We start from the raw sequence: 63,397 nt of genomic DNA on the forward strand, positions 1-63,397 counted from the left end.
AGAATTTATATACAGAATGTCCGTCACATTCAAGTAAATTAAAGCAAAGGGCCATCACTCTTTAGTTCCTACATTAAAGTCATTTTTTTTTAAAAAGACTGAAAATTAACTTAATCTTAAACTAGAAAATAATTATTTTCAGTTTTATACTGACTTTTTAAACAAGGCAGATAATAGCTTTAGAAAATAAATACTGTAACTTTACAACAAATGGTCAGATTTGTTTTTCAAAAACATCAGCATTTTGAAAGTATAGTTATATAAAATTTAACCATTTCCAGAATCATACAATTATATTTTAAGTCAAGAGGTTGTCATTACCACAGACATTTAAACAACATTATGCCTTCTGCCTTAGCGGAGACACACCGGCCGCATATATTTATGGTTGTTCTGTTTGCTGACTTAGGGCAACCGAGGCAGGTATCTTTTTCCTAATATTCCCTAATGTAATTTTCTCTTTCCTTCTGAAGATATTGATTCAGGCTGGGATTTGATTCCCTGGGTATCAGCAGCTTACACAAATGGCAGCAGATTGTCATGATTGCAAGTTTCCTTTATCAGACATGTCATCTTGGTTCCACCTTGGACCCAAAGACCCTACTTATTTCCTTAAAGAAGAATAGTCAATAGTTTGCTGTTAGACAACTAACAAGCACAGACGAGGTGATACCAGGAACTCCTCAGGAATGGCATGGTGTGCAGCACAACTCACCATAAAATGAATTGCTGCAGTACCATTCTCCCACTGACCACAGCTTGGAAACACACATCAATATCTCAGTGAAAAGTGGTTCCACTAGTTTGATGTCCAAGGAACTATTTGTCTCCTTGTAATGCAATCTTGATAAGCATCATGTCCTGGATATATGAGTGCATGTTCTCATCCCCTGGTTCCAACTAATGTCTCCCAAGTCTCAAACTTCCTTCATCAATTACAGGGAGGACACTTTCAAAATGGTGGACAGGTCTAGAGACAGCAATTAACAGCATGCCAGCTGCCTTAGTATTCTAGAAGCCCAAGTGTAGTTCTGCATACCAGACTTAATCATTGTCAACTTCTAATATAGGTCAACAGAAAAAAGAGCAATGCCCAACAGGTTGATCTTCTATCCAGGGTACCGAATGCTACTTAGGGCCTTCCCTCCTGTTAGATGCTTCTCCCTTTTGCCACACATCCACCTCACAGCTTGGTCTTGGACAATGAATTTGGGCTGGAGAAAGCCCTTCCATACCATGTCGGGAATTCTGAACCATGAGGGAAAACTGCTTGAAATGAGTCTTGTATCCCTGAATTAGAACTTTGCTGTCATTGGAGAAAAATCAAAGTATCCTTCGCACTTTCTCACCATGGACATAATGTACTGTATCCAGGCTTGTGTTAACAGCTACCAGAATCCCAAGTACAGATATGAATCAACAGTTGAAACAGATATCCCTTCTCTCCAATCAGTACCTTCAGTACACATCTCCAATCAGTACCTTCAGTACACATGGATATATAATGTGACTGATTAGTATAGTGATCATTTTAGCTATTGACTAAAATCATTCTCTATAACAGGATTCCACTGTCCCTGGATTTGCTTATTTTTCTATAGGCAACATTTGTGTAGTGAGCTTAAAAGGGGCAGGCTAGGGTGACAGTTTAATATCACAACTATGCTCCAGAATGCCCCTACCTATCCACTGTCACAGGAAATCAGCAGAACTATTAAATTATCATTCAGATTTTCTGAATTATTTCAATAGCTGCTCTTTCAGTGGCACTGATCTGCTCCCTGAAACTCTGAGGTAGAATTTCATCTGGGACGGTGGCACGAAATGAGCGGCATCGAATTGGCCACCTGTTAAATGCAGCACCATCTATTTAACTCCAATGATTTCAATGGAACTGAATGTCAGGCATATAACAAGCGGCCAATTTGATACCACCCGTTTTAAGCAACCACCTGAGATGAATTTCTACCCCTCACTCAAAATGTCTTCAGCTTGATATCTCTCTCTGTTTCTAATGCCTCCTAAATAAGCTTTATTTGACTGTTTTAGTCTTTCTCCATAGTTTCATTTACCCTCCTTTTTTTCTGATCACATCCAGCTTGGTAAATGCCCAAGGAGGCTTTTGTTGCATCAAAGACCAATAGAAGTGTAGATTCTTATTGCTGATTTGATCTTTTGAATGTTTCAACTTGTTTCTGCTGTATTCAGCACAACAGGAATGTATAACTTCGCCAAATTAAAATCTAGTACTTAATGAATTTGACTCAGCAGTGGTTGTTTGTTTAAACCTGCATTTTCTCAATATGTTTTTGTTTCTGTGCTTTACAAAAGTTATCTGATTAATGATTAAACTGCAGCAACATCAGGTGATGGTAAAATTTCCGCTTAAAGGATGTTTTTGAATAGCATTTGCTAAAAAAATTTTTTTAAATCTTCTAGAACTCAAAGTAGGAATTTATAAATTTGAAAGGTTATTGACAAAATATGCCAACTCTTTGAAACCACTAAGAACTATCACCTATATTTTATAATTTGTTCAGTGATAAATCAGCAGAACTAGTGCAAGACCCATTGATGGCAGATAATGATAACCTGGTGGTTTGTACAGAAATATGATGAATGATAATTCTGACTATTCAAAGTCTGCAAAGTGCTTTGAGTTCATCATTTGTTTTTGAAAGCTCAGATGATTTATCACGCTGTTTTGAACTCAGGCATTTTATGGTTGTACTTGCCCATTTCTGTCCTACAAGAAGAAAACATTTGAGTTTTTTGTTCAAAAAAAAAGATATGATGGGTATAATAAAGCAATTCATAAACAATTAAAATTATACATCAAAATTATTTAATACATTAAGTTGGATGCTTGGAGTGGTCCAAATTTGTATGAAAGAATGGCAAAGAGAGCCATTTAAGTGTTCTTATGTTTTTTGTAAATATTTGATAACATCTGGGTAGAACTTTGTATTAGCCTTGTGATTAAATGAACCACAGTGATTCTATGCTAACAGATGCCTCTCTTTGGGTTATGTTTATTTTAGTGTAGATCAAGAAGTGGACTTTCCACTTAAGTCCAGAAAGACAGTGTAAATCAGCTGTTCAGATATATTTTCATCCATTCAAAAGTCATGGTCAAACTCAGTCTTTGCCTTTGTAAGTTTATGTAAAAGTCAGCATTTAAAGCAGTTAGAAAAAAAATCAAAACATAAAATAGCAAGAGGGTCACATCATATAAGCACATGACAACAGCATCTTTGTATACATACAATATTATTTTTATTTTACACACAGTATATGATCATTTCAGCAAATATTTATGTTATTTCAATATACATCACTGCACCCTTCTAGGCAAAATAAACTACATGGTACAAATTTAAAGGAGGTGCAGGAACACAGAGACCTTGGGGTGTATGTACACAAATCTTTGAAGGTGGCAGGATAAGTTGAAAAGGACATTAAAAAAGCATTAAGGATCCTTGGCTTTGCTAATGGAGTATAAAAACAAGGAAGTTATGTTAAACTTTTATAAAACACTTGTTCGGCCTCAGGTAGAGTATTGTATTCAATTCCGGGCACCATACTTTAGGAAGGATGTCATGGCCTTAGCGAGAGTGCAAAAGAGAGTTAATAGAATGGTATGAGGGATGAGGGATTTCGATTATGTGGAGAGACTTGAGAAAATGGAGCTGTTCTCCTTAGAGCAGAAACAGTCCAAACAGTGAGTGCCAGCAGAATATTTGACCTGAAGTCTGATCATTTTTGGTGTTCACACACATGCGATTCCAGTATGAGCTGCTTGATTGACAGTGGAACTGTGGACAGTTTTTTCCTCCTTAGCCCAAGGACACTGAGGTCACAGAATTTGAGATTTGTCAACTCAGCACAGACTGAGAATTGAGGCTGAGACTTTCTCTGCTCTGTAGTTAGAGCTAAGAAGGAGGGCATTCTGCGTCAATTTGTTTGAAGATTTTTTGCATGCAGTAATTCTAAATCCTCCACTGCAATCTCAAGTGTACTTGAAGTTGAATGAGTATTCTGCCAATCTTTTAATTCCAAAATTGCTTTTTCCATCTTGTGATTATATTGAATTTTGTAATTGTAATATGGCATCAGAATAGCATGCTCGCTACATTTTTTCTGTGAGACATTATGTAGATTTTTGTAAAACTTATTGATGTCTTTCATGAGACAGTATTTCACACAAGAACTGAAAATACCAGGAATATCTTTGGCTGAGCTTATTTTATCAAAATAGACAATGCTATATTTATGCAGATATGAGGCATTTTGCAAATCATTACAAAGTATATTTAAGGCAGTAGAATACATGTCCTCAGAATTGTTCATTTTTTGATTAATGTTTGTTTTACCACAAATGGCATCCCACTTCATTTTAGCACCTTTTGAGCACACAATAATGACCTTATCTGCATCCTCCTTTTGGGAGGCAAGCCATTGAACAGGACCCAGTTCAGCAATGTTTCTCTTTTGCCACATGTCAATTATTACCTGGATTCCATTGGAACTCTGCAGTAATTCAGCAAAAGTCAGGACAACATTTTGGAAGAGTGTATTGTCCATCGAATAAATGATTAGGACTTTAACTGGTTGTAGTAGTTGTGCATCACTGGTGAATAGGATTCTTTCATTGACTTTGCCTATAAAAATAAATTTTCCATTGAAGTTTTACTTGGTTTAAAAAAATGCAGATTCAATTTGCAAATAAATTAGCTTTCCATCCAGATCAGTATCAAAATTATATATGGCTTAATTTCAGTTAAAAACAAGATCAAAATATATTAGTTACCATGTACAGGATCTCTAAAAGAATACTTGATTCAAATGATAAAAAAAATTATGGAGGGGGAGGGGGAGGGGGAACCAAGTTGCCCTCCAAGCATTCAAATTTTATGGCAGAGGTCACAGAGGTGGCAGCAGACATGGAAGCGGCAATAACAACAACAATGGAAGAAAAGGCGGCAGAGGCAAAATGAGCAAGGGACAATCAGGACAGCAGCAGACTACAGTAAACCTGGCAATAGAAGAGGGTGACAGATGGATGCTTGTAGTAAATATGATGCCTCTCACCCTGTAGTGTTTTATTGACATCAGAATTTTGGATTATGTAAATTAGAATTCCAATTGCTTTGGAATTTCAACCTGAACGAAACCAAGATCTGTCATGACCTGACATTTCGATATTTTAGTTTCAACTAGACACCCCTACACATGAAATCAAGTTTACAAAACCATCAGCCATTTTAATTTATAAGAACCTGAATGACTCACCTAGTTTCCAAATTACAAACAGCCCAGCTCCCAAAGCAAATAGGATCACACCAAGTACAACAAATCCAAAGACAAAATGTTGGTGTCCTGTATAAAAAGAAAAATATTTTAAAATAAAACAAGAGTACATTTTTGCAATTTGGAAATGTTGTCAGCCCCTTCTTAGAACCTTCCCCCATCAGTCATACCAAATTTATGTAAAGGGCAAATTGCAGTTTATAGAAAGTAGCTGTATTTAGATAGTGCCTTTAATATAATAAAATGTCCCAAGGCGCTTTACAAGAGCATTATAAAACCAAGTATGACACCAAGTCACAAAAGGAAATATTAGGTCAGATAATCAAAAGCTTGGTCAAAGAGTTAAGTTTTAAGGAATGTCTTAAAGAAGGAAAGTGAGGTGGAGAGGCAGAGAGGTGTAGGGTGGGTATTCCAGAGCTTGGGGCCTAGGCAACTGAAGGTGCAGCCACCAATGGTGAAGCAATTAAAATCAGGGATGCACAAGAGGCCAGAGTTAGAGGAATGCAGATATCTTGGAGAGTTGTGGGGCTGGAGGAGACAACAGAGATAGGGAGGGGTGATGCCATGGAGAGATTTGAAAAAAAGGATGAGAATTTTAAAATCAAAATGGTGCTTGACTGGGAGCCATGATAGGGGAATGGGACTAGGTGCAAGTTAATACATGGGCATGGGTAGCAGAGTTTTGGATAACATCAAGTTTATGGAGGGTATAATGTGAGAGACCAGACAGGAGTGCATTGAAATAGTGATGTCGAGGTAATGAAGAAACTAATGAAGATTTCAGCAGCAGATGAGCTGAGGGGCGCAGTCAGGTGATGTTATGGAGGTGGAAATAGGCTGAAATAGACCGAAGCTTTATGTAATTGTGTGATGCTCTGCTCCTGGCATAGAAACTCATTTGATGGGAGCATAGGCAACAGAACACTGATACAGTCCTACCCTAAATAATGTTCCATTGAATCAAATTCCACACAGAACCTTGCAAAATTACCCCTGTTAGGTAAGCCAAGAGATAACTCGATCTAATAATGGTTAGCTGACCTTCAAATGCTATTGAAAGAGTTGTAGTATCATTTACCGCTATAAATAAAACATTTATCCAGCCATAGCAGGTTTGCAGGTAATTCAGCTGCATCAACTACTCAATCTGAAATACTGTATCCCAGGCAAGCTTGTTAAAATATATTGGCTGCAAAATTCAGCTCCGTGGCACCCATATTTTTGGTGCTACGAGTGCTGTTTTGGGTGCAAACTATCAATGGCATCGTGCATGTACACTTCTGGTGCAGCCCACAACAGACGCCATTTTGGTGAGGGCATTGGCACAGGTGTTGGGAGCATGCATCGAAAGTATGCAGAACATCAGTCAGTGTGTAATGCTGAGTTGATGCCAGTGATTCCATTTTCGACCGCAAAGATCCAGTTAATGGCCTCATAAACAAGCACAGCTGAACACCCACCACTGCTATTTAAAGGGATTATCAACTACTTTCAGGTTAGTTGCTGATTGATTTCTACTGATTTCTGTTGATTTCTCGCTGAGTTTGTAGAAGTGCTTTGTTGCTACTGCTGTTAAAGTTAGTGAAGTCAACAGGGAGTTGTGTTGCATGTGGTGAAGGGTGCAGGGAAGATTTACAGGATGATACCAGAAATGGGTATACATATCAGGAAAGGCTTGGGTCTCTTTTCTCTTGAAAAAAGGCTGAGGGGTGACCTAATAGATGTCTTTAAAATTAGGAAAGTTTTTGATGGAGTGGATAGAGAGAGAATTGGCTGAAATTTTACCTAAAGGAAGCAACTCCCGCTGCCGGGACCAAAAGCGGTGGCCATACAGGCAGGGGGTGGAGTTTCACCGCAATATTGTCAAGGCAGGCCAATTAAGAGCTGGAAGATGGAGGAAGGTTTCCAGTGAGACAGCACAGGTGGGGGGAAGTTCTGGATACTGAAACACTGGCACCACCTTAAAAAGCCAGCCAGCAAGCAGCACATGATAATGCAACAGTCCCAGAAGGGAGCAGTGAGAGAGCCCTGGCAGCAGTACAAAGGTTATGAAGGGTCGCCCCAAGATTCAACAGTGCCTCCCTGTAGGTACTCCTACAGTCTGGAAGGGAACGGAGGGAAGTCCTGTTACCTCAGGATGCCAAGGACAGACCAAGCAGGTCTGGATGGAGGTTGTAGAGGAGGTGAGCAGATGTGGGGTTGTCCCTTGTACCTGGCTGCAGGACCAAGAGAAGGGTCAAATGGCCTGATATGTTCTGGCAAGGTAAGTAGAGTGCATAACAGAAAGCTTGCAGCCTTAAATGTAACTGAGGGTGAATAAGAATTTGGAAAAGTAGGTGCCCACCCTGACAGTGGAGATGCCCAGGCATCAGCATTGGTTTTCAGATACATGTCAGTCTCTCTTTACAGGATACCGGTCAAGCAAAGGTAACTCCTGCATGGCCAATATTGATTGGACATATGTAGGAGGCATGTCTGTGGCACCATGATGGACAGTCAGGCGGCCACCAACATTGGAGTCATGCCTCTCTTTGACGAGTGACTAACAATGGGAATGTATTTGCTTGCAGGAGCAGAGATCTCATGCTGCATGGGTAATGTCAAGAACTGGAGGCGGCGTGCCTTACATGGCCATCCTCATTGCGTATGGAGATGTGTTGGAGCTGGTTGGAATGGAGACAGGCAAAGCAATCAGAGATAGTGAGACAGGTGTGGAACCCTGAGAGAGTGAGTGGCATAATGGATGGGCACAAGAAACCCTCTAGCGAGCACAAAGCATTATGCCCATATGTGCACCATTGCTCACTTAGAGCTCCAGCTGATGAGTAATTAGGAGTTGTTGTAAAGCACATAGCACTCTCATCAGTCTTATCTCTCTTGCAGGTCATAGACAAGAGCAGCTATCCAACAAGCCTGAGTGACAGCACCCCACCCGCCTCCCCCGGGAGGAGGAGGAGACCTCAGAGGATGCATCATCATATCATTACCCCGCACCCTCCACCAGTGCAGATACTCTCATGTTGGTGGGTAGTAGGGCATGGTCGGTAACGTGGTCACAATCTGGTGAGTACAAATGCAAATGTGCCCAAACAGCTGACGAAGGCAGTGTCAACCAAGGTCACGTACACTCAGAGGACTGTGGGAGAGGACAATGATGCTGAACTTCAGCCTGATGGAGTCATCAGCAAGGCAGCAGATGCTGGAGCTGCAGCATGAGGCGCGTGAACATCTGCTGGAGTTTCCAGAGGCTATGCACACCCATGTGCGAATGATGGAGGAGTCCATCCAGGTTCATCTTACTGCAGTAGCAGTGAACACAACCCCAATTCCCCGTTCAACAACCACACCTTTACCTTCTCTCTGCAACCGATCATCACAGCCATAATGTTGAACTAAAAGCCACCACAAAAAAAAAATTTAATTCAACTTTATCAAACAAATCATCCACTATTCTGTACAAAAGTCAACTAATCACCCTTGTGCACTCCCTTAGTGTCTATTTTCCATATGCCTTTGCCTGTCCTAGTGCTCCTATGCAGCGCTACCTCAGTGGTTGAAGCTTGGGTAGTGAAAGCTGCTGACTTTCTGTGGGGGAGACTGCAGATGGACCTGCAGAACAACCTCAAACAGCTCTGAGCCACCTAGAAGGCCCAGCTCTGGATTGCACCATCTCGGCGCGGGCAGCAGCAGTCTGGGTCAGCTGGCAGACAGGCAACAGCAAGGGAGTGGTGGAGTGTCAGTGGTCAGAGGATGAATGCTGTCATCCTGAGGGTGGACAGCAAGTCCATGTTGCATGGAGCCACTACCACTATCTGGGGAAGCGCCTCAACAATCTTAGTAATCTGTTGGCGGACAGATTGTTGGGCTGTGGCAAAATCCTGCAAGCTCCTCTGTACACAGGTATACACAGCCATGATGGCAGCAGTCAGAGCTTGTGTGACACCAAGCTGAGCTTGTATAACTTCAGCCTGAGCTTCAGCTGCAGCACCCAGACGTTGGGTGGCTTCTGCTTGGGCTGCAATGAAAGCGGACACATCAGCCATTAGACCCTGTATCATGAAATTGGCCACCACTGGAAAAAATAGGCTCCAATCTCTGTGCATAGCCCTGTGCCAACTTGATGCCAGATTCCTCCATGCACCTTGACAGTGACAGCAGGGTTTCTAGTGGGTCTGCTAATGCACCAAATATTTCATTGTGCATACCCATCAGCCTTCTTCTATAGGTCACCCCATTGAAGTGCTCATCTCAGTCCTCTCAGCAGAACTCATGTGTGACCTTGCCCTCCAAGGAGCTGGCACCAGCATAACCTTTTTCCACTGCCCTTCCTGGAGGCCACTTGTGCCCAGTGACTCACCATTTGCAGATCCCACCTCTATGCTACACGCAGCCAGTAGCTGAGCTTGTGGCTGTGAGCGTGAGTTCGAATGAGAGTGATTCATCATCATCAGTCTCTTCTTTCTCATACCATTCAAGGTCCTGCACCACTACCTGGTCAAGTGACAGTTCTTGTGTATCTGGTAGGACAAAGGCACAAGGGGAGGGTTGCGATGAGGGGAGGGATGGAAAACAAGAGACCATCTGCAGTTTGTGAATTAAAAGAGATTGTGAAATAAGGGGGAAGTGGGATGTTAGGATTAGGTATGAGGATACTGCCACCTTTCAGCCCTGCTGCTGGCCAAGGATCTCCAGCACCATCTGCTCCATGAGGGTAAGGACTTGGAGCCATGACTGCCCTGCCAATTAGGTACTGTTGCCTTCAATTATCTTAGAAATTTGTGGCACAGAAGGTCGCCATTCAGCCCATCTTGTCTGCACTGGACAAAAAAGCTAACCAGCCTAATCACACTTTCTAACTCCTGGTCTGCAGCCTTGTAGGTTCAAGTACTTCAAGTGCATATCCAAGTATTTTTTTTTTAATGTAATGATGGTTTCTATCTTTATCACCCTTTAAGGCAATGAGTTCCAGATTCCCACCATCCTCTGAATGAAAAACATTTCTCCTCGACTCCTCTCTAATCCTTCTACCAATTACTTTAAATCTATGCCCCTGGTTATTTACCTCTCTTCTAAGGGATGTAGGTCCTTCCTATCCACTCTATTCAGGCCCCTCATAATTTTAAACAGCTCAATTAAATCTCCCCTCAACCTCCTCTGTTCCAAAGAAAACAACCCCAGCCGATCCAATCTTTCGTCATAGCTAAGATTCTTGTAAATCTCCTCTCTACTCTCCCTAATGTGATCACATCCTTCCTGTAAAGTAGTGACCAGACCTGTACTCAGTACTCTAGCTGTAGCCTATTATCTTGTACAGTTCTAGCATAACCTCCCTGTATTCTATGTCTCAGCTAATAAGGAAAAGTATCCCATATACCTTTTTAAAGTTATGCGTCACCTTGTCCTGCAAGAGAGAGGGGAGACTGTCAGTGAATGTGGTGTAATGTGTTTGGGTGATGTCATAGTTGAATAGCTGGCAGTGTGTGCAAGGTGTGAGATTTGCAGCAGTATTAAGTATGTGAGGGTGAAGAGAAGCCATGAATAGAAGATATGAGTCGTGATTGATGGAGATTATTGGTAAGTGAGAGATAGGGTTGTGGTGAATTGAGCAGTGTTTCAGGCTAGTGGTGCAATTGGTGGTGGGATGTATCATTTAAAGATGCATTCATTAGTCTTAATCACTTGTGTCAGGTCATTGAACTTCTTGTGGCACTGCATCCGGGTCCTTAGGGCTACACTGCTGGCATTGATCTGCACGGCTACCTGCTCCCATTGCCTTCTCAGAATTTGTCTGGAAGGCCTCCCTTGAGGATAAAGGACCTCTTTCCAGCTGTCCACATCCTGCTGTGTCAGAGAATGTTGAGTCATTCCTTTGTCTTTCCTGGGTCCAAGTCGCTTCTGCAATGAATTTGAGCACCTGCCCAATCCAAAATACAGCTCCACTTTAAGAGATGCAGACTTGCTTTAAGAAGCGCAGGCTAGCTGGCACTCATGTGAGCCTCTCAAGATTTTGTACTCAGGCGTGCAGCCACTCAACAGTCCACTTAGCACTGGCTACAGGCTATAATCATTATAAAGAGCAAGCAGCATGAAAATTTGCATGGGCATGGGTTAATCAGGTTTTGCAATCCCTGTGCTTGTTTTCAGGCCTTATCCAATTTCCATCCTCCACCCCCAATCCCCCTTACCATTTCCTTGGAATTGTCTACAGGGATACTGTATATCAATTCATCTCAGTGGTAGAATTCTAAACATGTAAATTTCTTGTTGGATGCAAAGCAGTCTGCCTGGGAGAGTATGAATACCACCCAAAAGCACACATAATGCCTGGGTCATTCTTCGGCTAAACTTTGTTAATACTTTGGTTGCCTGATTGAAGTTCAAACAGTTTATTTGCAGCAAAGGAAAAAACCATCCTCTTAACCCAGGAATCTCCTCCAGTTCTTCTGTTTCTTTTCTCTGTGCCTCAATGTGCAAATGGAGCAATTAGAGCATTGCAAATACTGCAGACTATGCAGTTCTGAGAACTTGCTGATAGGAGCTTTTAAAATTTGCAGGCCTTGTATAGGAGATTTTCAGATAGGGTTCTGATGGTCTTAAAAAACCACAGGTGAGTTAGTCAAACGATTTTGGGGGGGAAATAGTATTATACAACAGGATGTATTGGATAAGTGATTGGTGAATAAGTAGGTCAAATGTCCTGTCATGCATTAACATTTTTCCATGCTTTGCTTTAACTACTGTATTTATTTAACCATTGAAGGTATTTATCAATTGAAAGAAGGGGAAACAGTTTTGAATTGAAGATTTTGTAATTCTAGTTTGGGCCATTGATTCAAAAATTTCCTGAATGGCTGGAAGTTCCTCATTGTTACTCCTGCCCAGTCATCGCAACTTCAGTGGAAACCCCATCTACACATGATATCGGGGTTTCCATTGCTCTTCTGAAATTACAGCAGTTGAGTGGGAGCAACTACAATGAAATTCCCAGCCAATGTTTTCACATGGTTTCCACATTTTGATAAATGCAAATAAGCAATAGAATACAAAGAAAGGATTATGCTGTTTATAAATGATAGCTATAAAAATATTGCATTGTTCAAATATGGAGCAAAAAAGGGGGGGAGGGGAAATGGTCCATCAAAAACATGCTGCATACATGTGCTACTTTTAAAATATTCTTTTCTTCCCCCCACACCTGCCCCCCACCCCCAGCTTCTCCTACCCTCCCACACTTTCTACTTGACAATTGAAAGAAGAGCAATATGTGGTTAGGTGTTGTTTAAACTGCTTGAAAAGGGAATGCAACTAAGGCAGAAAGTAGCTTAATAGCCAACTTAATTTGCCAAATTAGCTGATTTTATTGGAGCAGCAGTGATGCAATGCACAAAAATATATATAATCCAGGGTCCCTGCTTGTGATCGCTATGCAGCAGCACCATACCCCATGTTCAAGTCACACTCCAGAAACTTGAGCGCAAAAATCTAGGCTGACACTTCAGTGCAGTACTGAGGGAGTGTTGCACTGTTGGATGTGCCATCCTTCCAATGAGACGTTAAACCAAGGCCCCATCTGCTCTCTCAGTTGGATATAAGACAGTGTTTTGAAGGACAGTAGAGGAGTTCTCCCTGGTATCCTTGCCAATATTTATCCCTCAATCAACATCATTTAGAAAAACTGATTTTCTGTTCATTATCATTTTGCTGTTTGCGGGAGCTTACTGTGCACAAAGTTGGTTGCAATATTTCCTAAATTGCAATCGTGACTACACTTCAAAAGTACTTCATTTGCTGTGAAGCACTATGGGACGTCCTGAAGTCATGAAAGGCACTTTTTAAATGCAAGTCTTTCTTTCATGTAATGAGTGTCAAGAATTGTTCATGTGTGGCAGGGAGGAGGGGCGGCAGAGAAACATTTGTCTTATAACACATTGTACAAGCAGAATTTAGAAGAGGACGCAATATAATACTGGATATTATAGTCATCTCCGTTACCAGTTTAATTGCTTCCAAAGCAGTGAGTTCTGCTGTGGTAAAATTCTTATTCTGCAGGCAACCCTCTCATACCTAATTCTGCTCAAACAGTGCAAGTGGGCTATTTCACATAAGAACTTAGGAATATAGGAGCAGGAGTAGGCCATTCAGCGCATCGAGCCAGCTCTGCCATTCAATTAGATCATGGCTGATCATCTACCTCAATCCTACCTTCCTGCGCTATCCCCATAGCCCTTGATGTAATTAGTATATAGTTATCTATCAATTTTTGTCTTGAACATGCTCAAAGATTGAGCTTCCACAGCCCTCTGGGATAGAGATTTCCAAACATTCACCACCGTCTGAATGAAGAAATTCCTCCTCATCTCAATCTTAAATGGCCTACCCTTACTCTGAGATTATGTCCCCTAGTTCTAGACAGGGAAACATCCTATCTACATCCACCTTGTCACGCCCTGTAAGAATTTTGTAAGTTTCAATGAGATCACCTCTCATTATAAAAACAGACTGTAAAAGCTTCTATAGGTACATAAAAAGGAAACGTTTGGCTAAAACAAATGGGAGCCCGTTACAGACAGAGCCAGGAGAATTTATAATGGTGAACAGAGAAATGGCATAGAAGCTAAATGATTACTTTGCGTCTGTCTTTACTGAGGAAGATACAAGAAATCTCCCAGAATTAGAGATCCAAGGGATTAGGGGGAATGAGGAATTGAAGGAAATTAATATTAGGAAGAAGGTTGTATTGGAGAAATTAATAGGGTTGAAGGTTGGTAAGTCCCCAGAACCTGATATTCTACATCCCAGAGTGTTGAAAGAGATAGTGGATGCATTGGTGATCATCTTCCAAAATTCTATAGATTCTGGAGCGATTCCTGCAGATTGGAAGGTCACAAATGTCACCCCACTATTTAAGCAGTGGCGGGGGTGGGGGAAGAGAGAAACCAGGTAATTACAGATCTGTTAGCCTTACATCAGTTGTTGGGAAAATGCTAGAATCTATTTGAAAGGATGTGATAAATGGACACTTGGATAATAATGATCTGATTGGGCATAGTCAACATGTATTTATGAATGGGAAATCACATTTGACGAACCTGTTGGAGTTTTTTTTTGAGGATGGCAGGACAGGTGATGTGTCACGGCTGTAGCATGTGGGAGCTCCTGGATGCCCGTGTCATCCAGGGCAAACACATCTGCAGTAAGTGTTTGTGGCTCGAAGAGCTTCGGCTCAGAGACACTGAACTGGAGTCTGAGCTGCAGACACTGCAAAACATCAGGGAGAGGGAAAGTTACCTGGACATTTTGTACCAGGAGGCAGTCACACTCCTTGGGATAGTGCTCAAGGAGAGGAAAGTGTGGCTGCAGCTGAGGCAAGTAAGGGGATCCAAAGGGCAGGAGTGCAGGAGCCTCAGCCTTTGTGATTGTCCAACAGGTTTGAGGTTCTTTCAGCTTGTTTGGATGAGAGTGGGGGCTGCAGGGTGGATAAGCAACCTGACCATGGCACCATGGTACAGGAAGTCTTCAAGTGGAGGGAGAAAAAAGGAATGTAGTGGTAGTAGGGGACAGTATAGTTAGGGGGATAGACACTGTTCGCTGCAGCAAAGAGCGAGAGTCCAGACAGCTGTGTTGCTTGCCCGGTGCCAGGGTTCGGGAAATCTACTTAGGGCTGAAGAGGAACTTACAGTGGGAGGGGGAGGATCCAGTCGTCATGGTCCATGTAGGTAACGATGACATAGGCAGGACAAGGAAAGAGGTCCTGCATAGTCAGTATGAGGAACTAGGCACCAAATTAAGAAGCAGAACCTCAAAGATAATAATCTCTGGATTATTACCTGAGCCACGAGCAAACTGGCATAGGACAAATAAGATTAGAGATATTAATGCATGGTTCAAAGACTGGAGAGGTAGAAGTGGGTTCCAGTTCATGGGGCACTGGCACCAGTACTGGGGAAAGTGGTGGCTGTATCATTGGGACGATCTACACCTGAACCGTGCTAGGGCCGGTATCCGAGCGAGCTGCATAACAAGGGAAGTAGAGAAGGTTTTAAACTGAATAGTGGGGCAAGGGATAAAATTTGGGAAGATATGGTAAATCAAGGAGTAGAGATAAGGCAAGAGAGAAAGGTATTAATACGGGAAATGATAAACAGACTGTGACAGGAAAGGGACAGAGCATACAAATCTAAGAGTTAATCAACAGCTATGGCTAGAGATTGCAAAAATAATAAAAGGACACAACTAAAGGCTCTGTATCTGAATGCACGTAGCATTAAAAAAAAAACAGATGAACTGAGAGTGCAAATAGAAATAAATAAGTACAATCTGATAGCCATTGCTGAGATATGGCTGCAGGACGATATAGAATATTGAAGTAACATGGCATTTAGGAAGGACAGGAAGCTAAGAAAAGGTGGAGGGATAGCTCTGTTAATTAATGGAAGCATTAGCGCAATAAAGAGGGATGACCTAAGTTCAGGAAACCAGGATGTAGAAGCAATTTGGGTAGAGATGAGAAATAATAAAGGCAAAAAGTCACTTGTGAGAGTGGTGTACGGTCATCTAACATTAACCACACCGTAGGACGGGGTATAAAGGAAGAAATAATGGAAGCTTGACAGAAAGGTATAGTGATAATTATGAAGGATTTTAACTACATATAGACTGGAAAAATCAGATGGGCAGAGGTAGTCTAGATGAGGAGTACATAGAATGTTTTCGGGATAATTTCTTGGAACAATACCTTCCGGAGACAACCAGAGAGCAGGCTATACTAGACCTGGTATTGTGCAACGAGATAGGATTAATTAATAACCTCATAGTTAAGGCGTCCCTAGGTAGTAGCGATCATATTATGATTGAATTTTACATTCAGTTTGAGGGAGAGAATGGCATGAAAGCAGAGCCAGCTAAAGTGAACTGGCAAAATCAGGTCAATAGAGATGCAGTGGCAGACATTTAAGGGGATATTTCAGAATACACAGAATAGATACATTTCAATGAGAAAGAAAAATTCCAAGGGTAGGACCCGCCATCCGTGGTTAACTAAAACAGTTAAAAATAGTATCAAACTTAAAGAAAAAGCCTATAATTGCGCAAAGATGGGAGGCGGGTCAGATGATTGGACACAATATAAAAGCAGCAAAGAATGACTAAAATATTGATGAGGAAGGTAAAATTAGAGTACAAGAGAAAGCGAGTTAGAAATATAAAGACAGATAGTAAGACTTTCTATAGATATTTTAAAAAGAAAAGAGTTAACAAAGTGAGCGTTGGTCCTATAAAAAGTAAGTCTGGGGAATTAATAATGGATAATAAGGAAATGACAGATGAATTCAACAGATATTTTGCATCGGTCTTCACTATTGAGGATACAAGTAACATCCCAGTATTAGCTGTAAGTCAGGAAATGGAAGGGAGGGAGGAACTCAAGAAAATTACAATCACCAGGAAAGTGGTACTGAACAAATTGTTGGAGCTGTGAGCTGATAAGTCCCCGGGTCCTGATGGACTTCATCCTAGGGTGTTAAAAGAAGTGACTAGTGAGATAGTTGATATGTTAATTTTAATTTTCCGAAATTCCCTATATTCGGGGAAGGTTTTGTTAGATTGGAAAATAGTGAATGTAACTCCTTTATTCAAAAATGGAGGGAGACAGAAAGCAGGAAGCTACAGGCAGTTAGCTTAACATCTGTCTTGGCGAAAATGTTAGAAGCTATTAAAGATGTTATGGCAGGGTATTTAGAAAAAAATCAAGGTTATCAGGCAGAGTCAACATGGTTTTGTGAAAGAGAAATCATGTTTAACCAATTTATTGGAGTTCTTTGAGGGAGTTACATGTGCTGTGGATAAAGGGGAACCAGCTGTACTTGGATTTCCAGAAGGCATTTGATAAGGTGCCAAATCAAAGATTATTGCAGCAAATAAAAGCTCATGGTGTAGGGGGCAACATATTGGCATGGATAGAAGATTGGTTAGCTAACAGGAAACAGAGTAGGCATCAATGGGTCATTTTCTGGTTGGCAAAATGTAATGAGTGGTAGGCCACAGGGATGTGTGCTGGGGCCTCAACTTTTTACAATTTATATAAATGACTTAGATGAAAGGACCAAAGGTCTGGTTGCTAAATTTGCTGATGGTACAAAGATACGTAGGAAGGCAAGTTGTGAAGAGGACATAAGGAGACCACAATGGGATATGGATAGGTTAAATGAGTGGGCAAAGACCTGGCAAATGGAGTATAATGTGGGAAAGTGTGAGATTGTCTACTTTGGCAGGAAGAATAAAAAAAAAGCATATTATCTAAACGGTGAGAGATTGCAGAGCTCTGAGATGCAGAGGGATCTGGGTGTCCCAGTGCATGAATTGCAAAAGGTTAATATGCAGTTACAGCATGTAATTCGGAAAGCTAATAGAATGTTACAGTTTATCGCGAGGGGAATTAAATACAAAAGTAGGGAGGTTATGCTTCAGTTATACAGGGCATTGGTGAGACCACATCTGGAGTACTATGTATAGTATTGGTCTCCTTATTTAAGGAAGGATATAAATGCATTGGAGGCAATACTGAGAAGGTTTATTAGGCTAATACCTGGAATGGGCGGGCTGTCTTATGAGGAAAGATTGGACAGGCTAGGCTTGTAGCCTCTGGAATTTAGAAGAGTAAGAGGAGGCTTGATTGAAACATAAGATCCTGAGGAGTCTTGACAGGGTGGGGGTGGAAAGGATGTTTTCCCTTGTGGGAGAATCTAACACTAGGGGTCACCTATTTAAGACAGAGATGACGAGAAATTTCTTCTCTGAGAGGGTCGTGAGTCTTTGGAATTCTCTTCCTCAAAAGACAGTGGAAGCAGCGTCTTTGAATATTTTTAAGGCAGAGATAGATAGATTCTTGATAAGCAAGGGGATGAAAGGATATCGGGGGTAGGTGGAAATGTGGAGTAATCAGTTCAGCCATGAACTTGCTGAATGTTGGAGCAGGCTCAAAGGGCCGAGTGGCCTACACCCGCTCCTAATTTGTATGTTCGAATGTAAACTGCCGAATGTCAGGCACCTCGTGGACAGCTATAGGTTTGTTAGGACCCCGCTCACACACAATTTGACTGCGCGCAGCAGTTCACAGCCTGCCTCTAATATCCACGTTTATGGTAAGTGGAGTGCGGGGTGCAGGTAGTGGAGAGTGGAGACTGAGGAGCGTAAGGGACACACAGAAAGACCGCATGGAGAGATGGGTGGGTGGGGGTGGTGGTGGTGAAGAGAGAGACAGACAGAGAGAGGAGGGAAGAGAGAGAGAGAGAGAGAGAGAGAGAGAGAGAGAGAGAGAGAGAGAGAGAGAGAGAGAGAGAGAGAGAGAGAGAGAGAGAGAGAGAGAGAGAGAGAGAGAGGAAGCGAGAGAGAGACAGACAGACAGATGGGGGAGGAGAGACAGTGAGACAGAGAAGGGTGAAGAGAGAGAGAGAGAGAGAAACGGGGGGGGGGAAAGAAGAGAGAGAGAGAGGGGGGAGAAGCGAGAGAGCGAGAGAGAGAGAGAGGGGGGAGAAGCGAGAGAGCGAGAGAGAGAGAGAGAGAGGGGAGAAGCGAGAGAGCGAGAGAGAGAGAGAGAGGGGAGAAGCGAGAGAGCGCGAGAGAGAGAGAGAGGGGAGAAGCGAGAGAGCGCGAGAGAGAGAGAGAGGGGAGAAGCGAGAGAGCGCGAGAGAGAGAGAGAGGGGAGAAGCGAGAGAGCGCGAGAGAGAGAGAGGGGAGAAGCGAGAGAGCGCGAGAGAGAGAGAGCGCGAGAGGGAGAGAGCGCGAGAGGGAGAGAGCGCGAGAGGGAGAGAGCGCGAGAGGGAGAGAGCGCGAGAGGGAGAGAGCGCGAGAGGGAGAGAGCGCGAGAGGGAGAGAGCGCGAGAGGGAGAGAGCGCGAGAGGGAGAGAGCGCGAGAGGGAGAGAGCGCGAGAGGGAGAGAGCGCGAGAGGGAGAGAGCGCGAGAGGGAGAGAGCGCGAGAGGGAGAGAGCGCGAGAGGGAGAGAGCGCGAGAGGGAGAGAGCGCGAGAGGGAGAGAGCGCGAGAGAGAGAGAGCGCGAGAGAGAGAGAGCGCGAGAGAGAGAGAGCGCGAGAGAGAGAGAGCGCGAGAGAGAGAGAGCGCGAGAGAGAGAGAGCGCGAGAGAGAGAGAGCGCGAGAGAGAGAGAGCGCGAGAGAGAGAGAGCGGCGAGAGAGAGAGAGCGCGCGCGAGAGAGAGCGCGAGAGAGAGCGCGCGAGAGAGAGCGCGAGAGAGAGCGCGCGAGAGAGAGCGCGCGAGAGAGAGCGCGCGAGAGAGAGCGCGCGAGAGAGAGCGCGCGAGAGAGAGCGCGCGAGAGAGAGCGCGCGAGAGAGAGCGCGCGAGAGAGAGCGCGAGAGAGAGCGCGCGAGAGAGAGCGCGCGAGAGAGAGCGCGCGAGAGAGAGCGCGAGAGAGAGCGCGCGAGAGAGAGCGCGAGAGAGAGCGCGCGAGAGAGAGCGCGCGAGAGAGAGCGCGCGAGAGAGAGCGCGAGAGAGAGAGCGCGAGAGAGAGAGCGCGAGAGAGAGCGCGAGAGAGAGAGCGCGAGAGAGAGAGCGCGAGAGAGAGAGCGCGAGAGAGAGAGCGCGAGAGAGAGAGCGCGAGAGAGAGCGCGAGAGAGAGAGCGCGAGAGAGAGAGCGCGAGAGAGAGCGCGCGAGAGAGAGAGCGCGAGAGAGAGCGCGCGAGAGAGAGCGCGCGAGAGAGAGAGCGCGAGAGAGAGCGCGCGAGAGAGAGCGCGCGCGCAAGCGCGCGAGCGAGAGAGAGCGCGCGAGAGAGAGCGCGAGAGAGAGAGGGGAGAAGCGAGAGAGAGAGACAGACAGATGGGGGAGGAGAGACAGTGAGACAGAGAAGGGTGAAGAGAGAGAGAGAGAGAGAAACGGGGGGGGGAAAGAAGAGAGAGAGAGAGGGGGGAGAAGCGAGAGAGCGCGAGAGGGAGAGAGCGCGAGAGGGAGAGAGCGCGAGAGGGAGAGAGCGCGAGAGGGAGAGAGCGCGAGAGGGAGAGAGCGCGAGAGGGAGAGAGCGCGAGAGGGAGAGAGCGCGAGAGGGAGAGAGCGCGAGAGGGAGAGAGCGCGAGAGGGAGAGAGCGCGAGAGGGAGAGAGCGCGAGAGGGAGAGCGCGCGAGAGAGAGAGCGCGCGAGAGAGAGAGCGCGCGAGAGAGAGAGAGCGCGAGAGAGAGAGCGCGCGAGAGAGAGCGCGAGAGAGAGAGCGCGAGAGAGAGAGCGCGAGAGAGAGAGCGCGAGAGACAGCGCGAGAGACAGCGCGAGAGAGACAGCGCGAGAGAGAGCGCGCGAGAGAGAGCGCGCGAGAGAGAGCGCGCGAGAGAGAGCGCGGAGAGAGAGAGCGCGAGAGAGAGAGCGCGAGAGAGAGAGCGCGAGAGAGAGAGCGCGAGAGAGAGAGCGCGAGAGAGAGAGCGCGAGAGAGAGAGCGCGAGAGAGAGCGCGAGAGAGAGAGGGGAGAAGCGAGAGAGAGAGACAGACAGATGGGGGAGGAGAGACAGTGAGACAGAGAAGGGTGAAGAGAGAGAGAGAGAGAGAAACGGGGGGGGGAAAGAAGAGAGAGAGAGAGGGGGGAGAAGCGAGAGAGCGCGAGAGGGAGAGAGCGCGAGAGGGAGAGAGCGCGAGAGGGAGAGAGCGCGAGAGGGAGAGAGCGCGAGAGGGAGAGAGCGCGAGAGAGAGAGGGGAGAAGCGAGAGAGAGAGAGGGGAGAAGCGAGAGAGAGAGAGGGGAGAAGCGAGAGAGAGAGAGGGGAGAAGCGAGAGAGAGAGAGAGAGAGAGAGAGAGAGAGAGGAGAAGCGAGAGAGAGAGAGGGGGGAAGAGACAGAGGGAGGGGGGAAGAAACAGAGGGAGGGGGGAAGAAACAGAGAGGCAGGGTGGGAAGAGAGAGAGGGGGAAACAGAAAGAAAGAGAGACAGAGAGAGAGAGAGAAGAGACAGAGAGAGAGACAGAACGGGGGGGAAGAGAGGCAGTGGTGGGAAGAAAGAGAGGGGGGAGAAGAGACAGAGAACCAGAGAGATAGTATGATAAAATTTTAATGCCTTTATCTCCAAAATTTTCTCACCGGCCTCCTATCTAGGACAAAAATTATAATGTGCCCCCCCACGCAAAAATGTTGGATGCCCCTGACTTAAAGTGTTAAATTAAGAGGACAGTTTGCATAAATTTTGCATGCATCCTCTTGCATTTAGAAGGTTGGGAGGTGATCTACTTGAGGCATTTAAAATGATGAATGGATTTAATAGTATAGGTACAAAGAAGATGGGCTGGCAGAATTTTTCCAGGCAAGTGGAGGCAGGTTCCTGTGTGTGCAGGGTGGGAAAGTCCCAAAAATTGATGTTGGGTTGGGATCTCAACGCCATCCCAGACTCTTTCAGTTTTCCTTCGGGTGGGCTCCGAGTGCAGCGGGGACCCCACATGGGTCTGCTGGGAAAGCAATGCAGGTGATTAAAAGGGCATTTAAGAGCCTTTTTAAACTATGAATTCCTTCTTTCCCAACAGCACACGACTTCTACACTGTGTCTGCACTGTTAGAAATTAGAAATATGCATTGAATAAACATATATTTAGTAGTCAGCCTGAAATACGTAAAGGAATAGATTAGTGCTGCAAGTTTTGTTTTCTTGGAAACTGTTTAATGTTATAAACTAGTAAAATGATTATTCTTAGATGAAGACAGCTGTAACTAGCCCAAAAGGGGTTATGCTCAGATGAGGCATCTGCAATAGTGGAAAGGCAACTTAATAGATACTGAAAACAAGCAACCAAACTACAAAACTGCACTGGGCTTTTCATTTAACTTTGCTTAATTAGGATGCTTGCTGGAATGCCAAAAGTTAATGAGTGCGTGGAAGTAGAATAGGAGTTACTTCAGTGCACAACAGTATGGTTCAACAGTCTGGTAAGAAATAAGAACAGCTCATTAACAGGCCTTATGAGCAACTTTGGCAAAAATAAATGCTGATAGGACAGATACGAATAAGTGAAACTTCTGAGAGATAGTTTGATGTCCAGCAATGGAATATTTCTGGGGAGGATCCAGCTGATCAGGGAGAACATCTTGAGATGAGAGAAGGAAAGGATGATGTAAGACCTATTGATCAAGGGCAGAAGGTACTTGCGAAGGTTCAAGAAGTTAATAGCAGATAGATAACATTAAAGGTGGGTTTTCACCCCATGGTTTAGACAAAGACCTCGACATTTTATAGGGCATTTCAAAAGAAAGTAAATCTTTACAGGATGATAAGTCCTACCAGTAATCTATCCAGGCCCACCCATGAGAAACGGTATAATGTAAGAGACTTTGGGAGGCCTCAGTGCAGTAGGCAGAAACTCCTAAGGGTAGATCCATGCTAAGATGCTTGGGTAGTTTGAGAAGTTGCGAAGACAGGAGGCAACGAGAAGAAAATGGAAAGAAGATAGAAAGAGCTGTTGGCGCATACCAACCATCCTGCCCAACCTGAACCGGTACTGGCTGCTTGTCACAGTTATTTGTTTTTGCTGTATAACTGGTGTGTTATATTCCATCTAAGCTCTGATTAAACTTAGCATACCTGCCATATTGGTTGTAGTCAATCCTGAATGATTAGATATTGATAATTGTAAAGATTAAAATCACTACAGCGCCTTACCAGGGTCAATGAGATGAGTACACAATGGGAAGACCTTCTTCAGTGAAACTGAAGGCTGGGAAGGCTTTGATCAGTTACACTTAAGAGCTCCAGCCATGGTCATTGTACAACTGCTTTCAAAACACTTCTCTCAGAGAATGCTTTCACTGCTTGACAGGTGATTGCCAACTTTTTGGAAGACACTTCACATGTCTAGCATTTCACTCACCTTCAGCTGCACTTCCCTGCTGCCCGTCTTCAACATGGCATGAGAGCATTTATGATGCTCCACCTTCCAGCTCTAATGGCAGGGTAAGAGCAGAGGCCACACCGCCACCAACTATTCCAGCAACAGTGTCAGCTAACTTCTCCTCAACTGCATTGCCCTCCAAAGGACAAAGGGGATGGACACCAAGATCCAGCTGAAAGGCAAGGCCGAAAACAAAGTCAACAGCCCGAGGATCAGCTCTCTCATCGTGTCTGAGTATGAGTGCCATGAGACTCAGGTTCTCAGCAGGTCACTGCTGACATCTGCAGCCTCCTGGAACATGATCTCCTTCCTAGTGGACCAGGTAGGCAGCCATTGCCAATGGCCGATAAGGTGCCTGTCACTGGAGGGCCACTGCCCTTCTCCCCAGGTCTCTGCCTCTCCCAAAGGTTGTGTACTCTCTTCTCCTGCAAGGAGAGAAAGCAAAGACATGTGAGCGCTTGTAATGGCTTGAGTGGAGAGCAGGGAAATACACCATTTATGCAGGGATGCAGCAAGGCATGGATGTAAGAGGGCAATAGGCTGAGGGGGAGTGTGAGTGTCGGGCTGTTCAGATGGGGGTGTGAAGTGTTATGTTACTCACCTTTCCCACCCTCCTGAGGTCCTGGATTCCCTTGGTGCACTGTCGCCTGATGGGAAGAACTCCAATTCTGTTGTTGACTTTCTTGGCAACTTCCATCCGTACCTTTTTCCCAAAAATATACTTTATTCATAAAACTTGTAAAAATACATTTGATACATGAAGTGCCATACAGATCAGTTTCTTTCAATGCAGTACATGAGGCACCTCACTACACTTGCCATTCCAGGTTATATTTACAATGCATATTTACATTTTGTGTCAAACATTCTCTGGTGCAGACAGCCCAAGGGGTCTTAAATGGGTTCTAGCCTCTTGGAGAGGTTGTCCTCTGCCTCCCTTCCTTGGAAGAGCTCAACTCACTGCACCCCTCAGATCCCACAACAGGACCTCCAGGTAAGAGTGAGTGACCCAGGGGCAGCCTTCTCAGGTCTCCTCTCCATTGCTGCAGCCTCAAAAATGCAAGTGCTGGAGAGCCTTTCTAACCCATGTCATGGTCTTTTTAATTAGAGATCCTTCCTTTCACAGAATGAACACATCATCCCGTCTACCCTCCCTCATTGATAGGGGAGCCTAGAGGCAGGATGATAGGAAAGAGTCTTGGCTGAGCCTGCCCATTAGTAAATCCTGACCCGCAAATGGTCCCAGCATTCCGGCAGGGACTAAGCGGACAAGATTCTGCCCATTATTTCCTCTGGTTGGGGAATTTGAACAAGAGGGCACAATCATACAATTAGAGCTGGACCATTCTGGAGTGAAATCAGGAAACAAGGTTTTACCCATAAGGAGATTGGAAATATGAATTCTTGCTTTAAAAACTGTGGACACTTGGTCAATTGAAATTTTCAAATTTGAGATTGATAAAATTCTTTGTTGGTTAAAAGTCTCAAGGGATATTGATCAAAGGTGGGTTAATAGAGTTGAGGTTCAGATGAGCCATGATCTAATTGAATGGTGGAACATAGAATTTGAAAGAATGAGTGCTGCATGGCCTACTGCTGTTCCTATGTTCTATCAAGATCACTGCATAGGAATTGCAAATGTCTGCTGAGGACATCAAAGGTTATCCTGCCAGTAAGCGTGCCTCTTAGTAAAAAAAAAGACAAATAAAATCCATCAAAATGAAGGTTAATTTATTCTGAATTCTCCAAATCCAGAAGACTGATAGGGTGAGCAATGGCCAAATCACCCTGTATTTCTTGTTCCTATGTACTGATATGAAGGTGATACAATTGAACTGATGATAACTGTGCAATCGGGTGACCTTAGAAGCAAAATATTAATAAAAATTATCGCAAAAATTCTTACCATCTTTCATAGAGCAATTGAGCACTTTTTCATGACTGTAGCAGTAATGTTCACATGTGGGGAAATACGGCTGTATCTAAAATCAACAGTAATAAATATTTTCAGTTATATATTCGATATAGACGTATATAAAAAAAAGTTGAATTCCCAATGTATTGAAGTATTCCAAGTTACGATCCCCAGGGAAAAACACAACTCAAGGGCAATTAGGGATGGGCAATCCAGTGGCCTATCCAGTGACGCCCACATCCCCATGAACATAAAACAACATATGAATGAGCACTACTTACTATTACACAATATTGTCCAGAAAGATCCAGTACATCATTCCTCACAAATATTATAGATATTCTTGATCCGTTTGACTGGATGAAATAAATGATTTTCGTTATTAAATAATACATTTCTATTAACAAATCAACTGTGACATAGTTCTGATTTAATGGTTTAAATATTTTCCCATTTACTGTGTTTTCTTTCTTTTTAGCCTTTTTTCTGCATCATTTAAATGCTAAAAGCTGATGTCCTGTTTGCAGCTCTCCACTGAAGCCGCTGTTGATCTGGGTGCTGAGAGGCCTGCCTTTTATGTTTTCTGCCCTTTATAGGGGAAAGTACCTGAATTATTTGACATCTACCCCAAAAAGATGGCCAAGATCTTCTTACTCATCAGTAAACATTGGAATAAACTATTGCAACAGCACAAATTAACTACAAGGGGTTAACAGAATGACTCTTTGACAGGGTAATCTATAGCAATTTATTATGAGATAAAAAAACACAACCTTGCCAAAATTCAACAGAAAGACATTTAACCATAAATCAGCCATGGGAAATGATGCAAATCAAATGTAAGCAGGTAAAGAAAAAGCAAGAGTGGTTCAAAGATGGGGATTCCATGAACAAATAGAAATATTAGATCAAGTTTGAAACTGAAGCTTTGCTCAGTCAGAATATTTGAAGTTCAAGCCCCACTAAAACACTGTGCAGTACAAAGAGAGAGTGATGCATCGTCAGGGTGTATTTTTTGGACAAGGTGTTAAACTGAGGGCTGTCTGCCTACTCCAGTGGCTGTAAAGGATCCCATGGTATCCTTTGTTAAAAATTCATTCTTGGGGTGAGAGAATTGCTGGCAAGGCCAACATTTATTGCCTATCCCTAATTGCCCTTGAACTGAGTGGCTTGCTAGGCCATTTCAGAAGGCAGTTCAGAGTCAACCACATTGCTGCGGGTCTGGAGTCACAGGTAGACCAGACCAGGTAAGAACAGAAGATTTCCTCCTCTGAAGGACATTAGTAAATCAGAAGGGTTTTTACAACAATCTAATAATTTCAGGATCATTATTAATAGACTAGCATTTTATCCCAGATTTATTAATTAATTGCGTTCCCCCAACTGCTGTGGTGAGATTTGAGCTCCTGTCTCCAGAGTAGTAGTCTAGGCCTCTGGATTACTAGTCCAGTAACATTACCCCTATCCTAACATCCCAAATCCCTGGGCAGTATTCTCCCCTCAGCCAGGAAGACTTGCATTTATATAGAAAGACTGACTTGCACTTATATAGCAGCTTTTATGACCTCAGGATGTACCAAGTGTTAATTGTATATTAAATGAGTGTTTAATTGTATTCAGGTGATGGGCATTAACTGGGGATTCTGCTCCGATATATAGGAGCAGACTGAGACGGTGTTTGTTGAATTTGCAGGTGCATATTAGTAAGTGTAAATCAAAGCTTATAAGTGTGCAAAGATTAGGCTCCAGTTCTATCCTTCACTGCCAGACTATCTAAAATAGAACATCAAGTGCTTTACAGTCAATGTGATAATGACAAGATAGTCTGTTTTAGTGATGTTGGTTGATAAATATTAGCCAGGACACAGGGGAGAACACCCCTACTCTTCTAAATAGTGCCATGGGATCTTTTGCATCCACCTGGGAGGGCAGACAGGGAATGGTTTAACACCTCATCCAAAATACAGTACCTCCAAAAGTGCAGCAACAACCACAGTATGCACTGGAGTGTCAGCCTAGATTTTTGTGTTCAGGCCTCTAGGGTGGAGGGAAATTTGTCTAGCCTTCCATTCATTTGCTGTTTGTGGGACCTTACTGTGCACAAGTTGTCTGCTGTGTTTGCCTGCATAACAGTCACAATGCTTCAAAATTAATTCAAATCCTTTCTTTTAAAGAAGTAGTTGGTGATTACAGACAGATAATAAGGATAGCTAGGACAAATATAACAAACATAGGCAAAGTTGCAAAAAAGACATAGAGATAGAGTTACATTTAAATAGTGCCTTTTACGACCACCAGATATCTCAAAGGGCTTTACAGCTTAAGAAGTACTTTTGAAGTGTAGTCAATGTTGTAATGTAGGAAGGAGATTGGAAAGGCTAAGAAGGGAGCATGAGAGAAAATTTAAAGGGCAAAGAAAAAGATTTTCAATCAGTGCATTAGTAGCTAGAGGATAGTCCAGGTAGAGATAAGGCCACTAAGCAATGAAAGAGGCAAACTTGTAATGAGTAAGGGAATAGCAGAAATGCTAGTCAGGTTTTTTGCTCAAGTATTCACAGAGGAAGTGGATATTTGGATTGTCGAACCACAAGAGTTGTGTGTAGAATCATTAGTCAAAGTTATTATTCAGAGAGAAATACTACTGAAGAAGTTACTCAAACTTAAGGCAGGGACATTTCTAGGACCTGATGGTTTACATTAGGGAATTTTGAGGAAAGGTAGAGAAGAAATGGTGAAACTGGTCATAAGATTTTCTAAAATACTGGAAAGGAAAAATGTGTCAGGAGACTAGAGAAAGGCAAATGTGACTCCCCTCTTTGAAAATAAGGAAAATTACACTAGGAATAATAGACCAATTAATTTTACTTCAGTTGCTGGCAAACTATTAAGAGTCTATGGCTAGAATTTTATAAGCCTCCTAGGGACGAGAATGGAGGTGGGGGGGGGGCCCATAAATAAGCGACAGAAGGCGGTGAGTGGAGTGCCTGTCACCTTCCCATTGCTATGCAATTTTGTCAGGGGCAGGAAGGCTGAAGATGGCCTTCCCTCCCAGAGGGTAATTGAAGCCCTTGTGACCAATTAATGGCCTCTTTCCGCCGTTGCTGGTATTTTACCAGTGGCAGGGGGGGCCTCCGCCACTTGGGGAAGTCACCCAGTAAAACAAAGCAGTCTCCCTGCGGGCTTGGAGGGGGCCTACTCTGGCCCACAGAGGGCCCCCAGCAGCAAAGGCGTTCCTCCGCGAACACCCATCGCCGTCAACAAACAGTCCACCACCCACCCCTTGCTGGGGCCTGCTGGACTGGCCCTGGTGACCCTGCCATACTTACCTGGGGTCCGGCGCTCCAGTGATGGGCTGGGTCCTGGGGCCTCTTTTAGTACCAGCACTCGTTACCACTCCTGGTGACGCTGCTGGTATTAGAGTTGTCAGTCCTCTGATTGGCCGGTAGCTCTTGGGACAGGTACCACGACAGCAGGCAGTTAATTGTCCGAGCACCATTAAGTAGACCGGGGGTCTCCAATGGGCTAAGGCGAGGTACTCCTTGCCTTTTAGGGTCTGGGTTTGGGACCCCCACTGGCTCCACAAAATTCAGCCCTATAATAACAAAGGATGAAATTATTGAATCGTAGGAGAAACACAAGCCAACCAGGGGGTCACCACAGACTTCTAAAGGGCAGTTTGTGCTTGACCAACTGTATAATATTATTCAAATAGCAGAAGATAAATGAAAAAAATGTAGTGGGCGGGGGGGTTTCTATGAATTTTCAAAAAAATTAGATGAAACATAAGAGACTGAGACAAAGAGAGTAGCATATGGAATAAAAGGGAATGTGGCCACATGGATAGAGAGATGGTTGGCAAATATGGATGAAAACCAACTGAGCCAGTTTGGAGAATATCAAATCGCTCAGCCTAGATCCTGGCTTAAAACTTGTTACAGCTCCAACTTTTTCCAATTCTGACAAAAGGTCATCAACCTGAACCGTTAATTCTGTTTCTCTCTTCACGGGTGTTGCTTCATCTGCTGAGTATTTCTAGCATTTTATGTTTTTATTTATGATCAGACGAGCTATTGCATCATACAGGCCCAGTAGCCAAGATGACCAGGGACATTAAGCCAATAATCACGCTCATTATATGATTATATTCTTCTGGGCACTGCAAGAGGTATCAGTGAGGATAATTGGTTTGGCTGACAGAACAAGAAATTCCTGCACAGGAAGATGTCAGAACACAACCAGACTGATGGCTGGGACTAGAATTAACAAAGATAAAGGTCAAAGGGATAATCAGGTTTTGAATGGGCTATCAGAAACAGTCCTTGGCTCAAAACTGGTAGTTTTAAAAAATTTGTTCTTTGGATGTGGGCATTGCTGGCATGGCCAGCATTTATTGCCCATCCCTAATTGCCCTTGAGAAGGTGGTGATGAACTGCTTTCCTGAACTGCTGCAGTCCATGTGGTGTAGTGCTGTTAGGGATGGAGTTCCAAGATTTTGATCCAGTGATGGTGAAGGAACAACGATAAAGATCCAAGTCAGGGTGATGTGTGACTTGGAGGGGAACTTGCAGTGGTGGTGTTCCCATGCATCTGCTGCCCTTGTCCTTCTAGGTGGTAGAGGTTGCGGGTTTGGAAGGTGCTGTCGAAGGAGCCTTGTTGAGTTGCGGCAGTGCATCTTGTAGATGGTAGACACTGTTGCCACTGTGCGCCAGTGTTGAAGGTCGTGAATGGGATGCGCATCAAGCAGGCTGCTTTGTCCTGGATGCTGTCAAGCTTCTTGAATGTTGCCTGGATGCTTGTGGCTCCAACAAGTGGAGAGTACTTCATTACATTATTTCTTTCTTTTTCTACCTTTTTTCAGCCTCCAGTAGCTGGCTGTTACTTTGACACAGGGGAAGAAGCTGATTGGTGAGTAACTGGTAAGTTATTCTACTTATTCTAATTGTAATAAATAGTTTTTAAAGTTATGTTATGGCAGGTCAGCTCGGCCAAGTGGAATGTACTTCCTGCGGTATGTGGGAAGTCATGGATGCACCATGTGTCCGAGACGAACACATCTGCAGGAAGCGTCATCAGCTGAAGAAGCTTGAGCTCCAGGTTTCAGAAATCGAGAAGTGGCTACAGTCACTGTTGTGCATCCGCGAGGCTGAGGACTACTTGGATAGCATGTTTAGGAGATGGTCACACTGCAGGTTAGGAGCATGCAGGCAGAGAGAGAATGGGCGACCACCAAGCAGTCTAAAGAGAACCACGCAGGTAGTGCAGGAGTTCGGAGTCTATCTTGCTTGCTAATCGGTTTTCCATTTTAGATACTGGTGAGGGTTCCTCAGAGGAGTGCAGTCAGAGCCAAGTTTGTGGCACCACAGCTCACAGGAGGAGAGGAAGAAGAGTGGAAGAGCAGTAATGATAGGGTATTCATTAGTTCGGGGAACAGACAGGCATTTCTGCAGCCAGAGACGTGACTCCAGGATGGTGTGGTGCCTCCCTGGTGCCAGGTTCAAAGATGTCATGGAGCGGCTACAGGACATTCTTCTAAGGGAGGGTGAACAGCCAGAGGTCATGGTTCACGTTGGCACCAACGACATAGGTAGGAAAGGGGATGAAGTCCTGAAAGCAGATTTTAGGGAGCTAGGAAGGAGATTAAAAAGGAGGACCTCAAAAGCAGTAATCTCAGGATTACTCCTAGTCCTACGTGCAAGTGAGCATAGGAATAGGAGAATTGAGCGATTGAACACGTGGCTGGAGAACTGGTGTAGGAGGGAGGGCATCAGATTTTTGGGCATTGGGACTAGTTCTGGGGCAGGTGGGACCTGTACAAGATGGACAGATTGCATTTTAGCAGGACTGGGACTAATATCCTCGCAGGGAGGATTTAACCTAGGCAGGGGAATAGGAACCCACAAGGGAGCTCAGATTGGAGGGAAGCAAAACTGGTAACTTGTCAGGGATGTGGGAACCAGGAGCAAATATCAGAGAGGAATTCCAAGGTTTGATTTGATTTGATTTAGAGATACAGCACTGAAACAGGCCCTTCGGCCCACTGAGTCTGTGCCGACCATTAACCACCCATTTATACTAATCCTACACTAATCCCATATTCCTACCACATCCTCACCTGTCCCTATATTCCCCTACCACCTACCTACACTAGGGGCAATTTATAATGGCCAATTTACCTATCAACCTGCAAGTCTTTTGGCTGTGGGAGGAAACCGGAGCACCCGGGAGGAAACCCACGCAGACACAGGGAGAACTTGCAAACTCCACACAGGCAGTACCCAAAATTGAACCTGGGTTGCTGGAGCTGTGAGGCTGCGGTGCTAACCACTGCGCCACTGTGCTGCCCAAAACTGCTTGGAGATGCTGGGGATTGAACCCAAGACTTCATACATGCGAAGCATGCGCTCTACCACTGAGCTACATCCCCAGTCCTGTGTCCACAGAATATCGGGAGAGATAGATAGCACTTGAATAGGGAATTGTAAGTTACTAGGTGGGGTCAGAGTAAGGGAGAAAGTAATAAAGTCTGAATCAGGGTGAATGTGCAGGTATGTGAATGAACGGAGTGTGGTAAGTAAGATTGGGGAGGCACAGGCACAGATTGCCATGTGGAAGTATGATGCTGTGGCTCAAAAGAAGGGCAGGACTGGGTATTAAAAATTCCTGGATACAAGGTGCACAGGAAAGATAGGAAAGGGAAAAAAGGGAGAGGGGCGGCGGTATTGATTAAGGAGGGCATTGCAGTGCTGCAGAAAAAGGACGTCACAGAGGATTCGAGGACAGAATCAATTTGGCTGGAGCTAAGGAACGAAAAAGGTGCAGCTACGTTGCTTGGTGTTGTCTATAGGCCACCAGCTAGTGGGAGGTACATGAGGAACAAATTTGCAAGGAAATTACAGACAGGTGCAAAAATTATAGAGACTTTAATTACCCAAACATAGACTGGATTACAGTAGTGTAAAGAGCAGTGAGGGGCAAATGTTCTTAGAGTGTGTTCAGGAAAATTTTCTACAGTAGTATGTTGCTAGTCCAACGAGAAAGGAGGCACTGCTAGACCTGGTTCTTGGGAATGAGGAGGGCCAAGTGGATCTAGTATCAGTAGGACAGCATTAGGGGACAGTGATCATTGTATCATAAGGTTTAGACTGACTATGGAAAAGGACAAAGAACAATCCAGAGTAGGATTAACTAACTGGGGGAAAGCCAACTTCAATGGGTTAAGAATGGAGCTGGGGCGAATAAATTGGAGTCAAAAGTTGGCAGGAAAAACAGTAGCTGAACAATGGGCTACCTTCAAAGAGGAGATAGTGCAGGCACAGTCAAGGTATGTTCTCTCGAAGCGGAAAAGTAGGGCATACAAATACAGAGCTCCCTGGATGACAAAAAAGAGGTAGAGATTAAGATAAAGAAGAAAAAGTATGCTTATTACAGATGCCAGGTAGAAAATACTATTGAACCAGGCTGAATATAGCAAGTCCAGAGGGGAAGTGAAAAAGCAAATAAGAGAAGCAAAGAGAGAGCATGAAGAGAGACTGGCAGCTACCATTAAAGGGAATCCCAAAGTTTTCGATAGACATATAAATAGTAAAAGGGTGGTACAAAGAGGAGTGGGGCAGATTAGGGACCAGAAAGCGGATTTACACAGGAGGCAAAGGGCATAGCTGAGGTATTAGATGAATTCTTTGCATCTGTCTTTACCAAGGAAAAAGATGCAACCAAGGCAATAGTGAAAGAGGAGGTAATTCAGACACTAGAAGGGTTTAAAATTGATAAAGAGGACATATTAAAGTCGATAAAGCACCAGGACCGGATGAGATGCATCCAAGGATACTGAAGCAAGTGAGGGTGGAAATCGTGGAGGCACTAACTGTAATTTTTCCGTCTTCCTTAGACTCGGGTGGTGCCAGAAGACTGGAGAATTACAGATGTTACACCATTGTTCAAAAAAGGCTGTAATGATAAGCCCAGCAACTACAGGCCAGTCAGTTTACCTTTGGTGGTGGGGAAACTTCTAGAAAAAATAATTCGGGACAAAATTAGTAGTCACATGAACAAATGCGAGTTAATTAAGGAAAGCCAGCATGGATTTCTGAAGGGAAAATCATCGTTAACTAACTTGCTGGAGTTTTTTTGAGGAGGTAACGGAAGGTTGATGAGGGCAATGCTGTTGATGTAGTGTACATGGACTTTCAAAAGGCATTTGATACAGTGCCACACAATAGACCTGTGAGCAAGGTTATAGCTCATGGAATAAAAGTGATGGTAGCAACATGGATACAGAATTGCCTGAGTGACAGGAAACAGAGTAGTGGTTAATGGATGTTTTTTGGGCTGGAGGAAGGCTTGTAGTGGAGTTCCCCAGGGGACAATGTTGGGACCCTTGCTTTTCCTGATATATATTAATGGCCTAGACCTTAGTGTACAGGGCACAGTTTCAATGTTTGCAGATGATACAAAACTTGGAAGCACTGTGAAACTGTGAGGATAGTTTAGAACTCCAAAAGGACATAGACAAGTTGGTGGAATGGGCAGGCAGGTAGCGGATGAAGTTCAATGCAGAGAAATGTGAAGTGATTAATTTTGGTAGGAAGAACATGGAGAGACAATATAAAATAAAAGGCACAATTCTAAAGTGGGTGCAGGAGCAGAGTGACCTGGGTGTATACGTGCATAAGTCATTGAAGATGACAGGACTGGTTGAGAGAGCAGTTAACAAAGCAGACAGTATCCTGTGCTTTATTAACAGGGGCATAGAGTACAAAAGCAAGGTAGTTATGTTGAACTTGTAGAAGACACTAATTCGGCCTCAGCTGGAGTATTGTGTCCAGTTCTGGGCGCCGCACTTTACTAAGACGTGAGGGCATTGGGGAGAGTACAGAAAAGTTTCAGGGGAATGGTTCCAGGGATGAGAAACTTCAGTTATGAAGACTGACTGGAAAAGTTACGACTGTTTTCCTTGGAGAAGAGAAGGCTGGGAGGTGATTTGATAGAGGCATTCAAAATCATGAGGGGTCTGGACAGAGTAGATAGAGAGAAACTGTTCCCACTCGTGAAAGGATCGAGAACGAGAGGGCACAGATTTAAAGCATTTGGTAAAAGCAAAAGTGACACAAGGCAAAACTTTTTCACGCAGTGAATGGTTAAGGTCTGGAATGCACTGCCTGAGAGTGAGGTGGAGGCAGGTTCAAATGAAGCATTCAAAAGGTAATTAGACTGTGATGTGAAAAGGAAGAATATGCACTGCTACAGAGAGAAGATGGGAGAATGGAACTGAGTGAATTGCTGTTTCAGAGAGCCGGTGTCGACACAATGAGCTGAATGGCCTCCTTCTGCACTGTAACAATTCTGTGAGGTTGGAAATGTAATAGGCTTTGAGCAAAAGGGGGAGGGGAGGGGAGGGAAGAAGAACAAAAGGGAAGGTGTGTGATAAGGCAGAGGGCAGGAGAGAGTAAATGACAAAGATGTCATGGAACAAGGCAAAGGGAATGCCAATAAAAACAAGAAATGCTGGAACCACTCAGCAGGTCTGGCAGCATCTGTGGAAAGAGAAGCAGAGTTAACGTTTCGGGTCAGTGACCCTTCTTCGGAAGGGAATGCCAATATTTGTATGAAAAGAAAAAGTATTATTCCAGAGAGTGTTAATGGCAGAATAATGAACGTCTCTTTTCAAAAGCAAAAACCTGAAAAACAAGTTTAAGACATGGTTAAAAAATTGAATAAAATAAAACAATGTAAAATAAAATAAAAAAGGCAGTCATGCTTTGAAATTGTCAAACTCAATGTTGTGTTCCCTAGTTTGGTATCCCTAGTTTCGTTAATCGCTCCTTGTAGCTTAACCTTTAGAATTCAGGTACCATTCCAGGAAATCTCCACTGCACTCCCTTCAAATCCAATATATCCATCCGATGGTGTGGCCAGAACTGCTCACTGTACCAAGTTCTTAACCCACCTTGAAAATACTGAAGCAGCACACTTGTTCTTCTTCTTTGGTCTCCTTATCTCGAGAGACAATGGGTAAGCGCCTGGAGGTGGTCAGTGGTGTGTGGAGCAACGCCCAGAGTGGCTATAAAAGCCAATTCTAGAGTGACAGGCTCTTCCACAGGTGCTGCAGATAAAATTTGTTTGTCAGGGCTGTTACACAGTTGGCTCTCCCCTTGCGCCTCTGTCTTTTTTCCTGCCAACTGCTAAGTCTCTTCGACTCGCCACACTTTAGCCCCGCCTTTATGGCTGCCCGCCAGCTCTGACGAACGCTGGCAACTGACTCCCACGACTTGTGATCAATGTCACAGGACTTCATGTCGCGTTTGCAGACGTCTTTAAAGTGGAGACATCGATGGCCGGTGGGTCTGATACCAGTGGCGAGCTCGCTGTACAATGTGTCTTTGGGGATCCTGCCATCTTCCATGCGGCTCACATGGCCGAGCCATCTCAGGCGCCGCTGACTCAGTAGGGTGTAGAAGCTGGAGATGTTGGCCGCCTCGAGGACTTCTGTGTTGGAGTTACGGTCCTGCCACCTGATGCCAAGTATTCTCCGGAGGCAGCGAAAATGATATGAATTGAGACGTCGCTCTTGGCTGACATACATTGTCCAGGCCTCGCTGCCATAGAGCAAGGTACTGAGGACACAGGCTTGATACACTCGGACTTTTGTGTTCCGTGTCAGTGCGCCATTTTCCCACACTCTCCTGGCCAGTCTGGACATAGCAGTGGAAGCCTTTCCCATGCGCTTGTTGATTTCTGCATCTAGAGACAGGTTACTGGTGATAGTTGAGTCTAGGTAGGTGAACTCTTGAACCACTTCCAGAGCGTGGTCGCCAATATTGATGGATGGAGCATTTCTGACGTCCTGCCCCATGATGTTCGTTTTCTTGAGGCTGATGGTTAGGCCAAATTCATTGCAGGCAGCCGCAAACCTGTCGATGAGACTCTGCAGGCACTCTTCAGTGTGAGATGTTAAAGCAGCATTGTCAGCAAAGAGGAATTCCCTGATGAGGACTTTCCGTACTTTGGACTTCGCTCTTAGACGGGCAAGGTTGAACAGCCTGCCCCCTGATCTTGTGTGGAGGAAAATTCCTTCTTCAGAGGACTTGAACGCATGTGAAAGCAGCAGGGAGAAGAAAATCCCAAAAACTGTGGGTGCGAGAACACAGCCCTGATTCACACCACTCAGGATAGGAAAGGGGTCTGATGAGGAGCCACCATGTTGAATTGTGCCTTTCATATGGTCATGGAATGAGGTGATGATACTTAGTAGCTTTGGTGGACATCCAATCTTTTCTAGTAGTCTGAAGAGACCACGTCTGCTGACGAGGTCAAAGGCTTTGGTGAGATCAATGAAAGCAATTTAGAGGGGCATCTGTTGTTCACGGCATTTCTCCTGTATCTGACGAAGGGAGAACAGCATGTCAACGGTCGATCTCTGCACGAAAGCCACACTGTGCCTCAGTGTAGACGCGCTCGGCCAGCTTCTGGAGCCTGTTTAGAGCGACTCGAGCAAAGACTTTCCCCACTATGCTGAGCAGGGAGATTCCACGGTAGTTGTTGCAGTCACCGCGGTCACCTTTGTTTTTATAGAGGGTGATGATATTGGCATCGCGCATGTCCTGAGGTACTGCTCCCTCGTCCCAGCACAGGCATAGCAGTTCATGTAGTGCTGAGAGTATAGCAGGTTTGGCACTCTTGATTATTTCAGGGGTAATGCCGTCCTTCCCAGGGGCTTTTCCGCTGGCTAGAGAATCAATGGCATCACTGAGTTCCAATTTTGTTGGCTGTATGTCCAGCTCATCCATGACTGGTAGAGGCTGGGCTGCATTGAGGGCAGTCTCAGTGACAACATTCTCCCTGGAGTACAGTTCTACGTAGTGTTCAACCCAGCGGTCCATTTGTTTGCGTTGGTCAGTGATTATGTCCCCTGATTTAGATTTGAGGGGGGCGATCTTCTTGATGGTTGGCCCAAGAGCCCTCTTAATGCCATCATACATTCCTCTGATGTTTCCGGTGTCTGAGGCCAGCTGAATACGACTGCATTGGTGTTGCCAGTTGTCATCTGCACAGTGCCTGGCTGTTCTTTGTGCAGCGCTTCAGGCTATTTTAAGTGCTACGGATGTTAACGCGCTGGGGGCTTTCTTGTAGTTCAACAGTGCAATGCGCTTAGCGGCTATGACAGGTTCCAGCTCTTCATTATGAGATTGAAACCAGTCTGCATTTCTCTTCGCACTTTTGCCGTAGGTGGTCAAAGCTGACTCATAGATGGCGTCTCTGATGTGGGCCCACTTGGTCTCAGCATCCCCTGTGGGAGTGTTTTGAAGGGCTGTTACAAGTGAATTTAGAAATTTTTGTTACAGCTTTGGGTGAGAAATTCTGCTCGTGTTGATGCGCGGGTGGCCCTTCTGCTTGGAATGATGCAACTTCTTTGGTCCGAGTCTAACCTTGCTGCACACCAGGGGGTGGTCGGTGTCGCAATCCGCACTGTGGAAGCTGCGTGTGATTTGAACACTGTTTAAGGCGGCTCGCCTTGTGACAATGAGGTCTAGCTGGTGCCAACGACGCGATCTTGGGTGCCTCCATGAAACCTGGTGACAGGGTTTAGTGTGAAAGAACGAGTTGGTGATGCACAGGTTATGGTAGGTACACAACTCAAGCAGTCTCTGCCCATTCTCATTCATCCTTCCAACACCATAGCGCCCAAGGCAGGAGGGCCATGAGTCATGGTCGGCCCCAACCCTGGCATTAAAGTCCTCCAGCAGGAATAGGTGTTCGGTGTTGGGGATGCTGCTAATGATGTTATGGAGTTCCTCGCAGAACTGATCTTTAGCTTCAGGTGGGGAGCAGAGTGTTGGAGCATAGATGCTGAGCAGGTGTACTGGACCAGAGGTGGTAAGCAGTCGGATGGACAGTATGTGTTCCGAGCCATTTGAGGGAGGCTCCATCATGCTGAGCAAGGAGTTTCTGATGGCGAAGCCCGCTCTATGCTGTCTTGGTTCTTCAGGATCCCTGCCCTGCCAGAAGAAGGTGTCGGCTTGCTCTGCTGGAGATCCACTCGCGGGGAGGCGTGTCACCTGAAGTGCTGCAATGTCTACATTGAGTCTACTGAGCTCATTGTTAATGATGGCGGTCTTCCGAGAATCGTTGATTTGTGTAAGGTCTTCCGACAGGCCAGGACACATAGTTCTGACGTTCCAGCTTGCAAAGCGAAGGGCTGGTACCTTCTTTCCTTTTTTCGTGTTGTTTGGTGCAGTGTTTCAGTCCACCTTTCGGGCAATGACCCTGAGCTCCAAGCACCAATTGAAGCAGGTAGACTGTGGCGGGACAGAACCTTATTGACCGGGGGCTGCCCGGTTTGAGGCGGGCGGTAGCTGTCCAGTGAGGTGCGATGACCTTTCCCACCGACAAAAGCAACCCGTGGCACCCAGTTTCTACACCAATTTAGCTGGACTTATAACCCGCAACTGCTGCCTTCCGTGTTGTTTCAGTCGCCGTGAGGCAACTATGGAGTGACCTCTCCATGGCGCATGCCTGGGCGAATTTATGGAGGTTGAGAATTGCCCAGTCGTCAAAACCCCCCTCTCAGCCTTTCTGGTGGGGTCCAAAGGAGTGCAGAGCACGACAGAGTATGGCTGCAGGAACTGCCGGAAACATGCCAAAGGTGACACATGACCGCCTACGGGGTTCCGCTCCGGATTTTCTGTTAGGGTTTACTCCCTTAGCCTTGGTCTCTCCCGAGACGCCCACAAGGCAGTGGGGTTGTGAGGGCCCCTGCACAGGGGTAGGAGGATGCCGGTAGGAGGAGGGGGTGCGAGGGGGAGGGGTGGAGGGAAGGGGGTGCACACTTGTAAAGGATATGAATATAGAGGTCAGATTACAAGGGTGGCCTATTGTTATACACCTGGGTTACACTAATGTATTGTTAGATACTGGAAAGTGTGGGAACTCCCCTAAATGCAAGCTTCTCAAATCACTTATAGGATAGGCCAGCATTGCTATGCTCAAAAGAATATCTAATGCTGATCCTGAAATTTTAACCAGGGTAGAAATAATTCCTTTACACAGAAAAAGGTTAGAATATGAAATTCTCTTCCACTCGCTGTTCCTAAAGTAGATCTGTAAATTCTTCCAAAAGGGAATTAGATACCTGAGAAACAGTAAAGTATATGGGGAGGCAAAGATTAGCTTAGACTGCTCATGCAGAGAAAAACAGCATAGATTTGACAGAACATGTTGCCCATTTCTGTACTACAGGATTCTATGATTTGGTGAATCTTGCTTTACATACACTAAAGTTTAGTTTACATACCTGAGGAATGGTAGTTTTATTAAGTATTGATGTCACAAGGCGATCACATATGACTAATTCAACATCATAACGTAATGAATTTGCACTGGCAGTAAAATTGATTACCACGTCATTATTGACCATACACAGAGATATGTTTGGATTCCAATGTGCATCTGTGGATGTATAATGATAAATAACTACATAAATGCCAAGGTAATTTGTTCCACCTCGGTTTCTGTTTATATGTTTAGATAAATGCAGTTTCAAAATGTGATGGCCCAAACAGTGGCGCAGTGGTTAGCACCGCAGCCTCACAGCTCCAGCGACCCGGGTTCGATTCTGGGTACTGCCTGTGTGGAGTTTGCAAGTTCTTGCTGTGACCGCGTGGGTTTTCGCTGGGTGCTCCGGTTTCCTCCCACAGCCAAAGACTTGCAGGTTGATAGGTAAATTGGCCATTATAAATTGCCCCTAGTATAGGTAGGAGAATTGAGGGAAGATATGGATCTGTTATGAATATGGGATTAATGTAGGATTAGGATAAATGGGTGGTTGATAGTCGGCACAGACTCGGTGGGCCGAAGGGCCTGTTTCAGTGCTGTATCTCTAAATAAAATAAAATTGATTTGTCTATCGACATAAATTCCCAATATCATCCCTCAATCTGCAAACAAAAGAGATACTTTGTACACTTAACTATATTCTAAATGGATAAAATGTGGCAATGCCAAGATTTTGTCCCAATTTTGATAAAGACAAAGTAATTATAAAATATTAAACTATAATAATTACATAACCTTTAGAAAATCTCCTGTGATAAAACTCATAACTCAAATGATAAGCTTTCTTAGAATGTCAGGCGTGTTATAACACGCAATGCACAGTATGAAACTATCAATATCTAAAACGGTGTGAGTGCACATTTTGTCTGTCACATTCCAGGATTTAAAACAATCATTAAAAAAGTGTAAATAACCCATCGCTCAATTTTTAGGCTGGATGGGATCAGGCAAAGAAGCAAGTGGATGTAGAATTTCACACCACTGGCTGTGTGCTGGTTCACCGCTCCATTCCATCCCCAGACCATTTTCCCCAGAGATGGGACTGCAGGCGGGTGGCACTGCTCCCTGCCCAGTAGCAGCAGGTAGCCAAATTCAGCTTGTTAAAGGCTTATTAAGGCCTATTGTCAGAGGCTGACCGGAATTTTCCAGTCGGCCTCCAGGTCCCCAGAGGCGTCGGGGAACAATATAACTGCCTGGAAACAGTCCAACACTCCAGGCAGGCTTAGAAGTTCTCCCTGCCAGCCTGGCTTCAGCTGCAGCAGCAGGCCATCCTGTGGAGGGATTCTCCCTACACAATGGTGGCCCAGCTGCTGAGACCATTTTTAATTTAAATTTTAAAATGTTGGAGAGAGGCGACTTCTACTTGGCTGCCCTCTCTCTTACCTACCTGAAAAGGCAACCTGCTGCTTCTTCAGTGCCGGAGGGCCTGCTTTTGGCCCACCAGCTTCGAGAGCCTGCATTCCCATCCTTAATTGGATGGCAAGCCCACCTTCTGGCCATCAACAGGACAATTCAGGGGAAAAAAAGTCACAGATCAATGACTGTTCCCCACAAAATGCGGGCTTCTGACCCCCATTTGACCCTGTTGGCAGGATTCTGATGCCTCCAGTATCGTCTGACCTGGAGTGAGGAACTGATGCACACTTTCCAAATTTCATAGTTCCCTCATTAAATAATACAAAAGGAATTTATAGTGAAAGTATGGGAAGATAAAGGGAAGAAGGTAAAACATTAACATGGGGGCCAAATTATGTCTGTGTACTGTGGTCCGAATGCGTCCCAGTCTCTATCCACGCAACATGACTTTGACCCCCAGATCAGATGGTATCAAACTTTATTCCTTTTACTTTAAAAAGTGAACAGTAACTTCCTGCATTTGATGAGCAGGGAAATGTGCAAAAAGATGTTAGGGTAGAGTATTCACCTTGGGTGCAATCGGGAAATTGAGCCCAAATGTGCACTTGATATTTTACTGGTTAGGTTAGGCTTCAAATTTCCGCTAAAATTCATTTGCACGAACAAAGGTATAATTTTCCATGAACTGGTTCAATCGGACAGGGTAATAGAGCGTAATTGACCTGGTGCAGTTTTACTAGTACAGCTGAAAGTGTCTTTATCTGCAAAAATTTTTAATATGAGAGTACCCGATTTAAAAATCACTGAAAAATGACAAAAAAACCATACCATCATTTAATCATTTCATTGGTGTACACTTGTCAGTTTCTTGTTAAATTAAATATTTTTCACATGAAAAACTTTTAAAATATGCCTGTATAACCCAAGAAAATGAGCACAATTTGAAGAGCCTTCCCCAATTAGCACAATTTCAACCTCAGGGCCATGGCCAGTTTTGTGGATGGGGCCTGACTCGGGCAAAGTGAATCTTGACCCAATGTAAACGATCACAGAAAAGATGACGCAAGTGGTTTTGGGCATGTCTCAACTATGTTTAAATGTACCCAAACTTTTGCATCCGAATTGCGGATAACACACAGGAACTTGACCCCAAAACCTCATAGTGAAGTGGTTAAAAAAAAAGGTGACAACAACAAATTATGTTTCCTTCCTGCCATATTTTCATTAGGCTCAAATATGGCCTGGAATTTCCTGATAGCTTGGAGTCCTAGAGTCATGATGGCACAGAAGGAGGCCACTGCCCTGAAATAATGGTTCAAGCATAGTCCAATGCTGATTATCAGCACTAAAGATTGAAGAAATTCAAGCTTGTGACATACGCCAGAGTTTCCTCGATCTTTTGCACTGATTCAACAAAGCCCTCTGCTGATGCTTATGTTCTAATGCTGGTTTTTTACGTTCTGGCATATGCCAATTAGATTGGCAGAAAATCTTGGCTTAAATACCAATCGGCATAGAGACCAGCGTAAATTTCGGCTTATCTTTTGATTCATGCTGAAATTCCCAGCCGATGTCATTAAGAACCATTTCCGTATAATACATTAAAGTTTACATGAGGATGATGGTACTTGTGCACTCAAGGAATCTGTCTGCTAAAGATAATACAATTAAGTTCATTTTTAGTGTCTTTCTTTTGAAAGAATTGCTTACCTTCACAGCTTTTATGATTTTTCATTGCCACATCATCACAAGCTAACAAAAAAAATGATATTGTCAGATTCACAAATGGACTACATTCACTATAAACTACTATAGAACAAGATGTATTGAATTAGCTGCGGATAGAACTATGATGTTAGCCTAGATCCTCCAACTGAGCAGTCGGTGCTGTCTGGTACATCACACGAGGACCATTATTAATCGTTGGAACATCACACAGACTATACCGTCCGATGTATAGGCCCGCACACGCACACGCACACGTATGCACACAAACACAGAAGCAGGAACCCAGGTCAATTTCCCCTCTTCCCTAATCCAGACGCATTGCAACCACTTATAGCGCCCTTTCTGCCAGGTCAGGTGAGGTCAGCTAACACAGAAAAAAAAACAATAATCAAACCCAGGATCTTCTGTATGAGTCATCATTAAGTTAATTATCACCTCAGTATTCAGAAGACAGGGCTGCATGAGGATTTCATACATTGTTTGTAATGGTGGCTAAGAACATAAGAAGTGGAGTAGAAGTAGGCTATATGGCCTTTTAAACCTGAACATTCAACAAGATCATGGCTACCTCAACTCCACCTCTCCCCCCTCATATCCCTCGATTCCCTTAGTGCCCAAAAATCTCCCATTAACTGAGCATCCACAGACCTCTGCAGCAGAGAATTCTAAAGATTCACAACTCTCTGAGTGAAGAATTTTTTCTTCATCTTAATCTTAAATACCTGACCCCTTATACTGATACTAAAATTCCTAGTTCTAGACTTTAAAACCCGGGTAAACAGCCTCTCAGCATCTACCCTGTCAGGCCCGCTAAGAATTTTATATGTTTCAATGAGATCACCTCTCATTCTTCGAAACTTTAGAGAATATAGGCCCATTCTACTCAATCTCCTCATAGATCCACCTTCTCAACCCAGGAATAAATCTATTGAACCTTTGTTACGGCCCCTCTAAGACAAGTACACCCTTCCTTCGGTATGGAAGCCGAAATAGTACTTCAGGTGTGATCTCCCAAAAGTCCTACGTAATTATAGCAAGACTTCCTTACTCTTGTACCGCAACCCGCTTGCAATAAAGGCTAACATATCATTTGCCTTCCTAATTGCTTGCTGTACCTGCATGTTAACTTTCTGTGATTTATGTACAAGAACACCCAAATCCCCTGAATACCAACATTTAGTAGTCTCCCACTTAAAAAAAAATATATATACTTATCTGTTCTTCCTACCAAAGTGGATAATTTCACATTTCCCTCACATTATACTGCATCTGCCACCTTCTTGCCCAATCACTTTACTGGTCTATATCCCTTTGCAGTCTCTGTGCATCTTTCCTACAGCTTAGATTCCCACCTAACTTTGTAGGTTATGCAATCAGTGGGATGACTGTAGGGATCAGTAAATGAAGAATGGTAAAGAAACTCATTAAAGCTTAACATGATGTTTTGGATGCAGTTAAAAACTCTTTAGCAAGTGACAATGGGGTCTTAATTTTAAAAATTATTTTGTCATTTACTCAAGACAGCTAACTGAAAATTGAAAAGGTGGCTAATGTTATTCCAAATGCTAAGGACGGAGGACCTTCCTAAAGTTTAACAAATGATCATGAAATGAGAGCACAAATGATCAAAAGCAGCAAATACAGCTTTATCAAAGGTAATGTTTCATTGCAATACCCAGGGGTGGAGGATACTATGATTGGTTTTTTGACGGGATAACCCTTCAAAGTCTTTTACAAGTAGAGACAGTGTTTATAGAGCACTGCCTCCCCCACCCTGCCAGTAATTGGCTATGGTGGAGCAGGTACTTTGAAAAGTAATTTACTTTATGCACGAGATACAGACTATACCTAATACACTTACATGGTGTGGAAAGACTTCTGAATTTCTCAGGCGGGAATTCACCAATATTTGATGTTGGGATGTTGAAAGCTGTCACAAAATAATTTGTTTCTGGATCAACGGGATATTGAGCGTAATGAAACTGCCACTTAAAAAAGCAAGAAATATTTAATGTAAAAAGATATTACATTTCAGGAAAACTTACAGCGTTTACAATGTCCTGTAAAATCCTATAAAATTCTGAAATACACTGTATCCCAGGATACTAATTAAAGAAAGGGGAATATTGTTTTTAAATACACAATTCGAAGGATCCTCTGAGAATACATCAGACACCAACAATCATTTAAAAATAATTTTTAGAATTTCCTATAGTAATTATGTTGTTGAGCTGCATTGTGATTAGTGTCTGACATTTGTATAATCAAGTTTGAAACAATGGAATTAAATGTAGTAGAAAATTATATTTAATGACTTCCTGTCTAAGTACAAGTATACACAACATTTTATGAATGTTCGCTTATCCTTGGTACAACACATATTAAATTTAGAAAGTCTGTACAACTCACTGGTTGGTCTTGAGGATTCAGTTCACTTTTGAATGATGTGTTGTAATTGCATCGAAGACAGATGTTTTGTCGACTTTGAATGCATATCATAGTAGCTCTAAGTTCTTGAATGCTTCCTGGAAAAATAAGTCACTTTTAGAAGATGTGAGAAACATAACAATAACTTGCATTTATATGGCACCTTTATTGTGGTAAAATGTCCTAAGGCATAAAAAAAACCTCAAAGTATCATTCATCCAAGTATTGGTGTCATCACCAAAATTTTCTAAATTGGATGAAGTTAAGTGAATAGAATTCTACCAACATATACACGCTTACTTTAGAATTGATCATTTGATTTCTTCCTTTATCTATTATTATGCAGTATATCTATCTCATGTTATTACACAATCTATTAGGAAAATCCAGAAGCATACATGCAATGAATAAAAGGTTTCCTGTACTGTATCAGTGATTTTCCTTTCAATTTTTTTTTTTAAGCATTTTGAACTGATTAAGAAGCAGTATGTAACCATCACACAAGCATGTTTGCAGGTTTCTGATCCTAAAAGGCAATTCTGAAGAAAAATAAAACTTTAAAAGTTCATCATGCCTAATAATCTAAACCTTTTATGTACTCTATACAGGAAGTTCCAAAAGCAACTTGTATATATATTGGACAAATGTGGATTAGTTAAGGAAAGCCAGCACAGATGTGTTAAGGGCAAATCTTGTTTAACTAACTTGGTTGAGTTTTTTGATGAGGTAACAGAGAGGATCGATGAGGGTAATGCAGCTGATGTGGTGTACATGAACTTTCAAACAGCGTTTGATAAAGTGCCACATAACAGGCTTGTCAGAAAAGTTAAATCCCATGAAATAAGAGGGACAGTGGCAGTGGGTATATGTGCACAAAGCATTGAAGGTGGCAGAGCAGGTTGAGAAAGCAGTTAATAAGACAGTCAGGAACCTGGGCATTATAATTAGAAGCATAGAGTACAAAAGCAAGGAAGTTGTGGTGAACATTGGCTTGGCCTCAACAGGAGTGCTGTGTCCAATTCTGGGCACCACATTTTAGGAAGGATGTGCAGGCATTAGAGAAGGTGCAGAAAAGGTCTATGAGAAGGTTTCCAAGGATGAGGGACTTCAGTTAAGCAGATAGATAGGAAAAGTTGGGGCTGTTCTCCTTGGAGAGAAGATTGACAGGAGATTGAATAAGGTGTTCAAAATCATGAGAGGTCCAGAGTAGATAGGGAAAAACCTTGCCCATTGGCTGAAGGGTCAAGAACCACAGGACTCCAATTTAAGGTGAATGACAAAAGAGCCAGAGGCGACATGAGGAAAAACATTTTTACACAGTGAGTGGTTAGGGTCTAGAATGTACTACTTGAAGTGTGATGGAGGAAGATTCAAACATGGCTTTCAAAAGAGAATTGGATAATTATCTGAAAAGAAAAAAAATTCCAGGGCTATGGGAAAACGGCAGGGCAGTGGGACCAGCTGAGTTGCTGTTGCAGAAACTAGCACAGACATGATGGGCTGAATGGCCTCCTTCTGTGCTGTAACCATTCTCTGATTTTATATTTAGCAAAATAATAAATGGCTAACAGAATGTTTGAAAAAAAAAACCTCAAATCTCTCACTGGCTGGCGCAGACACGATGGACTGAATGTGCCGTGACTTTTGTATGGTTCTATGGCTTTTAGATTTCCATCAATTTTCTCCTCTCCTGAATGTGTTTATTGTTTGCTGGAGTATAGTTCCACAGATGCACTGACCTGTGATATCTCTCCCATGTAGAGGCCTGCTTTTGGTCGGGAAAAAGAACCTGACCCGAACGAACCACAGCGGGCCCGAGCCCGACTTGGCCCGAATCCCTCCGATTTTGCCCCGAGCCGGACCCGACCCGAACCCGCCACTAGTCGGCCCGACCCGAGCCTGACCATCCCTTTACTTACGTTCCTGACATCAAACCTGTAAGAAGCTGCAGCGCATGCGCGAGACGTCATAGTGACGTCACTTGCTTACTGCGCAGACTGTTTCGTCCCGGACTCCCAGCTCAGGTAAGTTTTTTTTTATTTTTAATACTTACTAGCAGAGCACTTACCATGTGTGTCCGGCCCGACCCAACCCAACCCGACTCGATCTGGACTCGGCCCAACCCGGCCTGAGCCAGAAAGCCGGCCCCAGAAGATGGGCCCGGCCCGACCCCGACACATCGTCGGGTCCTGTCTGGTTCGTGTCGGGTAGCAGACCTCTACTCCCATGTGTCTATTCTTCACCTATGAACCCAGACAAGTAATTGGAACGACATAGCCAAACCCAATCCTTTCCTTGCCCAAAATATATACATACAAGGGTGTTTGGATAATAAACAACAGCAGGAGCCCTAGGTGATTTTTCCTCCCTAAACTGGAGTGCTGTAATCAATGCTGTAGCACATTAACATGTCGAGGAGGCCGTGCAGGCTGTGGACTAGCCTGCTCGCCAGGATCGTGATCCACTTGTTGACGAAGACATTGCAGATGGAAGCGAACAGGTTCACTGAGAGCCCGACTACCCTGATGAGGTCTTTTCTTAAGTGCAATACTACTAACCAATTAATGAAGGTACCCCACCAGCATTCAGATCACTAGAGGACAATGATGGGAGCTGATGCACCTGCACCCACTTCCTCCATCCACTCCCAGCTCACCGCCTCCCTTGCACCCCCTTCCTCACACCGCCTTCCCAGCTCCATCCTCGCATCCCTTCCCCTACACCCCCCTCCCCTACCCCCCCCGCTGCAGCCCCCTTCCCAGCTCCCCTTTGCACCCCTCCCCCTACCCCCTTTCCCCCACCTGCATCCACCTATCCCTGAGCAGGGGCCCTAATAACCCCACTGCCTTGTGGGCATCTCGGGAGAGACCAAGGCTAAGGGAGTAAACCCCAACAGAAGATCCGGAGCGGAACCCCGAAGACGGTCATGTGTCACCTTTGGCATGTTTCTGGCAGTTCCTGCAGCCATACCGGTGCCAAACATAGTGTTCTGCACTGCTTTGGACCCCACCAGGAAGGCCGAGAGGGGGGTTTTGACACTTGGGCAACTCACAACCCCCATACATTCGCCCAAGCATGCGCCATGAAGAGGTCGCTCCATAGTCGCCTCACAGCGACCAAAACAACATGGAAGGCAGCAGTTACGGGTTATAAGTCCAGCTCAATTGGCGTAGAGATTGGGTGCCACGGGTTGCCTTTGTCGGAGGGAGAGGTCATCGCATCTCATTGGACAGCTACCACCCGCCTCAAACCCGGCAGCCCCCGGTCAGTAAGGTTCTGTCCCACCACAGTTCACATGCTTCAATGGGTACTTGGAGCTCAGGGTCATTGCCCGACAAGTGGACTGCAACACTGCACCAAACAGCACGACAAAAAAAGGAGAGAAGGTACCAGCCCTTTGTTTTGCAAGCTGGAACGTCAGAATTATGTGTCCTGGCCTGTCGGAAGACCTTACACAAATCAACGATTCTCGGAAGACCGCCATCATTAACAACGAGCTCAGTAGACTCAATGTGGACATTGCAGCACTTCAGGAGACACGCCTCCCTGCGAGTGGATCTCCAGCAGAGCAAGACGACACCTTTTTCTGGCAGGGTAGGGATCCTGAAGAACCAAGACAGCATGGAGTGGGCTTCGCCATCAGAAACTCTTTGCTCAGCATGATAGAGCCACCTTCAAATGGCTCGGAACACATACTGTCCATCCGACTGCTCACTGCCTCTGGTCCAGTACACCTACTCAGCATCTATGCTCCAACACTCTGCTCCCCACCTGAAGCTAAAGACCAGTTCTACGAGGAATTCCATAATATCATTAGTAGCATTCCTAATACCGAACATTTGTTCCTGCTGGGGGACTTGAATGCCAGGTTTGGGGCCGACCATGACTCATGGCCCTCCTGCCTTGGTTGCTATGCCATTGGAAGGATGAATGAGAATGGACAGAGACTACTGGAGTTGTGTACCTATCACAACCTCTACATTGCCAACTCGTTCTTTCATACTAAAGCCCGTCACCAGGTTTCATGGAGACACCCAAGATCACGTCGTTGGCACCAGCTGGACCTCATCGTCACAAGGCGAGCCGCCTTAAACAGTGTTCAAATCACACGCAGCTTCCACAGTGCGGATTGCGACACCGACCACCCCCTGGTGTGCAGCAAGGTTAGACTCAAACCAAAGAAGCTGCATCATTCCAAGCAGAAGGGCCACCCGCGCATCAACACGAGCAGAATTTCTTATCCACAGCTGTTACATAAGTTTCTAAATTCACTTGAAAAAGCCCTTCAAAACACTCCTACAGGGGATGCAGAGACCAAGTGGACCACATCAGAGACGCCATCTATGAGTCAGCTTTGACCACCTTTGGCAAACGTGAGAAGCAGAATGCAGACTGGTTTCAATCTCATAATGAAGAGCTGGAACCTGTCATAGCCGCCAAGCGCATTGCACCGTTGGACAAGAAAGCCCCCAGCGAGTTAACATCCGTAGCACTTAAAATAGCCAGAAGCGCTGCACAAAGAACAGCCAGGCGCTGCACAAATGACTACTGGCAACACCTATGCAGTCGTATTCAGCTGGCATCCGACACCAGAAACATCAGAGGAATGTATGATAGCATTAAGAGAGCTTTTGGGCCAACCATCAAGAAGATCGCTCCCCTCAAATCTAAATCAGGGGACATAATCACTGACCAACGCAAGCAAATGGACCGCTGGGTGGAGCACTACCTAGAACTGCACTCCAGGGAAAATGTTGTCACTGAGACCGCCCTCAATGCAGCCCAGCCTCTGCCAGTCATGGATGAGCTGGACGTACAGCTAACAAAATTGGAACTCAGTGATCCCACTGATTCTCTAGCCAGAGAGAGAGAGAAAGAGAGAGAGAAAGAGAGAGAGAAAGAGAGAGAGAAAGAGAGAGAGAGAGAGAGAGAGAGAGAGAGAGAGAGAGAGAGAGAGAGAGCCAGAGAGAGAGAGAGAGAGAGAGAGAGAGAGAGAGAGAGAGAGAGAGAGAGAGAGAGAGAAGAGAAGAAGAGCGAGAAGAGAAGAAGAGCGAGAAGAGAAGAAGAGCGAGAAGAGAAAAAAAAAGAGAAGAGAAAAAAAAAGAGAAAAGAGAAGGAGAGAGAGAAGAGAGAGGAGAGGGAAGAAGAAGAATAACCATGGCCCCATCTGAGATCAACAATCAGCACAAAGCAGGAAATCAACAGGTCTTACTGGTTCATCTGGTTCAGCTACTTGTTGCTTCAGCCAGTTGAACCCTTGGAGAATTTCACATCCCTCTTAATTTTAATAATGGTTATTAAAACAAAAATAAAAACTACTTGTAATATATAACACCAGTAATATTTGTGGAGGTTCTCCCAAAACCCAGCTGTAATTGTGACAGAAGATGGACAGAAATGAACCAGGGACGTTTGAGACAGAAGGATAGAGAGAGAAGCAAAACAAAAAAATGGAGGTGAGAGAAACAAGAGAGGAGACAGGAAGAGAAATAATAACACAAAAGGTAACAGAGGGTGGTTAGAGAGACTATATTCTCTTACTTTCCATGTGCAATGCCATCGGAGAATTATCAGTAATTCTTAAAACCCAGAAATACAAATATGCAATATATTTTACATACAATATACACAATTTATTTTGAAAGAAAATCTTACCGTCTGGGCTGATGATCCAGTTGATATCAAGCACTGGAAGCTGATTTTCTTCAGACTGTTGTAGCTGAACTTTAAGATCTAAAATATCTGAAGGGGTTCTCTGATGTGGTATTGTCCACTCTGACGGAGGTTCATCAACTAACCGAAAAAGATTCTACTTCAGATTTTTATATGCAATTATGCACACTACATGATAACATTAAAACTAATATACGATTCAAAAGCATGATATTTGAAAATTGATCCAATAAATGTATTATATAATGGAAGTAAATTTATTATATAACTACAGACACTGAAGGATAAGCAGGGCTGAGTTTATTCAGTATGTAGTTAAGTTATACAGATCAGGAAAATTCCAGATTCGATCCCCCAACCTAAAGCCGACTAGACCTGACTACATGTGTCGGGTTCGGGTTGGGTCAGGTTGAAATTCCGAAAACAGCATTCGGGTTCGGGTCAGGTCGGGCTGGACGGTGCTGCTTCCGGGAAGTCACGGGATCAGGCGTAGCCATGATTCCCCACAACTCCAGCTGCAGGAATAGCCACCTGCTGGAACGGATGAAGGATATTCATGTCATGTCGTGTCGGGTCGGGTGCAAAAAAAAATTAAAGGACTCTGGCTCAGCTCGAGTTCTGGTTGGCTGTGGTCGGGTCGGGCCTGGGTCGAGTTTTAATTTTATACCCAAGCCAGGATTTACCCCAGCCTCCTCAAACTCCAGTCATCCAAATCTCTGCTAATCATATGCAATCGATTGTGGTCTTCTCAGGGGAGAGTGAGAGCGAGAGAGCGAAATTGGGGATGGGGGTAGGGAGGGGGTGAATGAGAGAGACCGGGGAATGGACTGGGTGTGGGACCCAGCATTACTCACACAGCCAGGAGCAGCAGCAGTGTGATGAATGGGAGTAACCATTACAACAGTGAGTGAAACCTGGGGATTTTACTGTGGTAGATAATGAAAGATTGTTTATACTGGTGGACAAACAGGGAACAAGGGGTCAGAGACCAAGTATTTTCATTGGAAAACCAAGGAAGGAAGCCAGGTTTTACCACAAATGACTATTGGGAGATTGGAACATTTAAAAGGGCATCGGCTAAATATTTGAAAAAAAGAGGAATATAAAATAAGATCTGCAGAGAAATGGAGTGACAGGACAAAGTCTCAACACCAGCACGGGCACTGAGGACTGAATGGCCTCCTCCTGTGCTGTAATTTCTATAATTCTATGAAAACTCCCCTTTATTGATTCCAAGCCCAAGAGTAGTTTAGAAATGTTAAATAAAAACAAGAAATGTTGGAACCACTCAGCAGGTCTGGCAGCATCTGTGGATTCCGAAGAAGGGTCACTGACCCGAAACGTTAACTCTGCTTCTCTTTCCACAGATGCTGTCATACCTGCTGAGTGGTTCCAGCATTTCTTGTTTTTATTTCAGATTTCCAGCATCCGCAGTATTTTGCTTTTAGTTTAGAAATGTTGATGCTGTGCTGAGTTTAGGACTATTCCCTGTGGGAAATGCCCCAAATACTGAACCCACTGCCTATGTGCAATCCTTCAGTTCCCTGCTCCGAATTCCTCCCCCACCTTTGGTTTCCTCTTTTTGCTGGCCTCTATTTCCCTTCTTTTCCTGCTTGCAGTTAACCTCATGGTTCTCAAAATGTCTTGGACAACAGCTGCTGGCTTAAAACCACAAGGAAAGATTCTCAACGACAGGGGGCTCAACCTTTAAAAGGTAAATGGAATAACATTTGCAGATGTCACATGGTCAGACATCTAGGAATATCTCCAGCTAGAGTTGGCAACCCTTTTGGTCAGCTTTGATGGACTTAGGTCATGATACAATCAATGTTCTGACATCAAGGGACCAAGTTAGTTCCATGCATTTGGCAGACCAGAAGTGGAGCCAGTGATCTAATGACAATTTGCAAAATCCACAATAAAAGTGCATATGCACGGCCATTGGAAAAACATTGGACCATATTTGTTTCCAAAAGTAACTAATGGATGACGCATTTATTGTCAATTCTACAGTAACAATGCAAGAGTTCCTCAAGTCAAATATTTGTTGTTACATCAGGAGGTGAGATTGGAAAAAGGAAAATCTGCAGCAAGGTGAGTGAGAGCAAGACTGAAGGAGTAGAAGGGGAACAAAGTAAAACCAAGGCTGTTTAGGTGATCAATTAACTTTAAGAACAACTTTCAATGCGTGACCCCATAGGATGAACATCCCAATTTCTTATATATGTAGCCAGTGGGCAAGATTCCCCATTAACAAACTTGGAATATTGATCCTTATTTGCATAAACAGGTATCCTAAGCTTTCGAGCTATGTATCTTATGGTTTTCTCTGTGCATTAAAAAAAAAGTGTATTTTTATAGCACCTTTAATAGAAGAAAACATCCCAAGGTGCTTCACAGGAGTGTTACAAAGCAAAATTTGACACGGAGCCACATAAGGAGATAATAGGGCAGATGACCAAAAATTTGGTTAAAGAGGTAGGTTTTAAGGAGTGTCTTAAAGGAGGAAAGAGAGGTAAAGAGGAGGTAAGGTATAGAGAGGGAGTTTCAGAGCTTAGGGCCTGAGCAGCTGAAGGCAAGGCCACCAATGGTAGAGTGATTAAAATCAGGGATGCACAGGAGGCCAGAATTAGAGAAGCGCCGATATCTCAGAGGATTGTGCGGTGTATGTATGTACATAATGGAGTATATGTAGAACTTTGATAATTAATAATGAAGCTATATACTTACATCGCTTTCTTTCACAGTTTATCTGTCAGTAGAAAAAAAATGTTTATTTCAAAAAAGAACACATATTATCTACTTTAAATACAATTAATATTTATATACCATGTGGCGCATAAAAATATAGCTGGAGCAAGAAAATTCCAAATTCTAATTCAAGATATATGAAAATTTTGAATTAATGAATGGGTGTATGGTTAGTTTTACTGCACAGAAAGCAGGCCAGGATGAGTATACCAGCAAGCTTTTAATTTAATCTGAGTTAATCAAATGTAAAATAAGACTTGATTGATTCATTGGTACAAAAACTAAGGCGGATATTAGGAGCTGGGTAATTAATTTTTTTTCAATCGTGGTAGTGTAACAGTAAATGTTATAATAAGAGTATAAACACAGAGCAGGACTAGAAGTATTAATTACAATTGCTTGTTTAAACAGATACTTTTAGTTCAATTTAAATCAAACATAGCATCAAACATCCAAATATTTAACATCCAAATTAATTAAGTAAACAGAATAGAGATGGCTGGGCAGGCGATGTGTTGCAGCTGTAGTATGTGGGAGCTGGTAGACGCGGTGCGATCCACGGTGGCCACATCGGCAGCAAGTGTTGGCTGCTCGAAGACCATCGGCTCAGAGTTCATGAGCTGGAGTCTGAACTGCGGACACTGCGACACATCAGGGAGGAGGAGAGTTACCTGGACACTGTGTTTCAGTAGACAGTCACTCCCCTTAGATTAATTACATCAAATTTGGACCGTGGTCAGGGACAGGCGAGTATGACTGCGAGTGAGGCAGGTATGGGAATCCAGAATTTAGCTTTGGAGGAGCCTCAGCCAGTGTCCTTATTCAATAGGTACGAGGTTCTTGCTCCCAGTGTGGACAAGGGCACAGACTGCAGGGAGGAGGAGCGAACTGACCACAGCACAGTGGTTCAGAGCGCCATTCAAGTGGGGGGAGAAAGGAGAAATATAGAAGTAATAGGGGATAGCATAGTTCCGAGAATAGATAATGTCCTCTGCAGCAAAGACAGGGAGTTTCAAAGACTGTGTTGCCTACCTGGTGTCAAGGTTAAGGACATCTCTTCTGGGCTGCAGAGGAACTTGGAGAGGAAGAGGAAGGATCCAGTTGTCGTGGTTCTCTTAGGTACCAACGACATAGGTAGGACTAGGAAAGCGGTTCTGCTGAGTGACTACGAGCAGTTCGGGGCTAAATTACAAAGCAGAACCTCAAAGGTAATAATCTCCAGATTACTACCAGAGCCACGGGAAAATTGGCGTCGGGTAAATAAGACTAGAGAGGTAAACACATGGCTCAAAGATTGGTGCGGGAGAAATGGGTTCCGATTCATGGGGCACTGGCACCAGTACTGGGGAAGGAGGGAGCTGTTCCGTTGGGATGGGCTTCATTTGAACCATGCTGGGATCAGTGTCCTGGTGAATTTTATAACTAGGGTTGTAGATAGGACTTTATACTAATTAGTGGGCGGGAGGGTTCAATTGAAGGGAAGTTTAAAAAAATCAAAAAGAAACGAGAGAGCAGAGGTGCAGGGTAGTGAAGAGCAGGGTAGTGAAGAGGCGAACGGTAATCAAAGTGTGACAGGAAGGGGCAGAAAATATAAGCAGAAGAGTGCAGCAGAAATTAGAACCAGAATGAGTAATAATGGTAAAAAGTCAAAGCTTAAGGCTCTTTATCTGAATGCAAACAGCATTTGTAATAAGATAGATGAGTTGATGGCACAAATAGAAATAAATGAATATGAATATCTATTACAGAGACGTGATTGCAGGATGACCAAGACTGGGAACTCAATGTTCAAGGATATTTGACATTCCAGAAAAATAGGCAAAAAGGAAAAGGAGGTGGGGTAACTTTGTTAATAAAGGAAGATATCAGTGCTGTGGTGAATAGTGATATAGGTGCAATAGATCAATCAGTTTGGGTGGAAATAAGGAGTAGCAAAGGGAAGAAGTCATGGGTGGGAGTTGTCTATCGGCTCCCGAGGCATTGCCTCACTGTAAGACAAAGTATAATTTGGGAAATAATGGAGGCATGAAAGAAAGGTGCTACAATTGTCATGGGTGATTTTAATCTGCATACTGATTGGACAAATCAGATTGGCAGAGGTAACATGGAAGACAAATTTGTAGAGTGCATCAGGGATTGTTACTTAGAGCAATACATTGCAGAACCTACTTGGCAACAGGATATTTTAGATCTAGTAATGTGGTAGGATTAATAAGAGAGATCGTAGATAAGGATCCGCCAGGGGGTAGCGATCACAACATGGTAGAATTTCAACTTTAGCTTGAGGGCGAGCAACTCGGGTCTCAAACCAGTGTCTTCAACTTAAACAAGGGCAATTACAGAGGTATGAAGAAAGAGTTGTCTAAAGTGGGCTGGGAAAATAGACTAAGGGGAAGGTCAGTGGATGAGCAGTGGCAGACATTTAAGCAGATATTTCAAAACGCTCAGCAAAAATTTATCCCGATCAAAAAGAAGGATTCGATGAGAAGGATGACCCACCCGTGGTTAACAAAGGCGGTCAAGGAGAGTATCCAATCAAAAACTAAGGCATACAAAGTAGCAAAAGCTAGTGGTAGGCCAGAGGATTAGGAATTGCTTAGGAACAAGAAGCAGATGACTAAAAAGCTAATAAAGAGGGAGAAAATTTATTTTGAAAGTAAATTGGCAAGAAATATAAAAACAAACAGCAAGAGCTTCTACGGGTATATAAAAAGAGACAGTAGCTAAAGTGAGCATGGAACCCTTGGAGGATGTGACTGGAGAATTGATAACAGGGAACATGGAAATGGCAGATATTTTAAACCAATATTTTGCAACTGTCTTCACGGTAGAGTACACTATAAACATCCCACAGATATCAGATAAACAAGGAGTTAATGGGAGGAAAGATCTTGTAACAGTCTCTATCATGAGGGACAAAGTATTTGACCAACTAATGGGACTAAAGGCAGACAAGTCACCAGGACCTGATGGCCTGCATCCAAGGCTTTTAAAGGAAGTGGCTGCAGAGATAGTTGAGGCATTGGCTGAAATATTCCAGAACTCACTGGATTGCGGGAGGGTCCCAATGGATTGGAAAACCGCTAATGTGACGCCCCTGTTCAAGAAGGGAGGGAGACAAAAAGCAGGAAATTATAGGCCAGTCAGCCTAACATCAGTTGTTGGGAAAATGCTAGAGTCCATTATTAAGGAAGAAATAGCAGGACATTTAGAAAAGTTTAACGCAATCAAGCAGATGCAACATGGTTTTGTGAAAGGGAAATCATGTTTCTCAAATTTTCTAGAGTTCTTTGAGGATATAACAAGCAGACTTGATAAAGGGGAACCGGTAGATGTAGTATATTTAGATTTCCAGAAGTCTTTCGATAAGGTGCCACATAAACGATTATTGCACAAGATAAGAGCTCACGGTATTGGGGTAATGTATTAGCATGGATTGAGGATTGGTTAACACACAGAAGACAGAGAGTCGGGATTAATGGGTCTTTTTCAGGTTGGAAAGACGTAACTAGTGGAGAGCCACAAGGATCAGTCCTAGGGCCTCAATTATTTACTATTTATATTAATGACTTGGAGGAGGGGCAGAGTGTAATATATCCAAATTTGCTGAAGATATAAAAATAGGTGGGAGGGCGTGTTGTAATGAGGACATAAGGAATCTGCAAGGGGATATAGATAGGTTGAGTGAGTGGGCAAAAATTTGGCAGATAGAATTTAATGTAGGAACGTATGAGGTCTTGCACTTTGGTAGGAAGAAACAAAAGGCAGACTATTATTTAAATGGAGACAGACTCCAAAAAAGTGCAGCACAGAAGGATCTGGGTGTTCTTGGGCATGAAACACAAAAAGTTAGCATGCAGGTGCAGCAAGTAATTATGAAGGGAAATGGAATTTTGGCCTTTATTGCTCAGGGGTAAGAGTTTAAAAATAGGGAAGTCTTGTTACAACTGTACAGAGTGTTGGTGAGGCCGCACCTGGAGTACTGTGTACAGCTTTGGTACCCGTATTTAAGAAAGGATTTGGACGCAGTTCAAAAGAGATTCACTAGATTGATTCCTGGAATGAAAGCGTTGACTCATCAAGAACGGCTAAACAGGTTAGGTCTTTATTCATTAGAGTTTAGAAGAATGAGGGGTGATCTTATTGAAACATACAAGATTCTGAGGGGGCTTGACAGGGTAGATGTTGAGAAGATGTTTCCACTAGTGGGGGGACTCTCGAACTAAGGGACATAGTTACAGAATAAGGGGATACTCATTTAAAACTGAGATGCGAAGGAATTTCTTCTTTCAGAGGGTAGTCAATGTCTGGAATTCTCTACCCCAGTGAGTTGTGGAGGCTCGATCACTGAAAGTATTTAAAGAGGAGGTTGATAGATTTTTGAAATATCGGGGAGTTGAGGGCTATGAGGAGCTGGCACAAAAGAGGAGTTGAGGTCTGGGGCAGATCAGCCATGATCTTATTGAATGGTGGGGCAGGCTTGAGGGGCCAAATGGCCGACTCCTGCTCCTATTTCTAATGTTCTTGTGTTAGATTTTTAAATTCAAAATGTCAATTTATGAGGTTGGTCACTACAGTATTTTAAATAAGACATTCAAATTGCAAGACTAGACCTTGTCACTTTTTACAAAGAGAACTCGTGACTTTTGAATTCAATACGTTCATACAATGATATTAATAAACAGTGCCATTAATATTTTACCGAGTACTCCTTAGTACTGCTATCAATTTGTACAATTGTGAACAGTTGCAACCAACCTTACCCATGAAAATCTTATTTCATATAATTTAAAACACATCTAAGGCTCACAATTTTCCAAAAGCTGCTGAATATGTAATTAAAATATCCTTTCTGCACTGTTTCCTGCACATGGACAAGTGCTGAAAATGAGATGGTCTGTTTGTGTGGCTTTATACCATGACAGGCATGTAATTTAGCAGGTGTTATCATGCAATGTAAATGCTCATGGAACAAGAAGACTCTCCATAGTATTGGTCTAAACCTAAAGGAAGCCCTGAATCTACACTTAATAAAATATTTTATCAAGAATAACAAACTAATAATTGAAAAAATGCCAACTGAAGGAAGTATAATGGTGGGTGTTGCATTGGAATGTCCCCGACCAACTGATGCACAGGGATGTTAAGACAATTAAGACATTGTTAGTGACTTCTGACTCCAAACTGATATTGTACACTTGATAATCTTAAGGTTTCTTGAAACAATGTAAGTAACAGTAAAGAGGGATTTTGGTCCTAAAATAATTGAAATCAGATAATTAGAGTTGTTATCCTAAAATTATTAGACTGTAACCTACCTTGCAGCAATAAAACAACTGGAGCCAGTGTGAACATTAGTAGTTCTTAGGTTCCCATTTGTCCACTTCATTACTAACTAGCTCATAACAGACAACAACATGTAGTTATATGGTGCCTGTAATGTAGTAAAACATCCCAAGGCACTTCATAGGACTGTTATCAAACAAAATTTGACACTGAGCCTTTTAAGGAGATATTGGGGCAGATGATCAAAAGCTTGGACACAGAGGTAGCTTTTAAGGCATGTCTTAAAGGAGGAAGAGAGGCAGAAATGTTTAATGAGGGAATTTCAGAGCTTAGGACCCTGTCAGCTGAAAGCACAGCCATTAATGCTGGAAGAATTAAAATTGGAGATGCTCAAGGGGCTAGAAATAGAGGAGTGAATATCTAGAGGGGTGTAGGGCTAGAAGAGATTACAGAGATAGGGAGGGGCAAGGCCAAGGGAGGATTCAAAAACAAGAATGAGAACTTTAAAATTGAGGCAATAATTAACCGGGAGCCAATGTAGATCAGCGAGCACGGGGTGATGGGAGAATAGGACTTGTTGCCTGTTAGAACATATAGGCAGCTAGGTTTTAGATAACCTCAAATTTATGGAGTATGTTGAAATCGTCAAGTCTAGAGGTAACAAAGGCATGGATGAGGGCTACAGCAGAAAAAAAGCTGAGGCATGGAGAGAGTCAGGAGACGTTACGAAGGTGGACATAGGCAGTCTTAGTGATGTGTGGAGATGTTGTTAGAAGTTCATCTCAGGGTCAAACATGACACCAAGGTTGCAAACAGTCTGATTTAGCTTCAGACAGTTGCTGGGGAGAGTGATGGAGTCACTGGCTAGGGAGCAGAGTTTGTGGCAGAAGCTGAAGACAATAGCTTCGGTCTTCTCAATATTTAGTTGGAGGGACTTTCTGCTCATCCAGTATTGGATGTTGGACAAGCAGTCTGACAGTTTAGAGACAATAGAGGGGTCGAGAGAGATAGTGTAGAGGTAGAGCTGGGTGTAGCAGCGTACATGTAGATACTAATGCTGTGTTTTCAGATGATATCACCAGGGGCAACATGTAGATGAGAAATAGCAGGGTGCCAAGAATAGATCTTTGGGGGAACAACAGAGGTAATTTCAGAAGGTTATGTATTTAGTTTTTTCTTATTATTTCTATAAAAATTCATACAGCAAATAAACGATTAACCCCACCATTTTAAAACAGAATATATCAATTTGATATGAACATTACTTTTAAATCCTACTGAGTTTAAGATTTTTTGTCATCAATGAGTTATTTAAAATATTGATAGTAAAGTATGTAAAAATTATTTTAAAATGCAGTATAATGTCACAAGAGCAAACTTGAAAATACCAATATATGCCTGGCTTGATAGACTACATAATTACTAACGTCGGGAGTCTTTTTTATCACCTGCGATAACAGAAAGATAAATCTGCAAATTACTTTGAAAATTATGAAGAAAATCGGGATTCATTTACAAAAATGTATATATTTTTCTTACCGTTACAGAGTCAGTTTCCATACAGAGAACAGCGAAATACAGCGAAATGAACGATGCTGTGCTGAGCTTCATTGCTTCCGATGTGTATTTCTTGCTGTATTTCTCTCCTACTTCACTCAGCACTGAACACCTGCAGGTTTGGCTGGAGAACTGGGGAGCATTTATTATACTTTGGTTGGAAACGTCGACGTCTTATTGATGACGAACCGATGACACCAGCATGAGTGGTTGTTTCCGTGGAATAAATAATCCAATATCACTGATCCCTGGGAGGGAGAGAGGGGGGGGAGGGAGAGAGGGAGAGAGGGGGGGGGGGGAGAGAGGAGGGGGGGGGGGAGAGAGGAGGGGGGGGGGGAGAGAGGGGGGGGGGGAGAGAGGAGGGGGGGGGGAGAGAGGGGGGGGGAGAGAGAGGGAGGGAGTTGGGGGGAGAGAGAGGGAGGGAGTTGGGGGGAGAGAGAGGGGGGGGGGAGAGAGAGGGGGGGGGGAGAGAGAGGGGGGGGGAGAGGGAGGGAGTTGAGGGGGGGGGAGAGAGGGAGGGAGTTGGGGGAGAGAGAGGGAGGGAGTTGAGGGGGGGGGAGAGGGAGGGAGTTGAGGGGGGGGGAGAGGGAGGGAGTTGAGGGGGGGGGAGAGGGAGGGAGTTGAGGGGGGGGGAGAGGGAGGGAGTTGAGGGGGGGGGAGAGGGAGGGAGTTGAGGGGGGGGAGAGGGAGGGAGTTGAGGGGGGGGGAGAGGGAGGGAGTTGAGGGGGGGGGAGAGGGAGGGAGTTGAGGGGGGGGGAGAGGGAGGGAGTTGAGGGGGGGGGAGAGGGAGGGAGTTGAGGGGGGGGGAGAGGGAGGGAGTTGAGGGGGGGGAGAGGGAGGGAGTTGAGGGGGGGCGGGAGAGGGAGGGAGTTGAGGGGGGGGGAGAGGGAGGGAGTTGAGGGGGGGGGAGAGGGAGGGAGTTGAGGGGGGGGGAGAGGGAGGGAGTTGAGGGGGGGGGAGAGGGAGGGAGTTGAGGGGGGGCGGGAGAGGGAGGGAGTTGAGGGGGGGGGGAGAGGGAGGGAGTTGAGGGGGGGGGAGAGGGAGGGAGTTGAGGGGGGGGGAGAGGGAGGGAGGGAGGGAGTTGAGGGGGGGGGAGAGAGAGGGAGGGAGTTGAGGGGGGGGGGAGAGAGAGGGAGGGAGTTGAGGGGGGGGGAGAGAGAGGGAGGGAGTTGAGGGGGGGAGGGGAGTTGAGGGGGGGCGGGAGAGGGAGGGAGTTGAGGGGGGGGGAGAGAGAGGGAGGGAGTTGAGGGGGGGGGAGAGGGAGGGAGTTGAGGGGGGGGGAGAGGGAGGGAGTTGAGGGGGGGGGAGAGAGAGGGAGGGAGTTGAGGGGGGGGGAGAGAGAGGGAGGGAGTTGAGGGGGGGGGGAGAGAGAGGGAGGGAGTTGAGGGGGGGGAGGGAGGGAGTTGAGGGGGGGGAGGGAGGGAGTTGAGGGGGGGGGAGAGAGAGGGAGGGAGTTGAGGGGGGGGGAGAGAGAGGGAGGGAGTTGAGGGGGGAGAGGGAGGGAGTTGAGGGGAGGGGGGGAGAGGGAGGGAGTTGAGGGGGGGGGGAGAGAGGGAGGGAGTTGAGGGAGGGGGGGGAGAGAGGGAGGGAGTTGAGGGGAGGGGGGAGAGAGGGAGGGAGTTGAGGGGAGGGGGGGGGAGAGAGGGAGGGAGTTGAGGGGGGGGAGAGAGAGGGAGGGAGTTGAGGGGGGGGAGAGAGAGGGAGGGAGTTGAGGGGAGGGGGGGGAGAGAGGGAGGGAGTTGAGGGGAGGGGGGGGAGTGAGGGAGGGAGTTGAGGGGGGGGGGAGAGAGGGAGGGAGTTGAGGGTGAGGGGGGGGAGAGAGGGAGGAGTTGAGGGGAGGGGGGGAGAGAGAGGGAGGGAGTTGAGGGGGAGGGGGGGGAGAGAGTGGGTGGGAGTTGAGGGTTGGGGGGGGAGAGTGAGGGAGGGAGTTGAGGGGAGGGGGGGAGAGAGGGAGGGAGTGAGGGGAGGGGGGGGGGAGGGAGGGGAGGGAGTGGGGGAGGGGGGGGAGTGAGGGAGGGAGTGTGGGGGGGGGTGAGTGGGGGGAGGAGTTGGGGGGGGGGGAGAGAGGGAGGGAGGTGTGGGGGGGGGAGTGTGGAGGGAGGGAGTTGGGGGGGGGGAGTGGGTGGGAGGGAGTTGGGGGGGGGAGTGAGGGAGGGTGGGAGTTGGGGGGGGGAGAGTGGGAGGGTGGGTGTTGGGGGGGGGTGGAGGGAGGGTGTTGGGGGGGGGAGTTGGGGGGGTGGGTGGGTGGGGGGGAGTGGGGGGTGGGTGTTGGGGGGGGGTGAGAGGGAGGGAGGGTGTTGGGGGGGGGGAGGGAGGGTGGGTGTTGGGGGGGGTGGGGGGAGGGAGTTGGGGGGGGAGAGGGGGAGGGAGTTGGGGGGGGGTGAGAGGGAGGGAGTTGGGGGGGGAGTGAGGGAGGGAGTTGGGGGGGAGGAGGGAGGGAGTTGAGGGGAGGGGGGGAGTTGAGGGGAGGGGGGGAGAGGGGAGGGAGTGAGTTGGGGGGGGAGAGAGGGGAGGGGAGTGGTTGGGGGGGAGAGTGGGAGGGTGAGGGGAGGGAGGGAGTTGGGGGGGGAGAGAGGGAGGGAGGGAGTTGGGGGGGGAGAGAGGGGAGGGAGGGAGTTGGGGGGGGGGGAGGGAGGGAGTTGGGGGGGGGAGGGAGGGAGGGAGTTGGGGGGGGGAGAGAGGGAGGGAGTTGGGGGGGGGGGAGAGAGGGAGGGAGTTGGGGGGGGAGAGGAGGGAGGGAGTGTGGGGGGGGGAGAGAGGGAGGAGTTGAGGGGAGGGGGGGAGTGAGGGGGGGGGGGAGAGAGGGGGGGTGAGTTGGGGGGGAGAGAGGGAGGGAGTGGTTGGGGGGGGGAGGAGAGGGTGAGAGGGAGGGAGGGAGTTGGGGGGGGGAGAGAGGGAGGGAGGGAGTTGGGGGGGGGAGAGGAGGGAGGGAGTTGAGGGGGGGGAGAGGAGGGAGGGAGTTGAGGGGGGGGAGAGAGAGGGAGGGAGTTGAGGGGGGGTGAGTGAGGGAGGGGTGAGGGGGGGGGAGAGAGTGGGAGGGAGTTGTGGGGGGGGGAGTGAGTGGGGGAGGGGAGTTGAGGGGGGGGGGAGAGAGAGGGAGGGAGTTGAGGGGGGGTGAGAGAGAGGGAGGGAGTTGAGGGGGGGGGAGAGAGAGGAGGGAGTTGGGGGGGGGAGAGAGAGGGAGGGAGTTGAGGGGGGGGAGAGA

At 45.1% G+C, this 63,397-nt stretch overlaps 1 protein-coding gene and 1 non-coding gene across 2 annotated transcripts; both read right to left on the reverse strand.

The window, feature by feature from the left end:
• Positions 1-3,155: 3,155 nt before the first annotated feature.
• On the reverse strand, positions 3,156-60,361 carry LOC137380392 (interleukin-17 receptor B). Its single transcript, XM_068052320.1, has 12 exons — positions 60,175-60,361; positions 53,329-53,350; positions 50,581-50,718; positions 44,908-45,023; positions 44,360-44,486; positions 42,481-42,522; positions 39,374-39,528; positions 25,365-25,439; positions 25,075-25,150; positions 23,770-23,871; positions 5,293-5,379; positions 3,156-4,661 (listed from the first exon to the last, which is right to left on the reverse strand). The coding sequence occupies exons 1-12, from the start codon at positions 60,244-60,246 to the stop codon at positions 3,955-3,957; spliced, it is 1,719 nt and encodes a 572-aa protein (XP_067908421.1). The 5' UTR covers positions 60,247-60,361; the 3' UTR covers positions 3,156-3,954.
• Positions 31,436-31,507, reverse strand: trnaa-cgc (transfer RNA alanine (anticodon CGC)). The gene has a single exon. It is a non-coding gene; the product is annotated as a tRNA-Ala (tRNA).
• Positions 60,362-63,397: the final 3,036 nt, after the last annotated feature.

Source organism: Heterodontus francisci, chromosome 19 (genome assembly GCF_036365525.1).
Source record: "Heterodontus francisci isolate sHetFra1 chromosome 19, sHetFra1.hap1, whole genome shotgun sequence".
NCBI lineage: Eukaryota > Metazoa > Chordata > Chondrichthyes > Heterodontiformes > Heterodontidae > Heterodontus > Heterodontus francisci.

Coding starts and splice junctions, on each gene's coding strand:
- LOC137380392 (XM_068052320.1), bottom strand. CDS start 60,246: ATGAAGCTCAGCACAGCATCGTTCATTTCGCTGTATTTCGCTGTTCTC. Junction 23,872..25,074: donor CAATTGCTCTATGAAAGATG/GTAAGAATTTTT, acceptor TTTGGGAAAAAG/GTACGGATGGAAGTTGCCAA. Junction 5,380..23,769: donor ACCTCAGGAGGGTGGGAAAG/GTGAGTAACATA, acceptor CTTTTTATACAG/GACACCAACATTTTGTCTTT.